Raw genomic sequence first — 72,089 nt, 5'->3', positions numbered from 1 at the left:
CTTTTCCCCCTCAGGGAAAGTGGAGAAGGCAAAAGACTTTCCTTTGTCCGTGAACCTGACCGCAAATGGGAATGCCCATTTGTATTTTATGTCTTTTTGTGACATTGCAAGCAAGAGGGGTTTTAGAGCTCTCCGTCTCTGTATAGTGGAGGGGGAGAGGTCCGCAAAGATCTGAACCTGGAGACCCTGGTATGTGACGTGTTGCAGGGATCTGGCTCTCTTCATAACTTCTTCTTTCACCGAGAAGTGATGTGGCTTGGCCAGAACATCGCGCGGGGTGCCATCCTTCCTAGGGGGGCCGAGGGTTCTATGGACCCGGTCAAGTTCAAGCTTAGTAGCTGGGATGTCAGGGATTAGCTGTTGAATGAGGTCTTGCACCGCCCTGGACACATCAGTTATTGATTCTGGAAGCCCGCGAATTCTGATGTTATATCTGCGTGACCTATTTTCGAGGTCATCTATACGGGCCATGGCTATGTCCAATTGCTCCTGTACTGAATAAATGTGCCTGGAGTTTTGGATGGATCTGGCTATGGTATCCTCCATTTTATGTTCGATCATTTCGATCCGGGAGCCTAGGTTAATAAAATCAGCTTTCAATTCCCCCGTGATTTGCAAGGCAGTTTGGGGGAGGCCCCTTTCTAATAGTTCAGAGAATTTGCCAAACAGGGCATCCATGTGGGAGACTGGGTCTGCATGAGCAGCCTCGTGGGGGGCCATGGCGGCCTGGGAAACCCTGTAAGTCCCCGCTGGGGAGGGGGAGAACTCCTGGATGGTGCGTTCCAGCAGAGAGACCGTGGAGGCCGGGGACGGTGTGGCTTCCTTGGGGAGACCCCTGGGGTTGCCTGGGGTGGCGTGGAGAGGAGGAAAGTCTGTATCTGACCTGAAATCCACTGTGCCTGCGGATCTGTGATCCTGAGACAGGAGCTGTGCTGCGGTGGCCATCTTGGATTTCTCCCTCACGTCCAATGAAGCGAACAGCGGGCCCAGATTGCGTTTAGCCAGTCCACCGGTCATTCAGAAATGTGCCCCAACACTTCGGGAGTCCGTCCCTATAGCTCGGGAAGCGGAAGGGTAGCCGTGTCGTGCGGTAGGGGTTCCGTCGTTCCGCGAGGTAGCGGAGCTTTAGATGATCGCGGCCATCTTGGAAGCCTCGCGCATGCGCACCTCACCCCAAATAGTCTTATGGGCTAGGTACATTGATGACGTCCTCCTCCTCCTTTGGGACGGCAATGGTCATGATTTGAATGCCTTTTTGGATTCTCTGAACGTGAATGAGAGGGGCATACAACTTAACTATGTTACTAGTCAATCCACGATTCATTTTTTGGACCTTGTTATCAGGGTAAAAGATGAACGTTTTGTCACCTCTACATTCTTTAAAGATACTGACAGAAACTCTTTCATTCCTACTGATAGCTGTCATCACACTCCCTGGCTTAATTCAATTCCAAAAAGCCAGTATATCAGATTGAGACGGAATTGCTCAGATGTCGGGGAATTCCTGTCTCAAGCTGAGGTTCTCACTACAAGATTCCTGGAGAAAGGTTACCAGCCAAACTTTTTATGTGACACTATCAAAATGGTGACGAGTATGGACCGACAGGAATTGCTCATTGAGAGGGGCCCACGTACTGACGATGTCCGAGGGCTTGTCCCTTTTGTGACTACTTACTCTACTCAACAGAGGAAAATAAAACAACTTATTAATAAGCATTGGCACATTATCATTAGTGATGCCACCTTAAGGGGCATAATCCCTGAGAAACCCAGAGTGGTCTTTAGAGGTGCTTCATCATTAAGAAACCGCCTGGCCCCCAATGTCATTGACCCTCCATTTAAAAGTAAAGGTTTCTTTGACCAGCTGACTGGTTATTATAAATGTGGTAGATGTAGGGTGTGTTCTATTAATTCTTGCCCCAGAAGACGTACCATTTCCTTTGTGGGGACAGCCACAGGGCAGACTCATACTATAAAACCTTGTATCACATGTTGCACCACAGGGGTGGTCTATTTGCTCCAGTGCCCCTGTGGGTTGCAATATGTGGGTAGAACCAAGCGCCCATTACAGGTGCGTTTGAACGAACACATTACCAACATTTTGACAGGTTTCCCTAAGCATTCTGTGTCCAAGCATTACTTGATTGCACATAATAAAGATCCGTCAAAAACGTTATTTTTGGGTATTGACAAATTTCAGCCCCATTGGCGAGGGAGTCCTTTAGTGAGGGGTATTTCTAGACTCGAAATGTCCTAGATTCATCGTTTAAAAAGGTATACCCCATACGGATTAAACATTGAAACCGATATTAATGCCTTTATCGATAATTCTTGAATTCTGATAAAAAAATTTAAACTAATATATGCATTTCACTTTTTTGATATTTTCTAATAATATATTTTTCAAATTTTTATTATTTGGGAAATGGTTGTATATGTGGACACATGTCTCTTCTTCATATAATTTTTTTTAATTAAAATTGTATCTTATTTTGATTGTTATTATATGGGAAGTGGCTGTATATATATATACATATGTGTCTTTCCCATTTATTAGGGAAATTGGGTGTATATATAGATATATATCTTTTTATATATTATGTTTATTGGTTTCTCCCTGTAAACTCGTTCTGAGATGCCTCAATGATTATTAATTTAACATCTTACTTATGGTGGGTATTATTTTCTATTTAGATTCCAATTATATAATAATTGCACATATTGGGGTTGGATAAAGATGATATCCTTTTTTATTTCTTTTGTCTGTCGCCTCTGTTATATGTATGGCACAATCCCATTCAATATGGACATCAGCTTGTCATGATATGTCGCATTGCGTGCTGTTGTCTCTTTATATTAAATTTTCTATATAATTAATATACACATGCATTGTACACTTTATATTTCTGTCACATATATACTTATATTATATATATTATCTTTTTATGTCATATTTTGCTATTCACTACACATTTTTTACCTATTAGATTACATTTTTTTATTTTTTCATTTCTTTATTTCATATTTTTCAATATCTGCTATCCCCTTATGTATATTTCTATATACGGGTCATCATAAGTCTTTCATACTATTTCAATAATGTTGATGTGTGTTTTAATATACACACACCACCTCAAAATATTTCCGTCGCTTACATTTAATATATTCATATTTTTTATGGTTCCGCTCACCTTTGTATAAAAGTTTTTTCTACTTTTTACATCGGAACTCATGATCGTAGTGGGGTTTGCAATACTGCCTATACAATAGTTCTTTATGTTATTTTCTAATGGCACTAAATATAGTTCACCTCACCTATTATATAGGTCACCGATTCTCATATAATCCTTTCTCTTGTTCAGTTCTTTTTTCTTTTCACTTTTTTCTGCTTTGCCCTTTTTTCTTTTCCCCTTCACTGTATGGGAACTCAGGTTACTTTTGCCATCAGTTAAGATGTCGTTTTGAAACCAGAACTCGCATTTCAGAACGAGGTCCGGGCATATAAGGTGGTGCGTCGCTGCGTTGCCCGTTCCCCATTGAAAACGTCATCTATGACGAAACGCGTCTGAGAAGGTACGCAGTGACGCCACCACGCTCTACGAGGGGAGGACGGGACGCTTGTTTGTTTGTATGCCGGCCGGCGTGCTTTTACTCTGTCTCAACGCTTGATAGAAAGCTGCTATTTGTAAGTGTGATTCTTCTTTTTTAAATAAATTTGTTTGACGATTTTACTCTATGGAGGCATTTCTTTTTCTCTAAAAACGGTGTTGCTGATGATTTACCCATTGGAGCTCCAGAGAATGGGATTTGGCTATTTTTCCATATTGAGGGTATCTGGATACAGGAGGCTTGATTGGAGCTCTAGTCTTTCTACTTCGATTTAAATATCCCCAAGGCTTTAATTATCCATTTATCTGGTAAGCGCATCACTTATCTGGTGACGGGCACAAGATTTTCCAAGAATTGTGTGTGATCACGGTGGTGATATGTTGAACGCCTGGATTTTCGGATCATCTTAATGGACTTTATTTATATTAATTTTTAGTTATGTTTATTTTATTAGATATAAGGTCCCCATCTTTCAGAGATTGGTGATACTTTCTTTGTGAACACTATATGTATGGTCATTTATTTTTATTTATTTTTTATAATAGTTATTTATGTCATTTATTTTCCCATCATTTATTTAGCACTATTGGCGCTGCTCTTTTTTATTTTTTATTTTTTATTTTTTATAGTTGTAGGAGATTGTGCGTGCTGTCTGCGTGCCCTGACCGCAGTATACATCGTTACATCCACCTATATAGCTAGCTATCTTGCTCTTTTTTAATAGAGCTTGCAGTCAATTGTAGGCGATTGTGTGTGCTGTCTGCATGCCCTGACCGCAGTATACACCGTTATATCCACCTATATAGATAGCTATCTTGATCTTGTTTAATAGAGCTTGCAGTCAGTTGTAGGCGATTGTGCGTGCTGTCTGCGTGCCCTGACCGCAGTATACATCGTTATATCCACCTATATAGCTCTTCTCTAATTGAGCCATCTGCCATCTGCAGGAGTTAGTGGGTATTGTGTGCCTCCAGCACAATATACACTACCCAATTGCTGGTTTTCCCATCTCCCTTCAGGCCATTACCATGTCTGGAAGGCCAACAAAGAGAGGCAGATAGGCGCAAGCCGATAAAAGAGGGCAAGCAGGCTCTGTGCCTAGAGACAACAGTGCTGGTCGTTGACGCAGTGCATCGTCATCATCAGCACGTGGCCATGGGACACGCTTGTCCATCTTTTCGGCAGCTGGACATGTTGAGCCACAACATGCCAAGGACTTGGTAGAGTGGATGACCAAGCCCTCTTCATCCTCCTCATCCTCTCTCACCCAGGCTCAGGGTACTAGCAAAGCAGCTGCCAACGCATCATCTTCCCTCCTCTCAATGTCATCATCACTGACTCCTTCCCTAGACCCACCACATCCTCCTGAGGAGTCTCCTGAACTCTTTGAGCACAGTGTTGGGTACATGCTCCAGGAGGATGCCCAGTGTTTTGTAGGCTCTGATGATGATACTCAGCTAGAGGAAGGCAGTAGCGTGAATGCAGAGAGAGGGGATGCTCAAGAAGGACAGCAATCTGGCAGTCATGTTCCACAAGCTGCAGCATACTGCCAGGTTTGCTCCAGCGATGAAGAGGGAGGGGATGATGAGGGCACTGACTCCACGTGGGTGCCTGGTAGGAGAGAGGAGGAGGAGGAGGAGGAGGAGGAGGCACATGTCCAACGAGGCAGGATGCCCTCTGGGGGGCCAGCTTAGGGGCAGCACACCCCTGCGCGTTATTCTAAAAGTTCTTTGGTGTGGGCCTTTTTTGAGACAAGTGCATCAGATCGCACCGCTGCTATTTGCAACATATGTCTCAAGCGTATCTCGTGTGGCCAAAACATCAGCCGCTTGGGCACCACATGCTTGACCAGACATATGTTGACCTGCCATGCAGCTCGTTGGCAAGCTTACCTCAAAGACCCACACCAAAGAACAAAGCGGACCTCTCCTTGCTCCTCATCAGCTGGGATCTCCAACCCCACTAGACCTTCAGTCCTCTCTGAAACCTGCTCTGAGAGGAATGAAGGTGTAGAATTAGGTGTGTCACAGCCAAGTGCTTCCGGGCACTCTGCTAGCAGTACACCCACATCCGATTATAGCAGGCAAATGTCCCTGCCCCAGCTGCTGGACCAGCGAAAGAAGTTCACTCCCAGCCATCCACATGCCCAGCGGTTGAATGCTAGCTTGGCTAAATTGCTAGCACTTCAACTGCTGCCTTTTCAGTTGGTAGACTCGGCCCACTTCCGTGAGTTTGTGCAATGTGCGGTTCCTCAGTGGCAGGTCCCCAAACGCCACTTTTTCTCACGGAAGGCGATTCTGGCTCTCTACCGGCATGTGGAAGGCAATGTCCTTGCCTCGCTGGACAGGGCGGTCAGCGGTAAGGTGCATATTACCACTGACTCATGGTCCAGCAGGCATGGACAGGGACGTTACCTGTCTTTTACGGCCCATTGGGTCACTCTTCTGGCAGCTGGGAAGGATGCAGGACAAGGTGCAGTAGTGTTGAAGGTTGTTCCGCTGCCACGCCTCCAAAATGCTACTATTGGTTGTGACACACCTCTCTCCTCCACTCCCTCCTCTTCTTCTTCCTCCATGGCCTCTTCCAGTGCTCTGTCCTAAGAACCAGCGGTGCTCCGTAGGCTTTCCAGGGGCTACACAAGTACGCAGGCAAAACTATGCCATGCCGTGCTTGTGCTGGTTTGTTTGGGGGACAGGAGCCACACTGGGGCAGATATTTTGTCAGTTCTGCAGGGGCAGGCCGAGAGGTGGTTGACACCATGCCAGCTTAAGCCAGGAATGGTGGTTGTGACAATGGCACCAACCTCCTCTCCGCCCTCAAACAGGGACAACTGACCCATGTGCCCTGTGTGGCTCACATCCTTAACCTGGTGGTGCAGTGGTTCTTGGGCAGGTACCCGGGCTTACAGGATGTCCTGAAGCAGGCCAGGAAAGTCTGTGTGCATTTCCGCCGATCAATTAATGTCTGTGCTTGACTGGCTGAGCTCCAAAAGGAGTTGAACCTGCCCAAGAACCGCCTTAAATGTGACATGCCCACCAGGTGGAACTCCATGTTGGCCATGCTGCAGCGGCTGCACACGCAGCAGAGGGCCATCAGTGAGCACCTGTGCGACTACGGCACCAGGACAGGGTCAGGGATGCTCGTTTTTTTCTCACCATGCCATTGGGCATGATCAGGTATGCATGCACTGTCCTGTCACTGTTTGAGGAGGCCACAAGGATGGTGAGCAGTGACAGTGCATGCATCAGTGACACTATACCTTTTGTCCACCTCTTGGAGCATACACTGCATGGAATAATGGACAGGGCACTTGAGGCAGAACAGAGGCAGGAAGAGGAGGACTTCCTTGCCTCTCAAGGCCCCCTTTATCCAGACAGTGTTCCTGCTGTGCCACCCATCATGCAGGAAGAGGATGAGGAGGAGGAGGAGGAGGAGGAGGAGGAGGAGGAGGATGATTGTGTCAGCATGGAGGTGGAGGCTGGCATCAGCAGCAGCAGCAGTCTTGTAGGGATGATTTACAGTCCCAAGAAACCCGTGGACTTGTACGTGGCTGGGAGGAGGTAGCTGCGGATCATGTTGTCCTTATTGACCCAGAGGACTCCGGACCGAATGCCTCAGCTAACCTACGCTGCATGGCCTCCCTGATCCTGCAAAGCCTGCGGAAGGATCCTCGTATTCTTCGGATCAAGGAGAGGGACCATTACTGGCTGGCCACTCTCCTTGATCCACGGTACAAGGGTAAGGTTGCCGACCTTATCTTGCCATCGCAGAAGGAGCAGAGGATGAGACATCTCCGGGAGGCCTTGCAGAAAGGTCTGGGCAACGCATTCTCAGAGACTGGGAGGTTACAAACTCCTGGTCCTGGACAACGTGTTGCTGAGGCATCGGTCAGAAGGAGCGGTGGAGAAGGTGGCCGTCTGACCGATGCTTTCAGACAATTTTTTAGTCCGCAGCCCCAAGGTATGATCGGTTCCAGCAACCATCGCCAGCATCTGATTTACATGGTGCAGGAATACCTAGGGGCAACGTCAGACTTGGACACCTTTCCCACCGAAAATCCTCCGGCTTACTGGGTCTTGAGGATGGATCACTGGCCAGAGCTTGCACAGTATGCAATTGAGCTACTGGCCTGTCCTGCATCCAGCGTTCTTTCGGACCGCACCTTAAGTGCTGCTGGTGGCTTTGTTACCGATCACAGGGTGCGCCTGTCCACCGAATCAGTTGATCGACTGACCTTCATCAAGATGAATCAGTCTTGGATCACCCACAGCTACCAAGCATCTGAAGCTGATGTAACCGAATATTTTTTTTTTGAAATATCACATCCCTTCAAGACTGCCTATGCTGATGCTGAGTGACTGTCCTGTTATGCTGATTGTCTATCCTCTTCCTCCTCCGCTGATATGTTGGAAGAACATTTCTGGTTCTGGGTGATGCCATAAGCCCAATTTTTCTGCCCCTGTTTAACAGGGGCGTTTAATTACAATTTTTGATGCAATGCTTTGCAGCAGGGCTAATTCCTGCACTACAACTAGAGTATATGGGAGAGGTTGCAGTGTGGTGGCACCAGCACCGGTGCCTAAGGCCCAATTTTTCTGCCCCTGTTTAACAGGGGCGTTTAATTACAATTTTTGATGCAATGCTTTGCAGCAGGGCTAATTCCTGCACTAAAACTAGAGTATATGGGAGAGGCTGCAGTGTCGTGGCACCAGCACCAGTGCCTAAGGCCCAATTTTTCTGCCCCTGTTTAACAGGGACATGTAATTACAATTCTTGATATAATATTTCACAGGAGAGCCCGTTCCTGTGCCCACCCAGAGTAACTGTGGGGACTTATAGTGTTGTGGCACCAGCACCACAACCACCAAAGGTAAATTTTTCTACCACTGTTCAACAATGGCATGTAATTACAATAGGGCGCTCCAGCGCCCACCAAGAGTCACTTTGAGGGCTTACAATGTTGTGGCAAAACCAACACCTTGTTCCGCCATTTCTGCAGAGCATATAGGGCAGGCCCCTACTTTCAAACATCCAACTTACAAACATCTCCTACTTGCAAACGGAAGGAGACAACAGCAAGTGAGATGAAAAAAGATGGACGACAAAACACATTATACAGGGGTGATAACCCTTCCCTATGTTTTCCAAAAAGCTTAAAAATAGTTTTTTTGACTGGAGCTACACTTTAAAAATGTACCAGTTGAAAATTACAAACAGATTCAACTTAACACAACAAACCTACACAGTCCCTGTCTTGTTTGCACCGCCTGTATACTGCTGTTCTGAGTATATAGGGCCTGGGGGCCACACGCATTTCCTTTTTTTAATATGGGTACGGGGGTTCCCCTTAATATGCGTACAAAACCCAAAGGGGTTGGTAATGGGCAGGGAGGGCTACCCATGCAATTTTTCTCAATGATTTTCAACCATATTGCAGGAACCAGATATAACATTAAAACCGCAAGCAGTTTTAAATGATGTTATTTCCGTTAAATGTAATTTTGTGCAGGGACTGTTCTAAAAACGGGAAACACGTGGCACTTCACAGGCATACTACAGACACCCCCCAGGCACGATATTTAAAGGAATATTTCACTTTTTTTTCACTTTAATCGTCATTAATATCAGTGCTCCTGCCAAACGGCCAATTTTAAAAACATTTTAGGCATTGACCCATGTCCCCTGGGGCAGGAGCCAGGTCCCCAAACCCTTTTTAGGACAGCATCTTGCATATTAGCCGTTAAAATTAGCACTTTTAATTTCGAACGCTCGTGTCTCATAGACTTCAATGGGTTTCTAAAGTTCATACGAATTTGGGGTCAGTTCGAAAGTTCTGGTGCCAACCGAACCGGGGGGGGGTGTTCGACTCATCCCTATCCACAAACATGAAAGTAGCCATTTTAAGCTGTACAACAGTAAAGAAAAGCACATGGAGCAGCATGCAAGTTAATAAGCAGAATAGGAACACACGACAAGTACATACTTTTTTGAATAACTTTCTTTATTCTTCTGCACTGATCAGGCTCCCTCAGTTTAAGGTCAGACTAGCGTTTCCTCAATTGGTCTTTTGAGTGTCGTACCACAAAAAGTGCTACATATCTTTGGTAAAAATAACCTACATTAGTGTATATTATTTGGACTTTGTGAAAGTTATAGTCTAAAAACTATGGTGCCAATCACTGAAAATTGATCACATCTGATCAGGCCTTCAGTACATCAGGTGTATCTCATTTCTTAAACACTAACAAGTCAGAAAAAATACCCCCCAATGACCTCTTTTTAGAAAGTAGACATTCCAAGGTATTAGGTAAGTAGCATGGTGAGTTTTTTTAAGTTGTCATTTTTTCCCACAATTCTTTTCAAAATTAAGATTTATGTATTTTTATTTTTTACAAAATTGTAATACTATCAGGTTATTTCTCACACACAGCATATGCATACAACAAATTACACCCCAAAATACATTCTGCTACTCTTCCCAAGTATGGCGATACCACATGTGTGGGACTTTTACACAGCCTAGTACCTTCATTCGTTCTACGAGCAAAAATTACGCATCTCATTTCACAGCCACCTATTACACTTTTGAAGGTCCTGGAGTACCAGGACAATGGAATTACCCACAAAATGACCCCATTTTGGAAAGAAAATACCCCAATGTATAATCTGTGAGGCATAATGAGTCTTTTGAATGGTTCATTTTTTTCCAGAAGTTTTTGGAATATGTGGAAAAAAATGAAAACGCATTTTTTTTACACAAAGTTGTCAATTTATAAGATATTTCTAACACATAGCATGTATATAGCAAAAATTACACCCAAAACACATTCTTCTACTCCTCCCGAGTATGGCGATACCACATGTGTAGGACTTTTACACAGCCTGTTCACATAGAGAGGCCGAACATTGAAGTAGCACCTTCAGGCGTTCTAGGAGCATAAATGACACATCTCAGCTCATTCCTACCTATCACACTTTTGTAGGTCATGGAGGACCAGGACAATGAAATTACCCACAAAATGACCCCATTTTGGAAAGCAAACACCCCAACGTATATTCTATGAGGCATGGGCTGCAAATAGGTACTCGGATACTCTGATGGGCTGCAGATAGGTACTGTGGTACTCTGATGGGCTGGTGACAGGTACTTGAGTACTCTGATGGCCTGGTGACAGGTACTCGGGTACTCTGATGGCCTGGTGACAGGTACTCGGGTACTCTGATGGCCTGGTGACAGGTACTTGGATACTCTGATGGCCTGGTGACTGGTATTTGGGTACTGTGAAGTGTGGTGGTAGGTACTCAGGTACTCCTATGGACTGGGTCAGGTCCTCGGGTACTCAGATGAACTGTGACAGGTACTCAGATGAACTGTGACAGGTACTTGGGTACTCAGATGGACTGGGACTGGTACACAGGTACTCAGATGAACTGTTACAGGTACTCAGGTACTCAGATGGACTGGGACAGGTACTCGGGTACTCTGATGGGCAGTGACAGGTACTCAGGTACTCATATGGGCTGTGAAAGGTACTCGGGTATTTTGATGGGCCGTAACAGGTACTCGGGTACTCTGATGGGCCGTGACAGGTACTCGGGTACTCTGATGGACCGTGACAGGTACTCTGGTACTCTGATGGACCGTGACAGGTACTCGGGTACTCAGATGGACCGTGACAGGTACTCGGGTACTCTTATGGGCCGTGACAGGTACTCAGGTACTCTGATGGGCTGTGACAGGTACTTGGGTACTCTGATGGACCGTGACAGGTACTCTGGTACTCTGATGGACCGTGACAGGTACTCGGGTACTCAGATGGACCGTGACAGGTACTCTGGTACTCTGATGGACCGTGACAGGTACTCAGGTACTCTGATGGGCTGTGACAGGTACTCGGGTACTCTGATGGGCTGTGAAAGGTACTCGGGTACTCTGATGGGCCGTGACAGGTACTTGGGTACTCTGATGGACTGTGACAGGTACTCGGGTACTCTGATGGGCCGTGACAGGTACTCGGGTACTCTGATGGGCTGTGACAGGTACTTGGGTACTCTGATGGACTGTGACAGGTACTCGGGTGCTCTGATGGACTGTGACAGGTACTCGGGTACTCTGATGGACTGTGACAGGTACTCGGGTACTCTGATGGGCCGTGACAGGTACTCGGGTACTCTGATGGGCTGTGACAGGTACTTGGGTACTCTGATGGACTGTGACAGGTACTCGGGTACTCTGATGGACTGTGACAGGTACTCGGGTACTCTGATGGACTGTGACAGGTACTCAAGTACTCTGATGGACTTTGACAGGTACTTGGGTACTCTGATGGACTGTGAGTGACATGTACTATGAGGGGTGGTGACAGGTCCTCTTTATTGCGGGGGCAATCAGTGTGATTAGTGTACACTGTAAGCGGTAACGAGATGTTACCGCAATCTCCTCCTCACAGTGTGTGAGGAGGAGAACCCAGTAACACCCGGTAACATCTCGTTACCGCGGTTTGTTTATATTTTAGTGATGGGCTGTGAAACGATCACAGCTGATCATGTGGGTAAACAGCCGGCCAATGGCTGTTTACCAGCGTCGGTGACAAGCATTGTTCCCAGGAACACGCCGCCACCAACACGCTCGCGATCACGCGCATGCGCCGTGCACAGTGGGGGTGTGACCATCTGTGATCGGCCGTGACTTCATCACGGCCGATCACGTGGTAAACAGCCATGTGCACTGGCTGTTCACCCCCTTCGGTGGCGAGCGCTGTCTCCGTGACACGCCGCCACCAAAGAAACAGGGATGCTTGCGCACGATCGTGTGCATTCCCTGTTTAAATGGGAGGACGTCATATGACACCCTCCCGCCACAATAGGTCCGCCGCCTGGCCATCATTTGACAGCCGGCGATCGGAAAGTAGTTAAACATCATCTGGCATTGCAATGGCCCCCCTACCAGTAAAACAATTCACATATTTTTCCCGAACCTCACAGGTGCTTTGGGGGGCCCAGTCAGTACGGCCAGTATCCAGGCCCATCAGAGCATTTTCTGGAACAAGTTCGGCCTCAGGCCCAACTGTTGACATATCATTTCTGGAATTAGTTCTTAAAAAATTGTGCAGCATGCAGCATGTTAGGACGATATGATAAAGTTTGTATTTCGCCATTGGAGTGAGAAACAGTCGGAACTGGCTAGCCATTATTCCAAAGGTATTCTCCACAATTCTTCTCGCTCTGGCCAGCCAGTAGTTAAAAACCCTCCTCTCTGGGGTAAGGGGCCTTTGGGGGAATGGCCTCATCAGGTGCTCGCCCAGACCAAAGACTTCATCTGCGAGGAATAGAAAGGGGAGTTCATCCACGTTCTTGGCATCGGGTGGCAATCCCAGGCCACCAATCTGGAGACGCTGGTAGAACTCCGTCTGAGCGAAGACTCCTCCATCCTCCATCCGGCTATTCTTCCCCACGTCCACATACAGAAACTCATATTGTGTCGACACCACCGCCATTAACGCGATGCTATGAAACCCCTTATAGTTAAAATAGTATGACCCCGAATGGGATGGTGGCACGTTGTGGACGTTCTGCATAGTGACAGGACACTGATCGTCTGCTCCCTGTCATAGGGAGCAGCGATCAGTGTCGTGTCACTGCTAGCCCATCCCCCAGACAGTTATAAACACTCCCCCAGGACACACTTAACCCCTCCCCACCCCCTAGTGATTAAGCCCTTCACTGCCAGTGACATTTTTACATAAATAAATGCAATTTTATAGCATTGATCGCTGTATTAACGCCAATGGTCCCAAAAATGTGTCAAAATTGTCTGATGTGTCCGTCATAATGTCGCAGTCATGATAAAAATTGCTGATCACCGCTATTACTAGTAAAATAAAAATGCCATAAAATGATCCCCTATTTTGTAGACGCTATTACTTTTGTGCAAACCAATCAATAAACGCTTATTAAAAAAATATGTAGAAGAATACATATTGGCCTAAACTGAGGAAAAAAAATCCTTTTCATATTGTTTTGGGGGATATTTATTATAGCAAAAAGTAAAAAATAATGTGTTTTTTTTTTCAAAATTGTCGCTCTTTTTTGTTTATAGCGCAAAAAATTAAAAACGCAGGGGTGATTAAATACCACCAGATGAAAGCTCTATTTGTGGGAAAAAAGGACGTCAATTTTGTTTGGGAGCCACAACACACCACTGCGCAATTCTCAATTAAAGTGTCGCAGTGCCGAATCGAAAAAAGGGGTATGGTCAGGAAGGGGGTAAATCCTTTCGGGAGTGAAGTGGTTAGAGACTAAAATATAAAATTCCAAATTCATTTAAGGACACACAGACCATTTGGACACATTTTAAGGGGGTGTTTGGCTAAAGCACTACAATGGAGCTGACAAAATACATTAAGTGACTAGACTAGGTGGATATGGGCCCAGCATAGAATGCCGAGGAGGTTAGTGAAGGCAAATATGCATGAGGGACAAAAAAGGAGCATTAAAAGATTACAGCATGCATGAGGACAAAGGGGACATTCACAGCATATTGCAATCATGGTAATTAGGGATTGAGGAAATAAATACAATACATTAGCAAACATTAAATACAATAAAATGTGATGTTAAAGGAAAAATCTTACCTTCATATAGTCTTTCTGCAGGACCTGAATAATGGCAGAACAGGTCTCTGGGATAGTGACCCCCAGAGCCTGGGGGGAGATGTCTGTCGAGAACTTGAGGTCCTGAAGGCTTCTCCCAGTTGACAAGTACCGCAACGTGGTGACGAGCCTCTGTTCCAGAGTGATGGCTTGCCTAATGCAGATATCCTGCCTGCTAATATAAAGGGTCAGAAAAGCCAACAGATGGTAAAAAATGGGGTTCTTCATCCAGAGATAATGCCTGAAATCATCAGGATTATTCTCCCGGATCTCACGAAGCAAAGGCATGTGAGAGAATTGGTCATGCGGGAGTAAGCAATTCGTCATCCATGAACTTCTCCCCACCCTGTTCATGGACTGGTCTTGAGTTGAAGAATGAACTACAACACCAAGCCCAATCAAAGCACGAACTCTACGACGAGTACACACACTCTTCAAAATGGTCAGCTGGTCAGAACAAACTTAACAGAACCCACTGAAGAACAGTAAGGCCTGTGAAGAACGAGCTGAAAATCAGCAACGTGCGGACCAGAACACACTGAAAAATAAAGATGCGAAATGTAAAAAACAATAAAACCATAACAAAACAGTGATAGCGGGTAGGACAATTAGTCTGGACCAGCGTTTGGCTCTCATACATTCAAAGGTCACATTTTTTCCTTTTGCAGGGTCTTTGGTGAGGATCTGGTGTTTGTGTTCAGACTCTGTGCCTTGGTCCTTTTTAGGGGCTCCCAGCCTCTCCAACGTGCAGATAGCACAGAGGGTCCACTAATCAGTTTATCCATGGAAATCTGGTGCCCTCTGGCCTTCAGAAATGGTCTTTGTAACCCATTATAGACTTCCCTCTCTCTACTCTCACCTAGGTGTTATTCCTTGTAGCTAGGGATGAGCCGATCACCCCCCGGTTCGGTTCGCACCAGAACCTTCGAACCGACCGAAAATTTGTACAAAATTTAGAACCCTATTAAAGTCTATGGCACTCGAACGTTCAAAATCAAAAGTGCTAATTTTAAAGGCTAATATGCAAGATATGCAACAGAACAACACTAGCAATAAGGGGTATCTTCAGGTGTATACTGTGCAGGAGGCACACAACACCCACTCTAACTGCTGCAGATGCCTGTATTACAGAAACAGAACAACACCAGCAATAAGGGGTAGCTTCAGGTATATACTGTGCAGGAGGCACACAACACCCACTGTAACAGCTCTAGGTTCCCAAGCAACAAGACACTGTACCTGCCTATCATGCTCTTTCTCTGCACACCAACACACTACACAAGGCCGCCCTGCTGGCGGCCTTATATAGTGTGGGGCGTGTACTAAACCCCCCTGAGCTATAATTGGCCACTGGCATCCTGCCGGTGGCCAATTATGTCTCTCCTCGCTGCCGGCGCTGTGATTGGCCAAGCATGCGGGGTCAAAGTGCATTCTTGGCCAATCATAGCGCAGTGCATTGTGGGCCATTCGCATCACACAAATATGGAGCAAACGATCCACAAAGTTCTGAATTTGCCGAACAGGCGAACAGCCCGTGTTCAAGTCGAACACCGAGCTCATCCCTGCTTGTAGCCCTCACCTCTGCCAGGCAAGTATCAATATTTTTTCTGCATCGCTTCCCTTTCTTACGGCTTTTGTTTCAGGAGGGGGGTTAGTTTGGTGTTTGCATTTCTTTTCAGGTGCATTGATTATTATTTTGTGATGATAGGGCCTTTCTTTTATGCTGAACTGATTTTTTTTTGCAGCAGGGCTTCTCTATAGAAAAGTGTGCTTTTGTTAATGTGTGACTGACTGCATTTGTCTATGTGGATCCGAGTTACCCGACTGATTTTCTTTACACACAACAAGCGCTCTATGACCAACTTATCTATTGAAGAGATCAGACTTATAAGCTGAGAAAATGATGGATTTGGGAGGTCATGAAGAATCCGCTCGAATATTTTCACATGTTGCACATGTTTTGAGGGAATTTGATCGTTTTGCACATTCTTTGGCACTTTTATTGTCTGATGAATTTTTGTATGCTAAATCATTGGAGATCAATGTATTCATCTTACACTGTTTGGGAATTTTTTTGCACATTTAATAGATTTAAGGAAAAGTGATTACGGTATATTTATTTAAGAAATATTGATTAATAATATATAATATTGATGGGCTTTATTTTTATGTTTTTTTTATTTTTATGCTGCATTGTTCTTAGTGTGTATGGTTTGAATACTTATAGAAAGGGACTGGGAGGAGTGTAATTTCCTAATCTGTTTAGTTTTTTCTTTGACACGTCTGACTAGAAGATCTTGGAGCATAAATGGCATACTCATACTCATTTATACTCATAAATGCCCTATTATGGGGCCATTATGAGTAAGAACATTCATTTCAAGACATAGTAAGTAAACTAAGTAAGTAGTAGTAGTAGTAAGTAAGTAACTTTTAACCACTTGCCGACCGCCGCACGCCGATGTACGTCGGCAGAATGGCACGGGCAGGCATAAGGGCTTACATGTACGTCCCTTGCCTCCCGCGGGTCGGGGGCCCGATCGGGCCCCCGCCCGGTGCCTGCGGCGGTCGGTTTTCGTTCGGGAGCGATCCCGGACGAGGGGACGGCCATTCATTCATGGCCACCCCCTCGCGATCGCTCCCGACGAATGGAAATCCCCGGTGACATCACTTCCTCTCCTGTAATGTAAACACAGGAGAGGAAGTGATGTATTCTCTCCTCCGTGTCGGTATTTTTCGTTCCGACACGGAGGAGAGCGGATCGGTGAGTTGCACCAACACACCCCACATACAGTAGAACATGCCAGGCACACTCACACCCCCCCTTTACCCCCCGATCACCCCCCCAATTACCCCTGCCCCCCAGTCACAGTGACACCAATGTCATTTTTTTTTTTTTTTTTTGCATTGGTGTCATTTGTGACTGTAATAACTGTTAGGGCAGTTAGGGTTAGCCCCCTTTAGTTCTAATGTACCCCCCTAACCCCCCCAATAAAGGTTTAACCCCGTGATCACCCCCCGTCGCCAGTGTCACTAAGGCTGGGTTCACATTGCAGCGGTTTATGAGAACGAATGTGATTCGCACCGCACTGCAGTGCAAATCACATCCGATCTCTGTGCGATTCGAGTTCAGCCATTCGCCGCACCCGCCGCACCCGCCGCACCCGCCGCACCCGCCGCAAATTCGCACGGGACCCTTTGTTTGGCCCTCAGCAGAATCGGATCGCATGGGTGTTCACACCATGCGATCCGAGTTTGCAGATCGCACTGCGATATGCGAACTGATCTGGGGGTGTCAGTAACATTTCACTGACACTCCCAGCAGTTCGCATAGGGCAGTGTGAACTGCCGCCGGGAGGCATGCGATGCGGGAACCCGCCGCGGATTCGCAGCGTTTCCGCATCGCTCCAGTGTGAACCCAGCCTAATAAGCGATCATTTTTCTGATCGCCGTATTAGTGTCACAGGTGACGCTAGTTAGGCAGGTAGGTATTTAGGTTCGCCGCAGCTTTTTATAGCGCCAGGGACCCCCATATACTACCGCATAAAGCCCCCTGATTGCCCCCTAGTTAACCCTTTCACCAGTGATCACCATATAACTGTTACAGGTGACGCTGGTTGGTTAGTTATTTTTTTATAGTTTCAGGGCACCCGCCATTTATTACCTAATAAAGGTTTAACCCCCTGATCACCCGGCGGGTGTCATTTGTGACTAATAACTGTTAGGGCAGTTAGGGTTAGCCCCCTTTAGTTCTAAGGTACCCCCCTAACCCCCCCAATAAAGGTTTAACCCCGTGATCACCCCCCGTCGCCAGTGTCACTAAGGCTGGGTTCACATTGCAGCGGTTTATGAGAACGGATGTGATTCGCACCGCACTGCAGTGCAAATCACATCCGATCTCTGTGCGATTCGAGTTCAGCTATACAGATAGTATGGCTGAATTCGTGTCGCACCCGCCGCACCCGCCGCAAACTCGCACGGGACCCTTTTTTTGGTCCGCAGCAGAATCGGATCGCATGGGTGTTCACACCATGCGATCCAAGTTTGCAGATCGCACTGCGATATGCGAACTGATCTGGGGGTGTCATTAACATTTCACTGACACTCCCAGCAGTTCGCATAGGGCAGTGTGAACTGCCGCCGGGAGGCATGCGATGCGGGAACCCGCCGCGCATTCGTGGCGTTCCCGCATCGCTCCAGTGTGAACCCAGCCTAATAAGCGATCGTTTTTCTGATCGCTGTATTAGTGTCACAGGTGACGCTAGTTAGGCAGGTAGGTATTTAGGTTCGCCGCAGCTTTTTATAGCGCCAGGGACCCCCATATACTACCGCATAAAGCCCCCTGATTGCCCCCTAGTTAACCCTTTCACCAGTGATCACCATATAACTGTTACAGGTGACGCTGGTTGGTTAGTTATTTTTTTTATAGTTTCAGGGCACCTGCCATTTATTACCTAGTCTCACTAGTGTACCCCTAAATTTAGGGGTGTCTACTTTCTAAAATGGGGTCATTTGGGGGGGGTTTGTGCCATCTTGGCATTTTATGGCCTTCAAAACTGTAACGCCCTTAGAAAGCCTGAAGGCGGTGCTTGGTTTTCGGGGCCCCGTACGCGGCTAGGCTCCCAAAAAGTCCCACATATGTGGTATCCCCGTACTCAGGAGAAGCAGCAGAATTTATTTTGGGGTGTCATTTCACATATGCCCATGGCATGCATGAGCAATATATCATTTAGTGACAACTTTGTGAAAAAAAAAAAAAAAAAAAAAAGTTTGTAATTTTCCCGCAACTTGTGGCAAAATATAAAATATTCCATGGACTCAACATGCCTCTCAGCAAATAGCTTGGGGTGTCTACTTTCTAAAATGGGGTCATTTGTGGGGGTTTTGTGCCATCTTGGCATTTTATGGCCTTCAAAACTGTAATAGGTAGTGAGGCGTGAAATCAAAAATTTACGCCCTTAGAAAGCCTGAAGGCGGTGCTTGGTTTTCGGGGCCCCGTACGCGGCTAGGCTCCCAAAAAGTCCCACATATGTGGTATCCCCGTACTCAGGAGAAGCAGCAGAATTTATTTTGGGGTGTCATTTCACATACGCCCATAGCATGTGTGAGCAATATATCATTTAGTGACAACTTTGTGTAAAAAAAAAAAAAATTTTTTTTTTTTGTCATTATTCAATCGCTTGAGGCAAAAAAATAAAATATTCAATAGGCTCAACATGCCTCTTATCAATTTCCTTAGGGGGTCTACTTTCCAAAATGGGGTCATTTGGGGGGGTTTTGTACTGCCCTGCCATTTTAGCACCTCAAGAAATGAGATAGGCAGTCGTAAACTAAAAGCTGCGTAAATTCCAGAAAACGTACCTTAGTTTGTAGATGTGACAACTTTTGCGCAAACCAATAAATATACAATTATTGACTTTTTTTTTTACCAAAGACATGTGGCTGAATACATTTTGGCCTAAATGTATGACTAAAATTGAGTTTATTGGATTTTTCTAATAACAAAAAGTAGAAAATATCATTTTTTTTCAAAATTTGCGGTCTTTTTACGTTTATATCGCAAAAAATAAAAATCGCAGAGGCAATCAAATACCATCAAAAGAAAGCTCTATTTGTGGGAAGAAAAGGACGCAAATTTTGTTCGGGTACAACATTGCATGACCGCGCAATTACCAGTTAAAGCAGCGCAGTGCCAAAGTGTAAAAAGACCTCTGGTCATTTACCAGCAAAATGGTCCGGTCTGAAAGTGGTTAATGTCTTCTTCAGAATTCTTCTTATGATTGATCAATGAGCACCAGGAACCTGTTTTTTGCTTTAAAAGCTTTCATATCATGATCTGGCATCTTGGGTAGGAGTGTTGTCTTTGGAGCATTGTATGGGGAAGCCGAATACTACCTCGTGGCAGCAGTTTACAAAGACATTTCTACAAGGAGAAAGATTTCTTATTAGATCCTATGAAGAACATATTATTTAAAATGAACTCAACTTATCATTTAAAATGTGAACTTCCTAAGAAGATGCTCTCATCAAATTTAACTACTTCCCGACCGCCTCACGCAGATACACTGCGGCAGAAGGGCGCGTACAGGCAGATTAATGTACCTGTACATGGCCCTTTAAGAGGCAGCTTGCGGATGCGAGCGCGCCGGCAGGGAGCTCTATGAGCGCGGCCGCGGGTTCCACGGAATCGATGTCCGAAGGGATACACGCGATCCTCTCACGGTGAGGAAGAATGGGGAAATGTTAATGTAAACAAGCATCACCCCGTTCTGCCTAATGACACTGATACTGATCACAGGTATCTGTAATCGGGAGCGGTGATCAGTGTAGTGACACACACAGTCCCCCCCCCCCCCCACAGTTAGAATCACTCTCTAGGACACAATTAATCCCTACAGCACCACCTAGTGGTTACCCCCTTCACTGCCAGTCACATTTACACAGTAATCAGTGCATTTTTAATTGCCAAAAATCACGCCAAAAGTGTCCGATCTGTCTGCCATAATGTTGCAGTCATGATAAATATAGCTGATTGCTGCCATTACTAGTAAAAAAAAAAAAATATATTAATAAAAATGCCATAAAACTATCCCCTATTTTGTAGGCGCTATAACTTTTGCGCAAACCAATCAATAAACGCTTATTGTGATTTTTTTCACCAAAAATATATAAAATACGTATTGGCCTAAACTGAGAAAAAAAAATGTTTTTTTATATATTTTTGGGGGGATATTTATTATAGCAAAAAGTAGAAAAAAAATGATTTTTTTTCAAAATTTTCACTTTTTTTGTTTATAGCGCAAAAAATTTAAAACGCATGGTGGAATTGTCAGTTAAAGTGATAGTGCCGAATCACAAAAAGTGCTCTGGTTTTGGCCCGCCAAATGGTTTGGGGCTTATGTGGTTAACTGATATGAATTTCTTTTTTTTTACTACACCAGCAAAATGTATTTATTAATATAGAGGATATATCTACATACAATATATTTAAAGTGATCCTGACACTAAAAATACATTACAAGCAGCTTATAAAAGAACATAAAAGAACATGTTTAATATTTATCTTCTGGAAAGGTGGTGAGTGAAATCTTTGTTTATATTTAACAGTGTTCATTCTCAATACACTAGGAAAATACTAAAATTACCAATATTAGAGATAATGCTATAACTACTGGTAATCCAGTGTTTCTCCATACATATTAGTGGATAGCTATTTTTGTATTCAGATCAGGTCTGATCAGAATTATGTAACATTTTGGGAAAAATATACAGCCAAGAAGTCCAATACTTGATGCCATTATAGCAAAGGACTCCACAGCCACCATGTATTTCCCTCTGGTGCTCAGATAGGCCGGGATCATGGCAATCCAGACACTGCAGAACACCAGCATGCTGAAGGTGATGTACTTGGCCTCATTAAAACTGTCCGGTAATGTCCTGGCTAAAAAAGCGATAATGAAACTCACAGCTGCCAGAAGCCCCATATATCCCAGGACAGAGTAGAAGCCGAAAACTGAACCCTCATTACATTGAATGATGATCTTCCCCTGATAAGAGTGAGTGTCCTGATCCTGGAAGGGAGGAGAAATAGACAACCAAGTGACACAGATTATGATTTGAACCAGTGAGAAGACACAAATGATAGAATTGGGCAGTTTGGCTCCCATCCATTTCCTCCAGAGGCTCCCAGGTCTGGTGGCTTTAAAAGCAATACACACCATGATACTTTTGGCAAGTAGAGTAGAGACGGCAACTGAGAAGATGACACCAAAAGAGGTCACACGCAGCATGCAGGTCACATCTACTGGATGGCCGAGGAACAAGAAGACACAGAGGAAGCTCAGCATGATGGAGACCAGGAGAAGATAGCTCAGGTTCCGGTTATTAGCTTTAACAATGGGGGTGTCCCGGTAATGTATAAATATTCCCAATATGAAACCAGTCAGAAGAAAACAGAGGATGGAGACAGCTGAAAATACTACAACAATGGGATCATCAGTGTAGGAGAGAAATTCCATCAATTTTGGAACACACCGATCCTTCTTCTCATTTGGCCATTCTTCATCACGACATTTCATGCAGTTTTCACTATCTGCAGGAAGAATAATACAAACACAATGAGCAACGGGGTCAGAGCTTCAGAGAAAATGAATTGTTTTGTGTTGTCTCATCAGCTAGCAATGGGATTTCTTTCAGAGCATTGTGGGGAAGGAAAAGAGAATATAATAAATATAATATACTGTAAATATAATACAAATATAAATATGAAAAAAATATAAATTATAATCTAATATATGACCTAAATATATAATTTATTGGCGTATTGGCGCACTTCCATGATACCCGTGTCCCTTGGGCACACCTCATCACTTATCGGCAGATGGGCTCCATGATTGGTCCTTTTTATTGCCTGTTAATTAACCATATCTCTGCCTGCCACCAAAACTGACCACACCTCTGCCTGATGCATATACTGACCCTGGTCTGTTTATGGATCATGGTTCTGCCTGCTGCCTGGACCAATACTTTGCTGTGTTGGCCATGTCTCTGGCTACTACCTGTACTGACCCTGGCCTGTTTATGGAAAATGTTCCTGCCTGCTGCCTGGATGTCAGTCTGCTGCCTGCAATAACCGTGGATTGTTTATGGACCATTTTCCTGCCTGCTTCCTGCATGTCAGCCTGCTGCCTGTACTGACTTTGATCTGTTTATATACCATGTTCCTACGAGACACCAGTCCCACTCATCCTCTGCCAAAAACTGCACTAATAAAACAATTTTGTGGGTATTTCCATTGTTCTGGTGCTCTATGGTCTCAAGAAATGTGATAGGTAATCAGGAAATTATATTTGTAATTTATGCCCCTAAAACACCTATAGGGGCTTCTTAAATGTTAGCCTCTCTATTAGGGTTGCCACCCCATCCCTTCAAACTAGTGTAATGGATGTGATCATGAGTGTTATAAGTGAAATGCCTATTTCTGGTACTCTTATAGATATAAGTGCTTATATTTCACTATCAGCTATCAACCTTAATCATACTCAGTTAAGATGTCTGCCAGCTTCTCCCTTCATGTGGAACAAAACTGCAAGGGTTGAAAAGAGCAAAGTTAAAAAGAAGATCCACAGTCCTGAATTGTCACAACAATTTCACATATAAAAAAAGAATGCTTGTAGTTGTCGATTCCAGATTCACCTCATACATGTGTTGTAGTAACTTCTGTCCAGTTAATAACTTACTAGCAAATACAAAACATAAAAAACATAGAAAAAAGTGGGCTAGTCCGCTAGTAAAAGAGCTAGCAGAAGATAGTGGAGGAGTCCGGCGAGAAGACCCCCGAAGACGGAAGAAGACCCCCAGAGCTGTGCAATAAACTATTTTAACCCTTGTGTGATGTGTTTTTTTTTTCACAGGTGAATGGGTAGGGATACATTGTACCCCATGCTCATTCACATAGGGTGGGGGCTGGGATACGGGTGCCCCCTTATTAAAGGGGGCTCATGGATTCTGATAAGCCCCCTGCCCTCAGACTCCGACAACCAATGGCCAGATTTGTCAGGAAGAGGCTCTTGTCCTCATCAACATGGACGCATGTCATTGGCCATGTGGTGGGACTATGTTTGCACAGCTATTAATTATTTTGTGGCTGCAAATTTGACCTGTAGGTTTGCAAAGTTCGCCTCCCATTGAAGTCAATGGGGCACGTCGTGAACGTTCCGGTTCGAGAACTATCGGCCGCGTTCGTGGTCCGCGTTCGCGAAACGTCCCGTCGGAAGTTCGTCCATCACTACTTAGCAGCGCTTGGTAGCTCTCAGAGGCTTTCGGCTGTTCTAGTCAGCTTTCGCCCGCTCTCGGTGGCTTTTGCCCACTCTCGGCGGCTTTCGCATGCTCTCGGCCATTCTCGCCGGCTTTCAGGCCAAAAACAGCGCCATTTATAAAAGGCAAAGCTTCAAATGAAACTGACAAGGCTGCAAATGATGGACAAAGCTACAAATGACACTGACAGGGGTGTAACGTTGGACAAGGCTGCATGACAAAGCTGCAAATGACACTGACAAGGGTGCAATGATGGACAAGGCTGCATGACAAAGCTGCATATGACACGGGCAAGGCTGCAAATAATGGACAAAACTGCATGACAAGGCTGCAAATAACACTGACAAGGCTGCAAATTATGGACAAGGCTGCATGACAATGCTGCAAATTACACTGACAAGGGTGCAATGATGGACAAGGCTGCAGATGGACAAGGCTGCAGATGGACACTAATAAGGCTGCATTAATGGGCATTTAAATGTAAGTTTTTTTTTTCCTTAAACTTCCCTCCTTAAAGTTTTTTTTCCTTAAAATTCCCTCCTAAACTTGGGGTGCATGTTATACGCCGATACATGCGGTAATTATCAAGCCTCAATCGTCATTGGTATCCATATGAGGATATTTTTCCGGGTCTGTCACCCTGATATCTGTCAGTTTGATGTTTAGGTACTGATCAACTGAATGTAGTGTACCGCAAATACTCAAGTCATTCTTCAGCTCTAGTACAACATCCTTGCCCACAAGGGATTTGAAGAAGGAGTAAAAAAAACTAACAAGAGTTCTATATCCCACCATTATATAATAGTATAGACTCTGGCTATAGATAGAATGAATATCCCCCTCCTGAGAAGCTCGGGGCTCTTGATGAAAATAAGAATTGGCCTTGTGGTAAAACATTTAAATTTGATGTCCCTCTCAAAGTTGTAGAAAAATTGGTCTTTGGGCGATGTTGGTGCCTTCACCCAAAGACCACCCAGAGTTAATTTTGCACTAAAAAAAAGCACTTATTGGCCTTGCTATAAATAATTTAAATTAGATGCCCCTGTCAAATAGTTGCGGAACATCTGGTCTTTGGGTGTTGTTTGGGTCCTCACCCGTAACCTTCTAGAGGTAGTGTTGATAAAAGAAAGCCTTGGCCTTGCTGTAAAAAAAAAAAAATTTGAGGCCTCTGTCACACAGTTATGGAAAAATCTTTCGGTGTTGCTGGTGTCTTCACCCTGTAACCTTCTAGAAATAGTCTTGATGAAAGGAAGAATTGGCCTTGCTGTACAAAACCTAACTTTTGACGCTCCTGTCAAATAGTTGCAGGAAAATTGGTCTTTAGGTGTTGTTCATGGCTTCACCCTGTAACCTTCTAGTGGTAGTCTTGGAAAGAGAATTGACCTTGCTTTAAAAAAATGAAGATTGACACCCTTATCACACTGCTGTGGAAAAATTTACTTTTGGGTGTTGTTGGTGCCTTCAACCCGTTAGATTCTACAAGTAGTCTTGATGAGAGCACTAATTGGCCTTGCTGTAAAAAAATAATTAATGTCCCTGTCAAGAGGAATAATTGTTTTATTGGGTGCTCTTGGTGCCTTCAACCTGTAACCTCCTAGAGGTAGTCTTGATGAAAGTAATAATTGTCGGTGCTGTAAAAAAAAAAAAAAAAAAATCTAATGCTCCTGTCACACAGTTGTGGAAAAATTGTTCTTTAGCTGTTGGTGTCTTCACCATGTAACCTTCTAGAGGTAATCTTGATGAAAGCACTAATTGGCCTTGCTGTAAAAAAATTTATTTTGATGCCTCTGTCAATTAGTGGCAAATAGCACCCCTGTCAAGAGGAAAAAAAATGTTGTTGGGTTGTGTTGGTGACCTCACTCTATAACCTTCAAAAGGTAGTGTTGATAAAAGCAAGAATTGGCCTTGCTGTAAAAAATTGAAATTTGATGCCACTGTCACACTGTTGTGGAAAAATTGGTCTTTGAGTGTTGCAAGTGCCTTCACCCTGTAACCTAAAGCAGACTCTTCTGGCTTGCATTAGAGGATCTTGCAATCCTGTGTACCTATTTAAGAAACGCTGCACCACCAAATTGAGAAAATGTGCCAGGCATGGAACATGTGTCAACCTACCCTATCAAAGTGCAGACAGAAGGTTAGTTCCATTATCGCACACCTCCATTCCTGGCTCAAGTGTCCATGGCGTGAATCACCTCTGGGCCTGCCCTTCCAGAGCTGAAAGAATCTCTGCTCCATTATGTCTCCTGTCCCCTAGGCAAACCAGCTGAAGCACTGCATGGCATCTTTTAGCCTGACTGGTGGTTCATAGGACAATCTAGCAGAGAAGGGCATGGAGGAGGAGGAGGAGGTAGAGCTGGCATATCTTGCATTATCACCACCAGCTGTATGGAGGCATGGTGACTATATAAGCTCCAGCACTGAGCCCTGTCCAGCATCTTTATTAGTTGCAAGCAGAGTTACCCAGTGTGTTATGAATTAAATATATTGTCCCTGACCATGCTTTCTGGACCACAAGTTAACAGTAAGGTGGAACTTGTGGCTTACTGTCTTGCCCAGCGATGCCAAAACATTGCCTTCCACATGATGGTACAGAGCTGGAATGGCCATACATGCAAAATTAGCAACTGGGAACCTGCCATTGTGATACAGAACATTCTGCAAATTCACTGAAGTGGGAGACTTCACCAGACATAAAGGCAGGAGTTGTAAACCCAGCAATTTGGACAAGCTGGAATTTAGACCCTGGGCATGTAGGTGACAGGGAGTATATATATATATATATATATATATATATATATATATATATATATATATATATATATATAGTGGTAGTATGGTAACCCACCAGCGGAAGGGAGATGTTTTTTTCAGAGGAAACTGGCTTTTCAGTTTCCTCATTATTTTCAAAAATCCAGTTTGGGACCTGGAGCCCGGAGATTCCATAGTGTTATGGGTGGGACGGAATCTCCAATCCTGGGACCGGGTTTTGGGAACAGCCAGAAGTCATGCTGGTTGATTGAGCAGGTGGGTCCTGGGCTTATAACAGAGCCAAGACCAGGGTTCTGGGCTCCACCCTCCCCAGGAGTCCAGGCAAGCAAGGAAGAAGCATGCATGTCTGCATGGTATAGCCAGAGGGCCCAAAGCTGTGGGCTGAGCAGCAAAGAATATAAAAGAGGTACAGTAGTTGTACGACATCTCTGTTATAGGGATAAGAAGGCTGAAGTGTAAGCCTGAATGGCGGTATTGCTGAGGAGAGCCAGGTGGCTTGGTATTCTTCTGTTTATTCGTTTGTTACTGGTGCAAAACTGAACCCTCCTGTTATGGGACTTGTTTTCTTTTACTTTTAATAAAAATGGGCCAACAAGCCCTTAAATGGCATAACTGGCGTGGACTCTGATCACTGGTGTGCTCTACACAGAGGCTAAATAACCCCCAAATATCACAATATATATATATAATTTTTTTTTTTTTGTGCACTGCAACTGCCGGGGCAGATAAATTTTCCTGCTTTTCTCTACAGCTGATGGTGTGCTGATGGCAGACATGTTGCAAGGACCTCTGACACCCTTTGCTATAGCATCTTCCCTCTCAACAGAGGCTGCTGAGAGGTCCTGTGATATTGCATGGTTAAACCCGAAAGGTGAGGCGTGAGGAGGAGAAGAAATGTGTCCCTTGTGTGTGGCTTGCAGGTGCTCTTTCAATTGGGCAGAATGGTGGGAGGTTAAATGCAGTGTCAAACATATGGTACTCAAATGGCTGGTGTTTTTGCCAAGCTTGATCTGCGTGTGGAAGAAATTGTGAATTGCTGCACATGTGCTAAAAAGGCCGGGAGATAACAGCTTCACAATCTAAAGGCATAGGGTGGGTTCTCTCTACTCTTCCATGATGCCTGCCTTTAGAGGACATCCTGCCTCATTGGGGTTGTTTCTCCCCCTCCGTTTCCTCCTCTGCTCTATCTTGCACTGAGTCACATCAGCGACCTTATCATCAGCATCCCCTCCATCCTCATAAGCACTGGAGCCAACGTGACAATACTCTGCGGCTGGGGGAACATGACTGCCAATTTGTTGTTAATCAATGTTCTCCCCTCTCGTTTGGCCCTTGTTAGTCCCTTCCTCTACCTCAGAAACAACCTCTGAATCAAGTAATGTCTGTGCATCCTCAAGCAGAAGGTGGCTGATGCTGTGTTCAAATATTTTAGCTGACTTCTGCATGCATGATACTTAGGCTATGGCAGGAGTAGCTGTGGACAAGGAGGCAGAATAAGCCACTCTGGCAGCTGTGGTGGAGTCCACCACTTCCTCTGCATGCTGTGGCTGAATAGCATGGGCAACATCACTAAAAAGAGACAAAGGTGTCCTGCGTGAGGACGGACCACATCCATCTTTGCCTGTTACCCCCTCCATAGTGGCACAGGAACATCTGCCTCTCCTTTTTGACCTCCCAGACATTATGGTGGGCTTATTCCCCAAATTTTATAGAACTGGGAAAAGTGTAATTAGATGCACTTTATTCAGTTAAAAGTGGTGTTTGACAGACATTCTGATAGAAATGTAAAAGCGATAAAACAAACAAATAAATGATTAAAAAAAAACACGTCACAGTCAGAAAATCTGTGGCTGGCAATTTAAAAGATAGGGGACAGGCAGGGAACAAAAAATACACAAAAAAAACATGCAGCAAAAATAAAAAAGGGTATACAGTACTGTATACAACACTAATTGTAATGTAATGTTGTATTAAACACTGCACTCCACTAACACACTACAATGACACACTATTCTCACCCACTATACTAACAATAAACGAAAATTTTGCACTCAAGAATAAGTGAACAGTGAACACACTAACTGCTAGTAGCAAAACAAGCCCTGATAAATCTATCTCCATTCCAACACCCTACAAGATTTGGCATTGGAAAGTTAGCTTTTATAGTGTGTAGTGGGATTATGTGTACTGAGTAGGGATGAGCCCGATGTTCGAGTCGAACGTAAGTTTGACTCGCACATTGGGTGTTCGCCTGTTTGCCAAATAGCGAACAATTTGGGGTGTTCGCTGCAAATTCAAAAGTCTATGGGAGAAATCAAAAGTGCTCATACTTCCGGTTCCGGCGCCGCATGAGCTAGCTGCGTCTCAGCCTAGCTCCCGCAACAGAGCCTCACAAATCGTCTTAAAAAGCCAGCTTCAGCGGCCCCCGTGCCCTATATCGGATCCTGGTGTCCCCCCATGATCCCCGCTGATATGGATCACTTCGTAGAGAAAACAGGGGCCTGGTCATACGTGGCCGCGGCGGCACCCTCCGAACGGCCGCTAATCGAGTCCCCGGCTTCGGCCTACTCTGCTCCAGCTACACAGGCATCTGCTGCGGAACACACGGAAGCGGCTATGGAGGCAAGCGGGGTCGCCTCACCTGCATCCCCTGCTATCACTGGACCTTCCCACCTCCGTGGGCACGCTACAGGGACCCCTCACAAATTGACTGGGGATGCTAACCCGCCATCCCCAGGGGATGATGGCCATACTAACCGCATAGCACAAGCGGTGGCGGCCCTTCTGTCTCCCATGATCACTGCGTCAGTGGAGAAAGCTATTCAGGCTGGGATGAAGCAAATTAAGGCTCAGCTCACAGAGCATACTACCAGGCTCAATGAACTTGAACACCGAGTTTCTGAGGTGGAAGATGATCTCTATCAGTCCCAAGCCACAGAGCAGTCTCAGGAAAAAGCAATTCAATATGTCATCCAAAAATTTGATGATTTAGAGAACAGATACAGACGATCCAACCTGCGATTCGTCGGTGTCCAAGAGACGCTTCCTACAGCCGTCCTGAACGACTTCTGCGCTAAACGCATTCCAGAAGCCATGGGACTAATGGGTCCCTTCACAGTGGAAAGGGCCCACCACATGGGATCATTTAATGCGGACCGCAAGACCCCCCGTCCCATTAACCCCCCTAGCGGTAATCCCGAGTCTGGCTCGGGGTAGGAATATACTGTCAGGAGCGGTAACCCCGAGCCAGACTCGGGATGGCTTCGCTCGATGCAGGGGAGGACACAGGGAGCGTTACTCACCTTGTCCCCTGGATCCAGCGATGTCCGCCGCACTGTGTGATCAAGTTGTCCTCCGCTCAATTCACAGTGCCGAATGCCGCCGAGCTCTGTTCCCTGCGACGTTACGGCTCACGGGAGCGGAGAACGGCGGCAAATTCAAAAAAGTTAAAACACACAAAACACACACAGCACTGTAATCTTACAGATTACAGTGCTGTATTAAAAAATACACACCCCCTTTGTCCCTAGTGGTCTGTGCAATGCCCTGCATGCACTTTTATATTATAAATACTGTTTTTTTCTGCCTGGAATTTGGAGATTGTCCATAGCAACCAAAAAGTGTCAATTTTTCAGTGTTTTAGGATTTTATTACATTATTGAATAATTTTTATTATTCTTTATTATATTATAAACTTTATCATACCCGGGATGTCTGCTAGACTCTGGTTTGAACAGATTTAAGAGCGTTATTCCTAAGAATTACAGGACTACAAAATAAAAGCCAGATTTCCGTGCAAAATAATTGTACCGCTTTCAGCACCTAATTCCAGACTGAATCATACCGCCAGGGAGGTTAATGCCAAATATCTAAATTATGCAGATAAAGCCGTTATTCTTCAAGCATTCTGGCAATCCCCATCCTTACATGTTGATGGTGTCAAGATTCTCATCTTTGCAGACTATTCTATTGAAGTATCCAAGAAACGCAAAGCCTTTCAACCGATATGCTCGGAACTGTTTCAACTTCAAATCAAGTTCTCTTTGGCATTCCCTGCCGTGCTTCGTCTCAAATCCCCTAAAGGGGAACAACTCTCATTCTAGGACCCCTCTGAAGCAGAAGCATTCCTGCGTTCTCTTCGTTCGGACCCATTGCCAGCTACGCCCTCCAAATCTGCCTCATTCGTTCGAGCTTTGGATCAGAGAAGCCCCAGGAAGGACTCCCCCAAGCGCTTTCAAGCATCGGCTCCGGATCACCGACACCGTAACTTTCCACGCTGAAGTCTCTTCTGTCTCCATATGACAGTCTCTCTTATTTCCTCCCTCCACCCGGGTCGCAAGGCAAGTTGTGTTAAGTAGTGGCTGTTCGCTACTTTTATACTCTTTGATTCTCATCTCTCCCTCCCTCCCTCATCCCTGTTACCCAGATCATTACCATCCAGTACCGGGAGCTGCTTTTCTGCCGACCACGGAGGTTCTGGTCCCTGGACGCAGTAGGCCCTCTGCCTATGCCCCACTCCTATCCTTTATCCCGAGTTCACGAACATGTGTTCAGGTTATTTTTTACTGCATTTTCTCTTGCTTTTCCACTATGCTCGTAGTTATTGTTTATGTTTTTATTGCCATGACCTGCCTTACATTTGTTTCTAAAATTATGTCAGGTATTAGCATGACTCCACTGTGTATTGATCCCCCTCATTACAGATCTGCCGTCGCGCCGTGACACGTGTCTCAGAACGGCGTGCCTATTAGGCGTCCCCGGGACTGCCCGCTATCACTCCATTCATCCATGGGGCTCTGATTGAGGAGCTCCCCCCCTACACAGTGAACTCATGCGGAAAAAAGAGAAGTATTTGCATTTGTTTATTTGTTTGGTTATTCTTCTTTTATCACCGTTTTTGCCCCCCATGCCCCCCCAACCATGCCCTTCCTCCGTCCTCCCCCCCTGTTTACATGGGTTCACCCCTTTATCCGTTCAAGATCCTTGGACAAGACCCCTTGTCTCATATCTCTGTTGAGTCCAGCCTAGGCTACCTAACCCTCCATGCCCTTTTAAGCCACATATCCAGCCACCCAAATCCACAGCTTCCATTCCTCTTAGAGTAGTTTCCTGGAATGTCAAGGGTCTCTGCTCTCCTCAAAAGAGGGTGAAGATCCTTCGACACCTTAAACGTCTTAAGGCAGATATTGCCCTACTACAGGAAACCCATTTACAAGCATCCGATTTCCCGCGCATGCAAAAAATGTGGGTGGGTACAGTACATGGAGCTGAATCAGTGGGACGGAAGGCTTGTGTACTTCTTCTAATACATAAAAATCTTCCATGCACAATTCTTTCTACCCTCTCAGATAATAAGGGTCGCTTTTTCACCGCAACGGTTCGGATAGGCACTAAAGAACTATTCATCTCTAACATATATGCCCCTAATAACCCCACTAAGCAATTTTATACCGAGCTCTCGACAGGGCTACTTAGCTTCACCCACCTACCTCATTTGGTAGGGAGTGACTTCAACGATGTTATGCACCCCTCGATAGACAGGTTCTCTCCAAAAAGTCTGTCACCAGGTACTGCCATAACGAACCCTACTATATTTGCATCCACCATGGACTTCCTACACATGACGGATCTATGGCATCTCTCCCACCCTGTAGACAGAGAATTCACGTTTTACTCCAATCCCCATAGATCCCTGGCAAGGCTTGACCACTTTTTTGGCTCAGATGACATCATAAACTTGACTTCAAACTCAGTAATACACGACATATCGATCTCAGACCATGCTCCAGTAGCGATCTCCTTAGACAGGCTGGATCTCCCTCCCCACCCTAACCTCTGGCGCTTTTCAGCCTTCCTGGTCAATAATTCAGATTTCAACACATACATGGACAAGGCCTGGGCAGAGTACTCACAAATGCCCTCCATACGGTAGACCCTAACCTATTCTGGGATGCCGGGAAAGCATATCTTAGGGGGCGCATTATTTGTTATGCCACATCCTTTAAACGCAATGCACTCCAACACTAAAAATCGGCCAGTGCCAGACTACATGCTGCCCAACAGCAGCTATCCTTATCCAGTTCCTCTTTACCTCACGATGAATGGGTATCAGCCAAATCAGCTTTTGATAGTTGGGCTGACACCCTCGAACGTACGAAAAGGATGCTACCCTTCACAGGTACGGTAATAAAGCTGGGAAACTCCTTACCAGATTGTGTAAAGGTGGCCATCGCCCTACTCACATCACCTCCCTCTGCGACCTCACGGGATGCACACACTCCTCCCCTCGAGCCATAAATGAGATAATGTTGCAATACTACACAAATCTTTATGCCCCAGACCCCATTGTACAAGAAAAGGCTCAGTCCTTCTTAGACAAATTGTCACTTCCCACCTTATCGATGGAGCAATTGGAGACCCTCAATGCCCCCATCCCTCTCCCTGAAATAGAGAAAACCATTCGCCATCTCCACTCACACAAGGCACCTGGCCCTGGCGGCTTCACTAGTGATTTTTACAAAAACTATATCCATATTGCGGCGCCCACACTTCTCTCAGTTTATTCCTCTATCTGGACGGGAGGCCCTTATCTCCCTTCCGGGAATCAAGCTGTCATTAAACTCCTCTCTACAAAAGGGAAAGACCCACTGCAGCCCGGATCATACAGGCCTATCTCCCTTCTTAACTTAGACGTGAAAATCCTCTCAAAGATCGTTGCCTCGAGATTAGCCGATATTCTCCCTCACCTAATCCATCCAGCCCAATCGGGGTTTGTGAAGGGTTGAACAGACACTTTAAACATCCGTAAAGTTTTACTAGCTCTCGAATCAGTCAAACAAAACCCCAATGGTACCTATGCCATCATTACTTTAGATGCGGAGAAAGCCTTCGATAATGTCAGTTTTGATTGGCTCTCCATGACCCTCTCCAAATTAGGTTTCTCAGGCCCCTTCAGTCACCTCATCAATTCGATGTACTCTTCCCCTACTGCTAGTCTGGTAGCGGCAGGCCTCCTCTCGCCAAGTTTCCCCCTACACAAAGGTACCAGACAGGGCTGCCCTTTATCTCCTCTCCTCTTTAACATCACCCTGGAATCTCTCTCTAGATACCTATCCCATACGGCACCCATCCACGGTATAAAAATAGGAGGCATGGAACTCTGCACTTCCCTGTTTGCAGATGATGTCCTTATCTTTACTACAAATTCTTTGGCTGACATACACACCATTAAAAGTGTTTTTGATGAATTTAGGTTATGCTCAGGGCTCCACATTAACTATTCCAAAAGCAAGATTTTACCCATTAGCTCTCATTCCACTCCATCCTGGGCTAGTGGCTCTCTATTTTCTGTTGCCCCTTCCTTCATCACCTACCTGGGAATTAAAATTGGGAAATTGCCATCTTCTTTGTATCAGCTGAATTATCCCCCCTTGTTGTCCAAGATATCCCAAGAATTGACCAACTGGATGGATCTGCCCCTTTCGCTCCTGGGAAGGTGCCACCTTGTAAAAATGGTCAGCTTTGCCAGACGCTTATACCCTATGCAAACTCTCCCACTATTGCTCAAGCACAAAGATGTTACTTCAATAGATTCTGCTATTGCTAAATTTCTATGGCACGGCAAAAGACCACTTATTGCCTACAAAAAGCTGCACCTTCCCAGGGGCAACGGAGGTATCAGTCTACCTAATATTCGATTATATAATTTAGCTTGTTTACTTAGAACTAGTCTAGATTGGATCACCCACTCATCCAGGTACTCTAACTTTGAATTGGAATCCGCTATGGCTCACCCGTTCTCTTTGTCTGCCCTATTGCATTGCCGCTGGAAATCGGTACCCTCCCCCCACCAACACAACCTTGTCTTCAGAGACACAGCGTTAGCATGGAGGGAGTCTAGGAAACTGGCCAGACTTCCACCTTTTATATCCATCCATCTGCCTATTCAAGGAAATCCTTGCTTCACTCCAGGTCTCCACTGCAAAGCTTTCACAGATTGGTCGGCACGGGGCCTGTCCCTTTTCTCCTCCCTTTGCGACCCGAATACTGGCAAACCTCTACCCTTTCGGAAGGTGATGGACTCATTCTCAATTCCTACCTCACATTTTCTCCACTACCAACAGTGTATTAGTTTTATCACCCAAAATTGCAAGGAAGATTCTCGTCAATTCCAATCAAGCTTCATGGATCAGCTGATACAGGACAAATGCTTTAGGATCTCTGATGTTTACAAACCTCTTCTGGAAAGGTCGACGCTACCTGCATCCTCTACCTCCATCGCAAATTGGTCCTCTGCCTTCCCGGACCCCGACCTCGTCCACAAGATTCTGCTTGGTCTCAACAAGGTACTGCGCCTCACGCCTAATAAAACCTGGAGGGAAACCCAGCTCAAGATTGCCCACAGGGCCTACATCCCTTTTATTTCTCCCAAATCCAAGCGAGACGGGGCATCATGCCCCCACTGTCATCATTCGAAGCCACCCCTCTTTCATCGCTTATGGTCTTGCCCAACTATATCCACCTTCTGGGACCAGGTCTTGGCTTTCATCTTTGATGTCACTTTGCTGAAATTACCTAAGGAACTTCTGCTCCTAATCTTCGGATATTGGGACCCCTTGCTGCTGCCATGGTCTACTTCTTCAGGTGCTGGACCCATTCTAGGGCCCCACTCACCGCGAGCTACAGTCGACTGGATTCTGCTATGTTTACTTCTGGCCCGTCGTCTCATACTCCGATATTGGCTGTCGCCTCCTGGCCCTCCAGCCTCCCAACTCCACAAGGATCTTCTATCCCTTTTGTACAAAGAGAGGCTCACGACAGACTTCTCCCATGTCAACCAAAAAGCGGCCTTCTTCGCTAGGTGGCAGTTGTTCATAACCTCAACCATGTCACTACCCGATCAACGTGCATTGGATCAACTTTCCTTTACCTACAACGGATCGTTCCACTTCTAATTCCACTCTATGACTTACTACATAGCCCAGATCCCCCTGAAGCCCCCCCCCCCAGGATTCTTCTATATGGACATTACTTATGAACCCCCCTTACAATGTATCTGTGTTTAATTTACTTCCTCTCCCCCCCCCCCCCCCCCCCCCTCCATCATTACCTTGATTTATAAGTTATAGTTAGGCATTTGGTCCTTTGGGAGCCGGTCTTAGGGTCTGCTCTAATTAGGGTTCAAAACAGTCGCTGATCCATCCAGTTTGGTCCCTATTACCCTTGGCTACTATGGTTTTACTGTTTTTGAACATTCCTGTGTCTCACGGTTTCTCCTTGCCCCAGGGTTTGACCTGGATTTGTGTATCTTTTTCATTACTGAATGTGCCTTTACATGAGCCTCTGTATTTTCTATTTTTTTTCTGAATAAAAATTATAAAAAAAAAAAGTGCTCATTTTAAAGGCTTATATGCATGGTATTGTCATAAAAAGTGTTTGGGGACCTGGGTCGACCTTAAATCATAACCAGAGAGGCACACAGCTTAAATACGAGGCCAGTCAATCTGAGATTCACTATTTAGACCTAAAGATTGGAATTAAAGGAGACAATTTTGTTACCTTTATTCCGGTTGATAGCTGCCACCATAGCTCCTGGCTCAAAGCGGTTCCAAAGAGCCAGTATTTTAGGCTTCGGAGGAACTGCTTAGATCCCCAGAAGTTTTTGACACAGGCAGAAATCCTGACACTTAATTTCCTTGAAAAGGGTTATCAGAGTGGGTCTCTTAGGGACACTCTGCAGACTGTTTTGGCCACTGAGAGGGAAGGACTGCTTGTTGGAAGGGAACCCAATGGGGGAGGTCAGTTCACCTTGGGGGCCCCCTTTATTACCTCGTATTCAATACAGCATAGAAGTATCAAGCATCTGGTCAATTGGGGTGGCACAGTGGTGTAGTGGTTAGCATTCTCATCTAGCAGTAAAAAGGGTCGCTGGTTCAAATCCCAACCACAACGCTACCTGCATGGAGATGGCATGTTCTCCCTGTGCCTGCGTGGGCTTCCTCCAGTTTCCTCCCACTCTCCAAAAACATGCAGGTAGGTTCTGTCCAAAATTGGCCCTAGTATATGAATGGGGACCTTGGATTGTGGGCTCCTTGAGGGTAGGGAATGATGTGAGTGTGCAATGTACAGGGATAGGCACAATTGTAGACACTCGCTCAGGATGGACTGGTGTCTTTATTCAACCTTACGAACTATGTAATAAGCATTGGCATATTGCCACTAATGATGTTGTTTTGAAAAACATTTTACCTGAGAAACCTAAGGTGATCTTTAAAGGAGCAACGTCTCTACGTAATCAGGTGGCCCCTAATATTCTGAACCTTGCTGCCTCGAGTAGGGGTTTCTTTGATCAGCTCACTGGTTTTTACCACTGTAGACCTTGTAGGGTCTGCTCTTTGAATTTGTGTTCTCAGAGAAGGACTACTACCACTACGTCTATGACTACTCAGAAACAGTTCAGTATTAACCACTACAGTACTGGGCATTTTCACCCCCTTCCTTCCCAGACCAATTTTCAGCTTTCAGTGCTCTCGCACTTTCAACGACAATTGCGTGGTCATGCTACGCTGTACCCAAATGAAATTATTATCATTTTGTTCACACAAATAGAGCTTTATTTTGGTGGTATTTATTCACAACTTCGTTTTTTATTTGCAATATAAGCAAAAAAAGTGGAAATTTGGAAATAAAAAACAATATTTCTTCTTTCTATTTTAAAAGAAATCCAATAAAATCTAATTTTGTAATACATTTAAGCCAAAATGTATTCTGCTACAAGTTTTTGGTAAAACATTGTTAAGTGTATAATAATTGGTTTGTGTGATCACGGACATATGTACGCAAATGATCATGTACAGATGTGTGCAGGTGATCACGGACATATGTGAGCAGATAATCACTGGGACATGTGATTTTAGTGGGACATATGTGGAATGTTTTTATTTGGGGACATGTGTGTTTTGGGGACATGTGTGTTTACACTGTCTGGGGACATGTGTGTTCTACACTGGACTGGTGATCAGTGAGTAAAAAGCTGTAAAAAAACAGCTCATACTCACTGATCACCAGCCAGCTGCAGTGATCCGCTCTACTCAATACTTAATGTTGTTACAATGCTGGATTTTGATGTCTTGATGCCTGTTTTTTTGATATGTAATAATGTGGCCAAAAAATGTTTTTTATTTTACATTTTTTTATATACTCCATGTGTCAATGGGTTAGATCTGTGTGCCTTGTTGCCTGTTTTTGACATGCAGGGATGGGCTTAAAAAAATGACTCTGTTATATATATAATTTTCATGTTGTTTCTAATTTAAAAACTTTTTTTAATTATATATTTTTACATATATTCATCTATATGGGAATATATCACATAACATTAACACATCACGTTAGAATATTTTTATTTTTATTTTTTTTTATTTTTTTTTAATAAGATTTTATTGAACAAAAAATGACACTGACAGAGTAAATTTACAAGGATAACAGTATTTTCTGTTTGTATGACATAGATTACAGGAGGTTAAACAAGTGCAATGTTAAAGACACAGAGTGGTGTAAAAACACAATGTAGTGCACATGGATTGAAAACATAGAATTACCCTTCGGAGAACAGTAGAAGGGGAGAGTTGAGCTGGATGGATCTGAATTAGCAGGTCCCTATGCTAACCTTAGAGAAACCAAAAAAAAGAATTTGTTAAATCATACATGGGAATAAAAAAAGGGGGTAGGAGGGGAGGAAGAGGGTGACATGGGGGGGGGGGAGATGCGTCCTGAGGTCCGATAAGACCAGAGAAGAAGGGGGGGTAACCAACAGAAGTTCTATCAGTCTGGGAGCGATAAATTCAGGCAGGAGTCCGGGGTCCGCTGTCCTGCTGACTGTAGCGATCAGGTTGTAGGAGAAATGGATGAGGGTCCATTGTAGAGGAAGGAATGTTCTTCGAGCTGTGCTCATTCCAGAGGAGTGAGTTTTGAGGCCAGAAAAAGAGCCCATCTGTTGTAGAAGCGCTGTTTGGCTTTCTCATGTGACAGATTTGTATTAAGTTTATCTTGGAATAGGAGCTGCAGGAGGTCTCTACTGACTTGGGATACAGATGGTTTTGAGGTGGAGATCCAGTTGGTTAGAATGGCTCTCCTGTCGAGCAGGAGGCATATCAGGGCCCAATCCTTGCCCTGAGGTATGGGAGTGGTTGACCAGGGGAGTAGTGTGGGATCCCAGTGCCCGAAGATGAGGAGCAAAGGATCCTTGGGGAGCTTTAGCAGTGTAATCTCAAAGATGTAGGCCAAAATTTGATCCCAGAAGGTATAAATAAAAGAGCAGGTCCAAAAGCGGTGTGTGAGAGAAGGCTTGGGTAGTTGGCACAATGGGCACATTGAAGATAAGTGTGACTGGGGTGTGGGGAGGAAAGGGATGTGAGCCCGATGGGCAGTTTTCAACTGGGTTTCCCTCCATGTTTCATTTGGAACCAACTTTTACACCGTATTAAGGCCTTGGAGATTTTTTTCCACCAGGTCAATGTCCGGGAAGTCTTTTGCTCAGTTGGCTACTAACGAGGATCTCAGGGGAGGAGTGATTTTCAAGAGAAGAGGCGTGTAGATGTCGGAAATTTTGTAAGAGTCTTTTCGTAGAAGTGCCTCTATAAAGGAAGATTTAAATCTTGTGGGTTAATCCCTGCAGGTTTTTTGTAAAAAGCTGACACATTGACAATAATGGAAAGCAGATAAGTTTGGAAGGGAAAACTTGGCGGCCAGTGAAAGAAAGGATAGTACACGTCCAGACTCCAGATCACAGAGGGAAGAGAAAGTGGAGAGACCCCTTTGCTGACATGCCTCATAGGGTTGGTGGTCCAAGCCCGGGGTAAAATTTGGGTGACCCTGTATCGGTAGGAACCTGGAGATAAACGGGGAAAGCTTGAGACTTTTCCTTGCCTCCCTCCAAGCAATAGCAGTGTCCCTTAGCAGAAGGTTATGTTGAAGCAAAGGTGGCAGTGATTTCCACTTACAATGGAGGAGTGCTGCTAGAGAGTAGGGGTGGGTCATTGCAGCTTCCAGATGGTAGTTAGAGTACCAAGATTTTTGGGTTATCCAGTCCATGCCCACCCTCAAAAGACAAGCTAGGTTGTAGGTTCTAATATTCGGGAGACTGATACCCCCTTCGGTCCTGGGAAGATGGAGCTTAGAGAATGCTATGCGCTGTCTTTTGTTTCGCCAGATAAATTTGGATATAGCAGAGTTTAGGAGTTTGGTATCCCCATGTCGTAGGAGCAAGGGAATCATTTGGAGAGGGTACAGTAGGCATGCGAAACTGACCATTTTTACCAGGTGGCATCTTCCCAGGAGCGAGAGAGGCAGATCCATCCAGTTTTCTAGTTCTTGAGTAATTTTGGCAAATAGGGGGGGATAATTGAGGTGGTAAAGAGAGGAGGGAAGTTTCCCTATTTTTACGCCTAGGTAAGTGATGTGGGATTTTGCAACCGTGAAGATGGATTCATGAGCCCACGTTGGCGATGAAAGGGATCCTATGGGGAGAATTTCGCTCTTAGAGTAGTTTATGCGTAGCCCCGAACATTTTTTTAATTGGTCAAAGGTGGCTTTGATTGTGGGCATGTCTGCAGATGGGTTGGCTGAAAAAATGAGGACATCATCCGCGAAGAGAGATGTCTTCAATTCGTGCTCCCATATTTTAATGCCATGTAGAGGGGCCACACTGGACAGGTATCTGGATAGAGGTTCAAGAGCTATATTAAAAAGGAGTGGGGATAGGGGGCAGCCTTGTCTAGTGCCCTTATGAAGGTAAAACTCGTCTGAGAGGAGACCTGCGGCTACCAATCTGGCTGCCGGGGCGGTGTACATGGAGCTAATTAGATGAAGGAAAGGGCCGGAGAAACCCATTTTAGTCAATACCATGAAAAGCCATTCAAAACTTACGTTATCAAATGCCTTTTTGGCGTCAAGAGTAATAATGGCATGGTCATTATTTGGGTTGCATCTCGTGTGTTCTAGAGCCATCATCACTTTTCTAATATTAACTGTTGCCGTTCTGCCCTGGACAAAACTGACTGGGCAGGGTGTATCAGAAAAAGGATGAAGGAAGCTAGTCTTGTAGCTACTATTTTTTAAAGAATTTTGACATCCAGGTTTAAAAGCGAAATGGGCCTTCTTTTTTTCAGTAGTTTGACAATCGCTTGATTACCCGTGGGCAAATAGGGGCCGCCTGACCACATGTGTTGGTATACGTCTTTGAGATTTGGTTCTAGGAGCGAGCCTGGTGTCTTGTAAAATTCGCCTGTCAGGCCACCTGGGCCTGGGGGTTTGGAGGAGGCTAGCTTACGTATAGTGGACGATATTTCTGTGAGAGAGATGGGTGCGTTAAGGGACTCTAATTGGGAAGGAGAGATTTGGGTCAGTTTGACTTTCTCTAGAAAGTCACGTGCCGTGACATTGTCAATAGGGTCCGCCGCATAGAGCGAAGAATAGTATTGCAGCATAGCCGTGTTTTTTCCTTTTTGTGTGGATGTGACGTTGCCATCTGGGTCGCGTATGGAAGATAGGGTCCCTTAGATAGTCTGGCGAGAAGCTTGCCTGCCTTGTTGCCAAATTTATGAAGGGTGGCCTCAAAGTATGCTTTTTTGGTAGATTCCAGGGTGTCGGCCCAGGTATCAACGGACTGTTTAGCTACTTGCCAAGCAGTCCGGTTTTCAGGAGAGTCATGGGCATAGAGTGCTCGTTGTGCATGGTGGAGTCTGGAACTCAATGTTTTGTAATTGTGATATGCATTCTTTTTATAGGAGGATGCATAGGAGATAATGCAACCTCTTAGGAACACTTTTCCAGAATCCCAAAACAAATTTGGGTTATCTACTTGTGCCGCATTCGTCAGTGTGTAGTCTACCCATTCTTTTTCAATATAAGCGCGGAAGTCGGCGTTGTTCTGTAGGTAGGATGGGAAGTGCCATATTTTAGGATTGGGGTGCAAGTCAGGTGTCTCCAGGGTCGCCGAGATGGGTGCATGGTCAGAAATTGCTATGTCATGGATGTCCGCTTCCGGGATCAGGGGAATTAAGTCGTCTGAACAGAATAAATAGTCAACCCTGGTAAAAACGTTATGCGGGTGGGAATAGAAGGGAAATTCTCGATCGGTCGGGTGGTAAAGTCGCCAAATGTCATGTAGGTGGAGGGATTCCATTGTGGACGCTAGGATTGATATGGTGACGAGGGCTGGAGGTGGTATGGGGCGCGTTGTTGAGGACCTATCATCAACCGGATGGATTGTGGAATTGAAGTCACCTCCAATTACATGTGGAAGGTGTGGATGACGGAGTAGCCAACCGGACAATGTGCAGAAAAATTGTTTTGGAGGGCTGTTGGGGGGATAGACGTTTGAGAGTATGAGCTCTTTCGTCCCTATATGTACGCGAATGGAAAGTAGTCAGCCCTGGGGATCTGTGTCAGTAGATAAAACCTTACAGGGAAGATTCTTGTGTATAAGGATAAGTACTCCTGCTTTACGGCCAACAGAGTCGGAGCCCACCACCGTGCCCACCCAAAGTTTCCCCATCTGATGGAAGTCGGACGAAGAAAGGTGGGTTTCCTGCAGAAGAGAAATGTTGGCTTTAAGCCTTTTAAGGTGGCGAAGCACCTTCATTCTTTTGGTGGGGGAACGAAGCCCCTTCACGTTCCAGGAAACGATTTTCATATTGGTGGGATTGTGTTAGGGATTTAAACGGGTTTTACAGGTGACAAGTGGATGCGGGAACATGGATGAGGCATAATTAGAGGTGATATACTATAGAAGGCCAGGGTGGCCAGTTTTGATGGGACAGAGAATGGTGGTGCATCAAAAGTAGACACTGTGGGGTGGAGAGGAAGGTAAGGAGTGGGAGGGAGGGAGGAAGGGTATAGGTAGCATAGAATACTAATAATGAACCAAAGGAAAACATTAACAAACTTTGCTTTTTTCCGCATGGAAATCACTGTGAAGACCAGCTCCCAGAACCAGGCCCCGTGACCGATGCAGATGCATCCGCCTTATAGGGGGGATAAAGTATACCAGTGGTCTAGGCAAGAGCTCGGGGAGTGAAAATAGGTTAACACAAGGAGGCCATAGAGGAATTACAATTCTAAAGAAGTAGAAAAGACCAAGAAATAAAACCAATGAAAACAATAAACTAAATGTAAACCAATACTAAGTTAGAACAAATAGCCCTTTTACTCATGCCGGATAGTACCTGAGGGGTTGTGGACTGCCACAGGAGGGGGGAGTCCAAACTCAGTTCACCTTGCCCAGGTAAGAATGGTAAGGCGACCAGTCCTCAAGGGGAAATTATAGCTCAAAATGCAACTGAGCGGTGAGCCCAACAGCGTAGGACTAAGGAGTGTTGAATTGGGCCTGAAGCCCTAAAGTGCTTAGGATAGTCTTTCCGTGGGCTTCTTTGGTCCAGAGCTCGATTAACCAGAGCCACTTTAGATGTGGGGCTGAGATGGGGTCCCGAGCGTAGTGATTTCAGGAAGGACGTAGCCTCTGCCGGATCTTGGAAGGAGAGTTGTTCGCCATTTGGGGCTTTGATCCGAAGGACAGCAGGGAATGCAAGGGTGAATTTTAGTTGTCGTTGATGAAGTTCCATGCAGATATGTTGAAAAGCCTTTCGTTTTTTGGAGACGTCCGCTGAATAGTCGGCAAAAACCAGGATTTTCACTCCATCAATCTGAAGGGATCTGGACTGTCGGTATTGCTGTGGTATGGAGGCTTTGTCCGAGTAGTTCAAGTATTTAGCGATTATCGGACGTGGCGATTTGCACTCTGAACTGAAAGTTCCCACGCGGTGGGCACATTCCACGGTGAAGGGGCCCCCGAGGCCCAATGCTTCAGGAATGCGATGGGCGCATAGCTCTGCTAGATCAGACTGGTGGAGCGATTCAGGGATTCCTTCAAATCGCAGGTTACTCCTCCTGGATCTATTTTTGAGGTCATCAAGCTTTTCCAGCACATACTTATTCGTTCTGTCTTGGGCTTGTTCTTGGGATTGTGTCTGGTAGAGTTCTTCTTCAAGACTGGAGATGCGGTGTTCAGCCTAATTCAGTCTAGAGGTATGGTACCCTAAGTGGGCTTGGATCTTTTGCATGCCTGAGCTGACCACTTTCTCCACTGATGCAGCAATCATTGGGGAGAGGAGAACAGCTACAGCCTGAGCCAGGAGTTCTGTGTGGTGGTCCAGTGCTAACGGAGGCATCATGGACTGCTGCATAGATATTGTTTGAGGAATGCCAGATAACTGTTGTGGGGCAGAGGATTGCTGTTGGGAAGTGTCCTGGTGGACTGTCTGTGAGGATGAGCTGTACCCTACCTCCATCTCAGGCGCTGTCTCCGCTGGAGGGGCCGCGCAGGCCGGAGTTATGTAGGCCGAAGCCGTGGGCCTTGATTTGCGGATGAGCCGACCGTGCGGTGACGGCCGCGTGCGATCGCGCCCCGGTTTTTTCCACGAACCAGTCCATGATGTTCCCAGTGTCGTGGGGAAGGGCTGCCAGAGTTTTTGGGGCATAAATGCTGGTTTTATAGGCTGTTGTATGGGCCGGTCTGTGGGAGCTGTGCGGAGGGACAGCTACTCCATGCGGCGCCGGAACCGGAAGTGTGAGAATATTTTTTTCTTTAACCACTTGACCACTGGGCACTTAAACCCCCTTCCTAACCAGACCGATTTTCAGCTTTCGGTGCTCTCACAATTTGAATGACAATTACTCAGTCATGCAACACTGTACCTATATGGAATTTGTGTCCCTTTTTCACACAAATAGAGCTTTCTTTTAATGGTATTTAATCACTGCTGTGTTTTTTTATTGTTTGCGCTATAAATCAAAAAAGACTGAAAATTATGTAAAAAAAAAAAAATTATTTGTTTCTGTTAAAATTTATTGCAGAGTATTGTCAGAGTGTTGGCGAGCATTGTCAGAGTATTGTCAGAGTATTGCAGTGTATTGCAGTGTTGCAGAGTATTGCACAGTGTTGCAGAGTATTGGCAGAGTATTGCACAGTACTGGCAGAGTATTGCACAGTATGGGGAGAGTATTGGCACAGAGCAGTGCTGTGGGCACAACACATCCAGCCCACAGCACTGCTGCCATTTCACCACCTCTCCACTCTCACTGTACCGATTGGTACAGAGAGGGGTGGGAGGAACCGGCATCATGACGTGATGCCTGTTTGTTTACATGTGATTAGGGATGGCCGAACGGTTCGCCCGGCGGTCGTTTTTCGGCTGTTCGCGGTCCGCCCGATCGGCGGACTATTGCTGCTGTTCGCCCGGCGGACTTCCGTGTTTACTGTGTAAAAGAACTTTGACCTATGATGACACATCCATCATGGGGTACAGGACAGCCAATTGAGACATTACAGCACATGGACACTTGGACATTCCCCCTAACTTATAAATACAACCAATCCGGCAGACATTTTACATTCTTTCTTCTGTCACTATAGGGAGAGGTTGCTGTGTGGAGCAGGGAGAGATTGCAGTGACCCAAATCGCTAGCTATTTGGTACACAAAAGTTATTTTCAGGACTGGTATAGGTGTTAGGTGTAGTTCAGGATAGGCAGTGCTGTGCTAGTGATTGTTGCAGCAGCCTGAGTGTCTTTTGTCAGTTTAGAGAAAGGGACAGGACGGTGTGTGCTGCAGGGACAGGCAGTTTAGTCATTAGCTGTTACTATCAGGTCCACAAAAGTGCTATTCCAGTTATTGTTCCAGTAGCCTCTGTTTTGTCAGTTTATATAGGGACAGGCAGGAAGCTGTGTGTGAGGCAGTGGGGGTCAGTTTAATCAGTAGCTGTTACTATATTAGGTCCACAAAGGTTCTTTTCAGGACTGGTATCAGTGGTATGGTAATAGGCTTGTACACGTATAATATTCTTTCTTCCAAATATAGAAAGAATATTATACTTGACTGCTGCCCTTCTGCTGCAGTCTGCTAATCAGTCAGCCCTATACTGCAGCAGTCCTTCATCGGTATAGGGACTGACGAACAGTCTGCTAATCAGTCACACACAACCTACTTGCTCCACAAAGGTCCTTATAAGGACTGGTAAGGTATAGGGTGCTACAGTACATAGGGTTGAGTGAGGTACAGTCTGCTACTCTATAAGGACTGGTATAGGTCCACAATACATAGGGTTGAGGTGCACTACTGCTGACCGCTGCCCTATACTGCAGCAGTCCTTCATCGGTATAGGAACTGACGTACAGTCTGCTAATCAGTCACACACAACCTACTTGTTCCATAAAGGTCCTTATAAGGACTGGTAAGGTCTAGGGTGCTACAGTACATAGAATTGAGTGAGGTACAGTCTGCTACTCTATAAGGACTGGTATAGGTCCACAATACATAGGGTTGAGGTGCACTACTGCTGACCGATGCCCTATACTGCAGCAGTCCTTCATCAGTATAGGGACTGACGAACAGTCTGCTAATCAGTCACACACAACCTACTTGTTCCACAAAGGTCCTTATAAGGACTGGTAAGGTATAGGGTGCTACAGTACATAGGGTTGAGTGAGGTACAGTCTGCTACTCTATAAGGACTGGTATAGGTCCACAATACATAGGGTTGAGGTGCACTACTGCTGACCGCTGCCCTATACTGCAGCAGTCCTTCATTGGTATAGGGACTGATGTACAGTCTGCTAATCAGTCACACACAACCTACTTGCTCCACAAAGGTCCTTAAAAGGACTGGTAAGGTCTAGGGTGCTACAGTACATAGGGTTGAGTGAGGTACAGTCTGCTACTCTATAAGGACTGGTATAGGTCCACAATACATAGGGTTGAGGTGCACTACTGCTGACCGATGCCCTATACTGCAGCAGTCCTTCATCGGTATAGGGACTGAGAGTTTTGTCACAGGGTCATTTAAAAAATGACAGGCAGAGGAAGAGGCAGGCCCTTCCGCAGGGGTGGTAAGGGTAGGGCAGGAGCAACAGGCTTGAGCCAAAGTGGGAAGTTGCAGAAGGTGCGTTCAATTACTTTAAAGGACGCACCAGACTTGGTTGAGTGGCTCACTCAGCCTTACTCTTCTGCACCCTCCTCATCCTCTCGATCTGCACCCTCTTCTTCACTCTGTGCTATGTGCACCCCCAAAGACACTACCACCAACAACACCACCACCACCACCACCACATACCTTCCTCTTGAGTCACAGGAATTATTTTCCGATCCATATCAAGACATTTCTGATGCACAGCCACTCTTGGTATTGGATCAGGAAGAGGAGGTAGCAACAACCGCTACTCAGCAGTCTGACGACAGTACCCAGATCAGCCCAAGGAGGAGGTTGGTCCCCGGTGTTGCTACCTACTCCGAGATCTCTACTTCTAGCGGTGGGGAAGGTGACATCGATGATGACGTGTCTAGTGATGTCATGTGGGTGCCCACAAGAGAGGAAGAGGAGGGGAGTTCAGAGGGAGATATGGACCAGCAGATAGGGAGGAGAAGCAGGAATAACTTACATTGCACAGGAGGGACAAAGCAGACTGCAAATGTATCAGGAGCGAGTCATCGACCATGTACGGTCACATCTGGTGCTCCCAGGACACTGGCACATGGCTCTGCAGTGGGGGCTTTTTTTAATGTGTCCGCTGCTGACAATAGTGTTGCCATCTGCAATCTTTGCAGTCAACGCATTAGTCGCTGTAAGCCCAACACTCACCTAGGGACGACCGCCTTAAGAAGGCACATGAGCAGCCATCACCGAGCCGAGTGGGAGCAACAGAACAAACAAAGCCACACTGCAGGCTCTCACCATCCAGCCTCGTCTTCTACTTCCCCTTCTCCTCTCTCCTCACAATTGTCCTCCATTCCACCTTCCATCATGCCAAGCTCACGTTTTTCTGCAAAAAGGCAGGCTTCCGTGGGCCTAATGTTCGAGCGTAAAAAAATGATGACGCCGGATAACCCTCTTGCCCAACGGTTGACGGCTGGTTTGTCAGAACTCATAGCCCACCAACTACTGCCATATAAACTGGTGGACTCGGAGGCCTTTCGCAAATTTGTGGCCATTGAAACACCACAATGGAAGGTCCCAGGAAGGAAGTATTTCTCAGAGAAGGGCATCCCAGAGCTATATGGCCATGTTCAGCGGCAAGTGAATGTATCTCTGGCACACAGTGTCGGTGCCAAGATACATCTGACCACAGACACGTGGTCTAGCAAACACGGGCAGGGAAGGTATATCACTTTTACTGCCCACTGGGTGAACCTTCTGACGGCCATCAAGCATGTAACCCATGGCACCCGTGTAGATTTGGTTTTACCGCCACGGATTGCAGGGATCCATTTACTCTAATTTTTGCACTGGGATTAGCATAAAGAGATGCTATCAAGTTTGTCAGGCATTCACCGAAGCCGAGTTTTCACAATACAGCTCAGAGGTAATCCCAGGCTAGCGTGTCAAAGGCCTTCAGCATCTAACAATAGGAAGAATCCAGGGGATTTATTGGTAGAGAGCCAGTGATGGATATGTATAGCTTTAAGGGTATTGTCCCTGACTTCCCTTCCTGGAACAAACCCAACCTGGTCCTTTAATATAAATTTTGGAATTAGGGGGAGTATGCGATTGGCAATGATTTTTGAGAATATTTTTAACTCTGTGTTAAGTAGGGAGATCGGATGGTAGTTTGAGGCTAATTCATTGTCTTTTCCAGGTTTGGGGATTATGCATATATGTGCTTCAAATAGAGTATTAGATGTTATTTTAGGTTGGGATAGTGTTTTGAAAGCTTTTAGAAAAGGGGTTGTAAAAAAAAAAATATAAAATTAAAAAAAAAAAGAAAAAAAAAAAAAAGAAAAAAAAAAAAAGAAAAGAAAAGGGGTGGTAAGTAAGTTAGAGAATGTTTTGCAGTAGGCCATGCAGAACCTGTCTGGGCCGGGGCTTTTGCCTATTTTCATTTGTTTAATAGCTGTATGAAATTCTTCTTCTGTCAAGGAACCGCCTATAGATTTTGCTTGCTACGAGGAAATGGGTTTAGGGATGTTTTGTGTAAGAAAGTCTGTTATGATTTCTTCACGTGTTCTACTTCTAATTCTGTGTAATATTGGGCAAAATGGTTTGCAATGTCATCGCTTTTAGATACTGTTGTTGTCGGAGATGATCTGATTTTATGTATTGTGGTATTCGCTTTTTTTGTTTGTAAGGTTCTAGCTAGGAGTCTTCCATTTTTGTTGCTATGCTCATAAAAGAGCTTTTGGGAGAGAATGAAATTTTTCCTTGTTTTTTTCCCGAATTCATCTTTAAGTTGCTTTTGGGTTTGCTCCAGTTCCCGTAGAGTGGAGCGGGCAATATTGAGTTTGTGTGCTTGTTCTAGTTCCTTTATTCAATTTAGTAGGTTGTTTGTTTCTTGCTGGCTAAGTTTGCAGATGGAGGCTAGTTTAATTAGTGCTCCCCTAGTCACACACGTGTGTGCCTCCCATTGGTTTAAATGGGATGTGTCAGGGGTGTTATTTATTTCAAAGAAGTCTTTGATGGTTTCTGTAACTTTGGCCAAGTATGAGGGGTTACTAAGTAGCGACACGTCAAGCCTCCAAATGTTGGTGTGTTGTGTGTGTTTGGGGGAATGATAAGGTGGCAGTAATGGGGTTGGGGTCAGATAGAAATACAGGTTCTACGATTGCTTATGACAGAAGAGGTAAGTCCATTTGTGTGACAAACAAATAGTCAATTCTGGAGTGGCGGTCATGAGGTTTGGAATAGAAGGTAAAATCTCTGTCACTGGGGTGTAGGGTGTGCCATGAGTCATTTAAAAGTAAGTCCTGTAATTTAGTTTTGATTTGCTTAAGAGCCTTAAATGTCAGGGATGATGTTCCAGAGGAGGCATCTTCGAGCGGATTTAGTGCTACATTGAAGTCTCCTCTGAGTAGTAGAATACCTGACTGGAAAGAGATTAGGGCTATTGCTATCTCATGGAAGAAGCTCACTTGGCCCGAGTTGGGGCTATATATGTTGGCTATTGTGACCGGTTTGTTCCATAATGTGCCTTTAATGAATGCATAGCATCCAGATTCATATATCTGTGAGTCTGTAACTTCTAGAGGCACCCCTTTGGATATTAAGATTGAGACACCTTGCATTTTCGCTAATGGATTAGTCGCGTGAAAGGTTTTTGGAAAGTCTTTGTTTGAAAATGTAGGAATTTTTTCTGTTCTGAAATATGTTTCCTGTAGTAGGATTATATCCGCTTTTAGTTTTTTCATATGTAGTAAAAGTTGTAATCTTTTTTCGGGTATATTAAGCCCTTTCGTGTTGAGGGAGACTATTTTAAGCTTCGCTCTCCTGAGCGGTGAGTTATTCCTGGGCATTATGTTGTTGTGAGGGTAGTACAGTTTTAGTTATACCTCTGGCTGCTGATGGTGTGTGGGGAGAGAGGGTGATAGAGAGGTTTTGGAATAGCAGGTGTTTATGCTTGTTTAGTTGAAGTGTATACCGGTGGCAGGGATAGACCCGCTAACCTGCCTTCAAAAGGTTTGTTTATGCCGGATAAGGTCAGTACAGTAGTAGGAACTGTACTGTTGTAGGGTGTGGTAGGATCGGAAAAGATCGCTATAGGTGGTATGTGGTCAAGATAGGTTTTGTTCTTCATGAAGGCTGCTCATGCGGTCGTTATCTATGAGAAAATGTGTTGGCGAACAGCATGTGATGACAGTGGTGTGTCTGCAGGGGTGTTTGGATTTTGTGGTTTTTCTGGGGTATTTTTTTATAAACTCATGTTTGTCAATGTTTTGGTTTGGTTTTGTTGGCCTTTTGCCGTGGAGTGTGTGTGATGATTTGAGATGAGGTGTGTGGACAGATGCATGTTAATAGTTAATGGTTAATAGGTAATAGGGCGGGGGAACATTGGGACCTTGCACTTATGTATGTAATGTCTTTGTTTCTCCAGTGTTTGTAGGTTAGAGGGAATGCACAGACTTATATAACTTATAAACTTCTATAATATGAACAGATAACATGTATCTACTTTACATTAGTGGTAAATCGTTCAGTAAGAAATAACAATTGTGTACCTAGTATATCCCAACTCCTGCAGGGTTTGCATAAGTGCTGCCCCCCCCCCCCCACAAGTATAGGGGTTACCTGTATATAATGGGCCTGGATGGTCAGGCTGTTGGGTGAGTTGGGTGTTTTGAGGAGTTGGGATATATCTTTTTATGGCTTATCATGTTATGTATAACATAACTGTGTAAAACATTTACTTTTCGCTTTCAAGACAATCAGATTTTCCCCTTGGTTGAAATGTTCTTGCTCCTGTGTGACGGTTCCCCTTTTTGTGCTAACTGGGCACAGGCAATGTTGGGGAATGTTCATGTCCGTGGGCGAGTTATTGCTCCAGGCAAAATCTATACTTCTTTAGATGTGCTGTTTTTGTAGGAATCAGCCTTGGACGATTTGTTCTTAGTACTCTGTCGGCCTTTGTGCCTTACTACTATATTTTTACATCTACTGTAGGTCTTAAGCCCACCAATTAGCTGTCTTATTATCCAAACAAGTTTAGCATAACTGAAGTCAGTTAAGCCTAGTCCCGTATAAACAAGCTATACTTAACATATTGTCTTTTTAAATGCTTTGTTGGACTTGTTTTATTTCTACGTTTTTGTAACTCTATTTACACTTTACAATTTTCCGGATAGATCCCATGTGCTAGTGGTGGAAAATGTGTTAACAGTATTCTCGTGCTACTTATCTATCATACCTCAGTTACAGGGGACATAGGCCTCTTTCTTACAGGTGTCTTTGATTTGCTGTGGTAATCTGGCAATTGACGGTTTTCAAGTACAAGTTAACTTACTCGTTGAGCTGTTTGTTTATTCCGGCTTAGGTCGAGCAGTGTTATATAATACAGGAAGGCTTTCACTGGATCCAGATGTCGCCCTTAATCCTTTCTTGACTTCCTGTGTGCCAGTGAGGCTGGGACGCTTCCTTCTCTCAGTGAGCGACGGATGGCTGATGCACGGATGGAGAGTCGGCGTCTTCTGGTTATAGAGGAGTTCTCTCCTTGATGAACTTCCATTGGTTCCTCTTGTGGTGGAGTAGCTGTGCGTGGGTCTCGATTCCAGTCTGTTATTGTGATTGGTGGGATTCCAAGGCTTTCGCAGAATGGGTTCACTTCCTCCGGGTGACGTAGGAGGGAAATTCTTCCCCGGAGCCTGCCTGTAGGCAGAAAGGGAACTTCCACCTGTACAGGATATTTCTGTCACTAAGCGCATCTAGAAATGGATGTAGAGCTCTTCTTTTACACAGAGTGATTTGAGACAGGTCCTGATAGAGTTTGATTTCTGTGCCTTGGCAATAACATGCCCGAGATGACGTGAATTTTGACAAAACGCGTAGAGAGGTGTGTCACGCTGTTATCACCTTGGTGTTGTCATTTTTTACCACAATTCTTTGCAATATGAAGATTTTTTCCTTTTTTTTCATAAAATTCTCATATTATCAGTTTATTTCTCACACACAGCATATGCATACCACAAATTACACCCCAAAACACATTCTGCTATTACTCCCAAGTATGGCAATACCACATGAGTGAGACTTTTACACAGCATGGTCACATACAGAGGCCCAACAAAATTGTCATTGCAATAGGTTATTTCTCTCACATGGCATGTGTATACCACAGATGATGTCCCAAAATAAATTTTGCTACTCCTCCTGAGTATTACGATACCACATGTGTGGGACTTTTCCACAGCCTAGCCACCCAGAGAGGCCCAACATGCAGGGAGTGCCATCAGGTGTTCTAGGAGCATAAATTACACATCTAACTTGTTGACTAACTATTACACTTTTGAAGGCCCTGGAGCGCCAGGACAGTGACACGTGACACTGACATGGCACTGATATGTGGCACTGATGACACGTGACACTGATGTGGCACTGATTACAGATGCCACTAGTACGTGGCACTGATGACACGTGACACTGATGACAGATGGGTCTAATATGTGGCACTGATGACAGATGGCACTTATACATGGCACTGATGACACGTAGCACTAATACATCTAACTTGTTGACTAACTATTACATTTTTGAAGGCCATGGAGCACCAGGACAGTGACACGTGACACTGATGTGGCACTGATGACAGATGGCACTGATGACACGTGACACTGATGTGGCACTGAAGACAGATGCCACTAATACGTGGCACTGATGGCACGTGACACTGATGACAGATGGCACTAATAAAGGGCACTGATGACAGGTGGCACCAATATGTGGCACTGACACGTGACACTGATGACAGGTGGCACTCATACATGGCATTGACGACACGTGACACTGATAACAGATGGCACGTTGCACTGACAGGTGGCACTGATGACAGATGGCACTGATACGTGGCACTGATGACAGATGGCATTAATATGTGGCACTGATGACACGTGACACTGATATGGCACTGATGACATATGACACTATGTGGCACCGATGACACGTGGCACTGATGTGGCACTGATGACAGATGGCACTTATACGTGACACTGGGGACAGATGGCACTGGGGCAAATGGCACTGGGGACAGCTGGCACTGGGGACAGATGGCACTGACAGGTGGCAGTGGGGACAGATGACAGTGGGGACAGGTGGCAGTGACATTGTGGGACCTTTATTTTATGTTTTTTTTACCTACTCACAGCCGCTGCAGCCGTTCCTCTCTGCCTCCTCACATGCTGTCTGTGTGAGGAGGGAAAGCCGGCGATAAGAGATGATCTCATATGTTTACATATGAGATCATCTCGCATTGGACATACCAATTGTTCTGTAAACGGCCGCTGTGATTGGCTGTTTACAGCGATCTGTGACTGGCTGTGTCCAAAGGGACACGGCCAGCACAGAACTTCCCCGATGCGTGGCAATTGACGTCCGCGCTGCAGCCGTCTTTCGGCTATAGCACGGATGCCTAGTGGTTAATAAATTATCCTGCATTACGGAATTATGCTATGGTCCCCTTCCTTTCTATATACTATATGATTTTACAGATCATATTTTCCATGGAAAGAGCCTAACAACCTGCAATACTTGAGAGACACTACCGGGGTTTCCATTCAGAGGTCAGAGACCGTGGCTTGGTTATAGCCTAATGCTGGTGTGGGTTGGCCCTCTGGTAAGCAGCTTTTCATATGGTGGTGGTTCCTCACACCTAATTGTGGATCACAGAGGTGTTTTTATTTAACTTATTTGGGCATACACTTTATCCAGAGACTGTAACGTTTAAATTCATTGCATACCATACTCACGTTGGATGTCAATTACCTTCTGGTTTGCTGGACCTAGTTAGACTCATTGCGGGCACAGTTTTTTTCTATTTTTTATGTTTTTTTGACATGTATAAATGTAAAAAAAGTTTTAAAAATTGAATTTTTTTCCGGGGCAGTGATTTTAATAATGCTTAAAGTGAAACAATAAAAGTGAAATATTCCTTAGAAGTCTATAGAAATACCTGTAAACTGGCACATGTTTCCCATGTTTAGAACAGTCCGAGAGTGAAATGACTAGGTACTTGCGGCTATAATGAATTGTCGGTCCCGGCAATACACATAAAAGTAATCGAAAAAAACAACAACATGGGATTCCTCCACAGCCCATTACCAGACCCTTCCCTATTAAGGGGAACCCCGAACCAAAATACAAAAAAAATGGCATGTGGTCCCCCAAAAATCCATACCAGACCCTTATCCGAGCAAGCAACCATACCAGGCCACATGCCCTCAACATGGGGAGGGTGCTTTGGGGTAGCGGCCTCCCCAAAACACCTTGTCATCACGTTGATGGGGACAAGGGCCTCATCCCCACAACCCTTGCTCTGTGGTTGTGGTGGTCTGCGGGAGGGGGGCTTATCGGAATCTGGAAGCCTCCTTTAACAAGGGTAAACCCATATCCCAGCCTCCCCCTCATGTGAAATGGTAACGGGGTGCAAATGTACCCCTACAATTTCACCCAAAATTTTGAAAAAGGTAAAAAAAACACAAGACACAGCTTGGGACAAGTCCTTTATTAAAAAATAAAAAATAAAAGTGTCCCACGAAGTCTTCTTCTTCTCTCTCTCGGACTGAAAAAGAAAAAAATAAGCTGCATGCTGCCACCGATCTGCCTTCATGGGAGGCACCCGCCTTAATGACCGGCCTCTTAGGTGACAGTTCTTTTATAACTGTTCTTTTATAACTGAGGGTGGGGCAACATGATGATGTGACCTCGCCCCCCTCTGATGCTCTCTCCCGAGTCCAGCATTTGCCTCCATAGACACGAATGCCAGACTCGGCCCCGCCCCCCCAGTGCTTTCGTCATTGGATTAGATTGACAGCAGCGATAGCCAATAGCTGCACTGTAAATCTATCCAATCAAGAGCTGGGACACCATGGAGAGAGGGAGAGCACATCTCCACTGACAGAAATACAGGGTTTAGGTGAGTAAAACGGGGGAGCTCGGGGGCGGGTCACTGCCAGGTGTTTTTTCACCTTAATGGATAGGATACATTAAGGTGAAAAAACACAAGGGTTTACTACCCCTTTAAAGCAGTTGTATACCAGCTAACATTTATTTTTTTACACACCTGTAAGTCAAAAGGCATAATGAGCTAGTATGCACCGCATATCTTCCGGGGCTGAAGTGGTTAAAAACATTTTTGGGGATATTTATTTTCCTGGACCTCCCCATGTCAGCCTACTATGGGTCAGCTCCGCCCCCTCTGACCCCTCCAGGTCCACCTTTTTCCTAGCCCATAAAGGGCGGCTGTCTGCCCACACCAGTGTTCTTTTTTCGTCCTCGCTCCGGACGCCTTTTAAAGTTTTTTATTTTTTTTATTTATTAATTTATTTAATCTCTATCCACCATCCATCCTGTTCGGGTTCAGCATCTCCCATATCAGAAGACCCCCCCATAGAGGCAGTAAATCTCCTGAGGAGGTGGGTTCCCTTGGTGCTGGGATAAAAAGGTGCAGTATAAATGACTGTGTATTACTGGCCAAGGTCACTGGCAGTATAAATGACTGTATATACCTTCGTTAGGCAGGTGTTGGCACTCTCTCCTTCCACGTTTTGTGTGTTCAGGCAGTGATTTGAGATGGTCTCGAAATCGCATACATTTGATTTTTGCACTGGTTCCCCCCTTGGTGGAGGCCTCAAAGAAACAGCAGAGATACTACCCGTATTTAAAAAACTCTTTACCTTCCTTCCCATTCATTTCTGAAATTAAAGTGACTGGGCGGGGCCTGAGAAGCTTAATGTGCATTATAGAGTATCAAAGCTGTAACCCTTGGGACACTATGCCTAAGGTGGATGCTTCATTACCTAGATTCGCCTGCCACATTATGCTTCCGCTGGAGGATTCAGTCTCCTTTAGGGATTCTTTTTTTTTTTTTTTTAAACAAATTTTATTGAAAAGAGATAATAGGCACAAAGGTACAGATATACAGTGAGATCCCCAACAATCGGGGGGAGTAAGATGCTAACAAAATTGCAAATTAAACGTACAACAAGTTCAGTAAGATTGTATACAAGAACATTCTTGGATTAAAGGGACTATAAAGGTGTGAGATGTGGGGGTATAGACTGCTAGGCATAAGGCAACCACTAAGAGTGGGAGAAAGGGGGAGTTGAGATGGGGAGGAGTATAAGGGGGACTTGGTTTGATCTGCAGCAGGGAGCTAAGGAGATATCTGTCCCTGTGAGGTGTGCGGGCCCATCCGGGGGATGGGGTCGGAGCTCTAAGCAAGAGGGGATGGGTTTGTTTCAGAGGGGTCCAGGGGTAAATGGTAGGGCAGGGTAGGTAACAGGTTTCCAAGTCGCTTCTTGTAGGTTCCTGGGAAACACTGCGGATAAAGGCTGGAATGACATCATGTTGGGGGTCTGTGACATGAAGTACAGTGGTATGTCTGTGTGCCTAGGTTGGAGGAGAGGGGGCAGAGGGGAGTGGGAGTGGAAAAGAAGGGAGAAAGAGAAAAAGAGAGGAAGGGGGGGGAGGGGGAGTGATAGAGAAGGGAAACAGCAGCAGTGGGATGTAAAGGTACAGGAGAGACTGGGGACGTTTGGGGTCCCCTTCCCCAGGACCCCCCGGAGCAGGGAAGCTGACACATAGTTAGATATCCTGTTCGCTCTTCTGGCCTGGTGATCTCCAGAGTAAATCAATATCATGATAAGTAACTCTTCATAGCCAATCCTTAATTCATGAGGTCTCTATTTGTTTGCGTCCAGGTAATCAGCAGTGGTCTGGAAGTGTTTCCAGCAGGCCCATTTTGTGCTGAATTTAGAGGGGGTATCTCTGGATATGTGAATCAGTTCCTCCATTTCAGCCGTTTTGCTGATTCTGGTGAACCATTCTTTGATGGAGGGAATCGTGGATGAGCCCCAGTGAACAGGGATGCACTGTTTAGCAGCGTTGAGCATATGCATAGCTAAAGAGTCATGGTAAGTTCGTCTCGGCAAGGGCAAGAGGTGAAGGAGGCACTGGGATGGGGTTGGATCAATGTCGTATGTGGTAATTTGGGAGGTGAGTCTGCAAACTTCTCTCCAATAATTCTGCAGTGAGGGACACGACCACCAGATGTGGAGTGGAGTTCCTCTGTCTTGCTTGCATCTCCAGCAAATGTCAGTGGTGTTGGGGGCAAATTTGTGAAGAAGGGAGGGTGTGCGGTACCATCTCGATTGAATTTTATAACCGTTCTCTTGAACGCTGACGTTTAGAGATCCCTTATGAATTGTGTGGAAGATAGCCTCCCATTGCTCGTCATTGATTGGCAATGCTAAGTCTTCCTCCCAACGTTTACATGCAGTGATGGAACCGGGACGTTCTCCATCAAACAGTAGGTTGTGTGTGAGTGCTATTAGATGTCTTTGGGGAGTAGATTGGGTGCACAGTGTTTCGAACGGAGTCAGTGCCCTAGAGCATTGTGAATTCACGTTCAGGGAGCGCAGGTAATGGGCGATCAAGAGGTAGGTCCACGGAGGGATGGGTGGTCTATCCACTGAACTGGCGATGTTCTGAGCGGGGGCAAGTGTCCCCCTCTCATAAAAGTGGCAAGCGTTCAGTCTGTCTTTAGGCCAGTGATCTAGTAAGAAGTCCGGGGATAAGCCAGGCGGGAAGTCTGGATTGCATTTAATCGGGGTTAAGGGTCCCGGGGTTGAAGAGATTGTGGTATGGGAACAGATCTGCTGGAAGCATTTCAGTGTAGAGCGAATGAGGGGGTGGGAGATGGTGGGGATGGCTACATGGGACGGTTTCATCCAAGGTAAGGAGGCAAGTGGGAGGGAGGAGAAGGAGGCCTCCAGAGAGACCCATTCTTTGTCGGGATCGCGAACATTCCAATCAACAATTCTAGTTAAGTGGACTGCTCTATAATAGTTGAGTATGTCCGGAAAGCCCAGGCCCCCAAGGTGTTTAGGGCAAGCTAGGGTCTTAAGGGAGATTCTAGGTTTTCGGTGTCCCCAGAGAAATTTAGAGCAGATGGCATTATACGTTTTAAAAAATGTTGGGGGGACCTGTATAGGGACTGTTTGGAGAATATATAGTAAGCGAGGCAGAACATTCATCTTAAGGACCGCAATTCTGCCAAACCAAGAGAGAGTTTGTTTGTTCCATCTTTCAAGGTCGGCCGTGAGGTTGAGTAGGATAGGAAGATGGTTTTTAGCATACAGGTCGGCTAGTGACCTCGGGATTTGCGTGCCCAGATATGTGATGGAGTCATTCTTCCAGCTGATTGGGAAGTTCTTTTCGCATTGCGTTTGAATCGTCTCTGGGAGGGAGATGTTAAGGGCGTAAGACTTGGAGAAATTAATTTTAAGGTTAGAAATGGTTTGAAATTTTTCGAGCTCTGATAGAATAATTGGTATCGTGGTAATGGGGTCTGTGAGGAACATCAATATGTCGTCCGCAAAAGCCGCATATTTACATTCTTTGAGTGGGGTGAGGATGCCCTTAATATCATTATTTAGGGTAAGGGTTTGGAGGAGGGGTTCCAGAGTGAGGATAAACAAAATCGGGGAGAGGGGGCAGCCTTGCCTGGTTCCATTACTGATGGGGAAGGCGTCTGACAGAGTGGCATTAACTCGCACCCGCGCCGAGGGGGCTGAGTATAAGGACATGATCATGGACATCATATGAGGGCCGAGACCCAGATTAAGGAGTACCGCTTCCATATAGTCCCATGCCACTCTGTCAAACGCCTTCTCCGCATCTAGAGACAGGAAGAAGGCTTTCTGTTCAGTTTGTGTTATCATGTGGTGGATATTAATAGATTTTAGGGTGTTGTCCCTGGCTTCACGCCCAGGGACGAAACCAACCTGGTCAGGGGAAATAAGGGTTGGAATGAATGGGAGAAGTCTGTTGGCTAGGATCTTGGCAAATAATTTGACGTCCACATTGAGTAGGGAAATTGGTCTATAGCTGCTTGTGATCGTCGGGTCTTTGTCGGGTTTGGGTATAACGGTGATATGGGCCTCTAAGGTACTACGGGGGAGGGATTTGGATGTAGGGATAGAGTTGAAGGCCTTAAGGAAAGGAGTGTGAAGTGTTTCAGCAAATAGTTTATAATAAGCGGAGGTCAGCCCATCGGGACCAGGGCTCTTGCCTGGTTTCAATTGTTTGACGGCTTGAAGCCATTCTGTCGCTGAGATAGGTGTATCCAATGACTGGAGGGTGTCAGAGGAAACCGTTTTGAGGGGAAGCCTAGAAAGGTATGCCTGAAAGTCATTAAGACGTTTTTGGGGATCTGGGGGGCGTGAACAATCAGAGTTGAGGTTGTAGAGGGAGGTATAGTAACGCTCAAATTCCCGGGCAATATCGGCATTCGTTTCAAGGGTGGAGCCATTTGGGGAGTGAATGAGGTGAATCGTGTGTTTGGCCTTCTTGGATCTTAGCGCTCGTGCTAATAGGCGACCTGATTTGTTCCCGTGTTCGTAGAAAAATTTCTGTGAGAGGGCAAAGGCTCTTCTCGTCTGGTAGCCCAGTATTTCTTGGATCTGGGTGCGAGTATCCAGTAATTCAGTATGGATGTCTACCGCTAGGGTTTTCTTGTGCTTAGTTTCTAGAGATCTGAGTTTCGTGTATAGGGCTGTCAATGTTGCCGTTCTTTCTTTCTTGCGGGCGGAGGCCAGGGAGATAAATTTGCCTCTTATCACGCATTTATGTGCCTCCCACTGCATAAGAGGGGAGACGTCAGGCGTGTCATTGTCTACAAAATAGTGTGATAAACAGTCCCTGACCTCCTTGACTCTAACTTCGTCTGTTAGGATACTCGCATCCAGTCTCCATACACTGGTTCGGTCAAATTGTTCAGGGAAGGTAAAAAGGGCTGTGATAGGGTGATGATCAGAGATCGTCATAGGTTCGATAGAGGCCTTGGTTAAGAAATGTAATTCCTGCTGGGAGACCAAGAGGTAATCGATCCGTGAGTACCTATTGTGGGGTGTAGAGAAGAAGGTGAAATCTTTGTCTCTAGGGTGAAGCGTTCGCCATGTGTCATGCAACAGTAATTCATGTAGGCTTTTTCTGATCTGCTTAAGTGCACGAAACGGTAAGCTGGAGGTCCCGGAGGAGGTATCTAGCAAAGGATCCAGGGGGGCGTTAAAATCACCTCCAAGGATCAGCATTCCTTCAGCAAAAGAGCCTAGTTGGTGTATTGTCTTCCGAAGAAAGGATACTTGAGAGGTATTGGGGCTGTATACGTTAGCTAGAGTAATCATTCTATTTTTAAACGTTCCTTTGATAAATAAGAATCTACCATTCACATCTGCAAGAGTGTCTAGAGCTTGAAAGTCAAAGTGCTTGGAGAGAAGCATGGAGACTCCTTTGCTTTTGGAGTTGGGGCATGTTGCGTGAAATTCCACTGGGAAGGCGTGATTGGATAATTTGGGGGTCGATTTTGAGCAAAAATGGGTTTCCTGAAGGAAGACAACATCTGCCTTCAGTTTCTGCATCGTTAATCGCATTTGATGGCGTTTTTCCGGGATGTTTAATCCCCTAGTATTTAGGGAAACGAGCTTCAGGGAGATGTTCGTGGACCGTTGTGCTGAAGGGGACATTTTGTTGAAGCTCAGAGGCAAGAGTAGCGGGCGATGCTCACGGGAGGGGGGTCTCGGGGAGGGGGAGGGTCAGAGAAAGAGGGTGAAGAGGAGAAGAGAAGAGAGAGGGAGGAGGGGGAGGGTAGGGGGTAGAGGTCGGTGTACAAAAAGGGAAGGTGGGTACCCGAAGAAGCAGGGAGGGGGAGTGGAAGAAGGGACCAGTGTTTGGGTGGAACCTGCCAACCCTCGGAATACCGAATAGGGCACCGGTCGGGTCAACACTGACTACCAGCGTCTGTTGCGTGGGGGTGGCGGGCGGAGTTACACGAGATGTAAAGAAGCTCCGTCGCTTTGAGACCTGAAAGGGCAACGTGTGGCAATTAGAAATGTGACATAGTGTGGGATCGGGGGGATTAGTAAAAAGTATTAGGTTGAAGACCCCATAACCTGAGTAAGAGGAAGGGGGTGTATCTGATCGGTGGTCAGTGACTCAGCCCTAGAGGCGGGGGGTTAAAGCTTAAAGATAAAATGCAATGCAAGTACAAGGTCAAGTTCAGGTTCAAGGCCGGGGAGAGGTAGACTGGGTGGGTATAGGTCTTGTGAGTGTCAGAGGGGGCTAGGAACATCTAAACAGGTTGAGCTATGTGGAGGGAGAAGTTCCAGGTTAGAGCACAGTGTTGGGGGGCAGTTCTATGCAAAAACATTCAAACAAGTATAACTAAAATAACTAAAAACAGAGGTTCAGAGAGGCACAACAAATGCTTTAACGTGAGAAACAGATATTGCAATAGGTACAAGGAATAAAGGGAAATGCTTTACCTGAGAGACACTGTAGAGTTTTACAAAACCTGCGGCAGTCAGAGTTGGGAGTGAGGAGAGGAAAGAAGATAAAAAAAAAAAAAGACTACCTGCGCGTCAGTTAATGTATCACCGACGGAGGGTCCTGAGAAGGTGGGCTGTTTTTACTCCAGTTATATGAAGCGTGGATTCCCACATGCAATGCTTCAGACATGCTGCCCGTATAGAGTCCCTCCCGGATGGCAAGGTGCATTCCCTCCCTGCTCTCCCTCTGCTAGCCAAGGCCCTCCTCTGTTAGTAGATCTGGTGCGTGTCTATGTGCGCGTGTCCCTCCCCTTCTACCTACGTAAGGACATAGAGGTCGGTCAGCTCTGCTCATGACACTGGGGATCGGTGCTAGTGTCAATTAATCATTTTGTGAGATGGAAAGTACAAACCTCAAGTAAAGGGAAAAAAAAAAAAAAAATTGGTAAAAATGCAGAGAATTCAGATCGGGATAGCAGGTGTGAAGCAAGCAAAGATTAGATAGTTGCAAGTGCCCCAAGGGGCTAAAGGCTAATCTTACCAGACACCTCACTCCCGACTCCAATGGAAATAGTAATGCGGCGGGAAACAGTCCATAAGTGAGCTGCCGAGAACATATATATGTAGAGAAAAAAACGAATAAATAAGTAAATAAAAACCAAGGGAAAAAGAACATTAAAATATAAATAAGTAAATCAAGGGTAAGGCAAGTAGTGTCTATGGCAGACCGAGGTGGGTCCTGAGAGGTACACCAGAGGGGCAAAAAGTGGGCAGAGGGGGAGGTATATAACATCAAAGGAGTCCGTGCGTGTGCATCCGTTTCTGGTAACATCGCTGGGGAATTCAGTTCAAGGTGTATGGAGGGGGGCCGCGAGGTGTAGGGCGGCAAGACAATGGTTCAAAGTTCGCAAGGTAGGTAGGTAAAAGTGGACAGTACAAGTCTGGGGCAAGAGGGGTCCTTGCAGAGAGAGAGAGAGAGAGAACACGGTGACCTGCAAGGTGTGTGGGGGAGGGCTTCAATGGAGGGCACCCAGGGGGTCATACGGTGGGAAAATGTCTCCAGCAGGTTGTCATATCTGGTGGGAGGATTTAGTAGATAGTGATGTCTCCAGGTGAAGATGGCATTTGCTTTAGCAGAGCGGCTTTACGATAACAGTCAGCATTTCTAACAACAGGTGCTGTGTAGCAATCAGAGCTAAAGAATGTTATCCTAGTTATGGCGGGGCCTGCGATGGGCAGGTGATGCAGTGGGGCTCCCATTTCTCGGCGGGGTGGCGTTCCTCTGAGGGGAGCGATGGAGAGGGGGTTGGTGCGTCTGCTGATGGCGTAGTTGCCAGCTTCATCCACTCCTTCCATCGACGCAGCTCTGTGGAGTGGAGGGAATCTGAAGTCACTATACCAATCAGGGAGGTCCACTTGGGGCAAGTCCAGCGTGGTGCAAAAGTGGTCGAGGTCCTCTGGGACTCTCAAGTTTTCCGTGCGGCCTTGGTGAGAAACAGATAGGCAGAAGGGATACTTCCAACGGTATGGGATGGCTCTGTTCCGCAGTATTTCCAGTAATGGCCGGAGTTCCCTCCTACGTTGGAGAGTGATGTTAGACAGGTCTTGGAATATTTTAATGGTCACCCCTCTGTGTATGATTTGGTTCCTCTCCCTGGCCTTGCGAAGGATTTCCTTCTTCAGGGGGAAGTCTATCAGGCAGCATACAACGTCTCTCGGGGGGTCAGTGTCGCGGCCTCTGGGGCGCAGAGCTCTGTGGAGACGTTCAAACACGATCGGGGTGTCCGGGGGTCTTTCGAGGAGGTCGTTAAAAATGTTAATTACCCTCTGGGTTAGGCGTCCAGGGTCCAAGGTTTCTGGAATACCTCTTACTCGTAGGTTGCGACGTCTCCCCCGGTTATCAAGGTCCTCCATATGCCTGTTCATGTCCCTTAGATGGACGGCGTGGGATTCAGTGAGCTGTTGCAGCTGGCACAGGGAGGAGTCATGGCGGGCCTGAGTGGTTTCAATGTCCTCCACTCGCAGCGTCATGGTTTGGATATCCGTCCGGAGATCAGAAATAGCTGCGGAGAGGGTACGTTTAATGTCTGCAGCGACATTGCGCAAGTCCTCCAGGCTGATTGCGGGTTGATCCCTGGCGTCCGTGTCGGGTTTTGCGCGGAGCGGGCTCCTGCTGTGGGATCGCGGCCTACTCGAGGCCGCGGCTCGGGTGCTGCCAGCAGGCCGGGACCTGAATATTTCAGGGATTTGTCTGGCGGGGGGAGCGTCGGGCTCCGGCGGCGACCGGGATCTCGCCGCTGACATGTTGCGGTGGTATGGGGGACAAATTTAGGCAGAAGGATCGACGATCACTTGCCTGAGCTTATGAAGCAGGGTCTCTCGGACGTGAGCTCTGGGTTCAGGCAGCCATCTCGGAACAGCGTCAAGCCACGCCCCCTCCTTTAGGGATTTTATGGATCGCAGAATAAAAGCAGACCTAAATAGGTTGTATAGTTTGGCCAAAGCAGCCTGCAGGCTGGCGGCAGTGCTCACTTCTGTGGCAGCAGCACTTGGGTTGGATTTGCACCTGCGTTTTTGGTGCTTTTTGCGATTTTGCGCTAGCGTTCATTTACCATGGTCTCCTATGGGGCATGTTCGGTGATGCGGATCTGCGGAATGCAGGGAGAGTGCATGAGTCTGAGTCCAGCCTTAGGCTGTGGGTAGCGGAGCTGGTGGATGGATGTTCAGATGAAAGTCTGGGAAGTGGCATTTCTTCTCTTTTGCAGTTTTCAGGACTGCTGTAGAGTTTGTGGCTGAAGTGGCTGTTGGCGCAGAAGGAGGTTTCAATGCAACTTTCTTCTACAGTGGGATCGTCACTCCTTCTACCAGAAATTCTATCTGCCAATTCAGATAATCTGGTCCCTGGTTTGGTGGTCAGTAGCTCGCAATCTTTCCCGCGGAGTTCCGTTGAAAGCCTCAGAACCAATAGTGGTGACGACCAATGCCAGTCTGGCAGGCTGCAGGGCACACTGCCTGGGACAGCAGGTTTAAGGCCAATGGAACTTTTGTGAATTTCCTGGGATTGGATGCTGTCAGACACACTCTCTTAAGCCCCATACACACTAGCAGTTTTTCTGCTGAGTTTTTCCATCATATTTACCAAAACCATATAATATGAGGAGTTTCAATGTGTATGCAATCAGGCAGGCCCTTCTACTACATGGCTTTGGTAACTCTGAAGGAAAAACTCAGCAGAAAAAAATGATAGTGTGTATGGGGCTTTAGCATTCCAACCTATGTTGCAAGGTCGAGCTGTCTAGATTATTGGGCAACAATTATGGTGGCTTATGTGTCTCAAGGGGGCACAAGAAGTCGCCCTCTCCTTCAGGTGACATGTCAATTTTCCTATGCGCAGAGAAGAATCTTGGCTCTTACAGCATCTTATCTCCCAGGGCCTGGGAATGGTTTTTGCAGATCACTTGAGTCGAGGCTTTGAGGATGACAACAAATGGAGCCTGAATCAATAGATCTTATGGCATTGGAGGAGAATTGTTAACTGCCTTTCTTCTTCTCCCGGACCTGGCGTCCACAGGCATTAGGTCAGGGTGCTCTGTCCAGGTCTTCACCTTGGTTTATGTGTTCCTGCTGCTTCCGTTGGCTCTCAAAATCCTGCTGAAGATTCAGCGAGAAGGATCACAGCAATAGTAGTCTTACCTTACTGGCTCAGGGAGCCGTGGTTTGCTCTGACTTGGAGGATAAAGTTGGGCTCACCAATCTCACTGCCCCCTTGTCAAAATCTCTTTCTGCAGAGTAGGGCCTGACACCCGAACTGCAGGAGGATGAAGTTAATAACTTGAAAGTGAGAGGGAGGCTTTAACTGGCTTGGGTCTCTCAGGTGGTGTAGTGGAGTCATTATTACAGGCTCATAAGAGGTCCACAGATGTAACCTATCACCAGATCTGGAATACTACAGAAAGGGGTTGGGACCTTGGATCTCCTTCAGTGTCTAACATTTTGCAGTTTCTGCAGAGTGGTCTCTAAGGGCTATGCCTATGTTGGCTATGTTGTGTACAAGATATTCTCTACATCCTTTGTTGATCTGATTTTTAGGGGCAGCCATACAAATCAGACCTCTATTGAAATTGTTTTTCAAAAAGAGGACTTAACACTAGTCTTGGGAACATCGCTGGTTCCTCCATTTGATAAAGCTTTCTCTTGTTCATTATTTCTTTTAACAGTTTTTTGTTTTTACTAGCTGTTGCCTCGGCCAGAAGGGTCTCCGAGTTGTGCGCCTTCTCATCTAAAGAACCATATTGTTTGGTGCTCCCAGACATGATAGTCCTTAGGCCGATTCCAAGCTTACTACCTAAGGTTGCCATATTATTTCGTATGAACTGGGAGGTCATTCTCCCAGCCTTTCCGGCGGATACAGCTGATAATGAGTGGAGTAGGTTAGACCTGGGCTCTGCGGTTTCAGCCTACCTGAAATGGTCTAAAAGCAGATCAGCTGTAGTTTTTTTATTCCCAATGGGGCCTAAAATGGTATGCAGGCAACATCCAGAGTTTTTTTCTTTCAGATTTGTCAAAGACCATACATATTGCATACAAAACACTGTGCCTTCCTCCTCCTTCAGAGATCAAAGCACATTCGATGAAGGGTATGGCAGCATCCTGGGCAGCATACGTAAAAGGTTACCCCTGAGGTAGTTTGCAGAGCAGCAAACTGGAGCGTGCCCAACACCTTTTATTAGGCATTACAGGCTTAATTGGCTAGCCCGCCTGAGGAGACATTTGGCTCTATAGTTATTATGGCGGCTGTCACCCATTAAAAATTTGAGTAATATTGCATTGAGGGTTTGGCTTATTTTTTGTCTTCCCTCCCTTTTTAATATTGCTTGCTACATACCATAGTAGGCTGACATGGGGAGGTCCAGGAATAAGGAAAATTTTTGCCCATACATACCGTAATTTTCCTTTCCTGGATCCTCCCCATGTCATTCGGAGGATTCCCACCCAGTTTATCCGTCGCGAGGCGGGTATTTTTTGAACGCTGGTGTGGGCAGACAGCTACCCTTTATGGGCTAGGAAAAAAGGTGGTCCTGGAGGGGTCAGAGGGGGCAGAGCTGACCCATAGTAGGCTGACATGGGGAGGATCCAGAAAAGGAAAATTACGGCAAGTATGGGTAACAATTTTCCTTAATAGCAAAAAGTTAAAAATATAGTTTTTTTCAAAATTGTCTCTCTTTTTTTGTTTAGAGCGCAAAAAATAAAAAGCACAGATGTGATCAAATACCAGCAAAAGAAAGCTCTATTGCTCTATTTGTGGGGAAAAAAATACATCAATTTTGTTTGGGTACAGCATCACATGACCGCGCAATTATATGGTAAACGCAGTGCCGTATTTCAAAAAATGGCCTGGTCATTAAGCAGGCAAATCTTCCATTCTGTAAGTGGTTAAATACCACCAAAATAAAGCTTTGCCTCATTTACTAAGCTCTGCAGCAACTTGCACAATCCACATTCATTTTGCCTTAAAGTAGAACTATCCCAACTATTTGTGCAGTGTCAGCATCCCTCCAGACAGTTAACACTCCCAGGGAACACCTTTAATCCTTTGATTGCCCGTGATGTTAACCCCTTCCCTGCCAGTATAATTTATACAGTGACAGTGCATTTTTTTTTAGCACTTATCACTGTATTGGTGTCACTAATCCCCACTTAGTGTTCAATTTGTCTACCGCAATGTCGCAGTCCCACTAAAAATCGTGTATCGCCGCCATTACTAGTAAAAAATAATAAAATAAAAAACATCCCTAAATCTATCCAATAGTTTGTAGACACAATAACTTTTACACAAACCACTCAATATGTGCTATTTGGATTTTTTTTTTTTTTACCAAAAATAAGTAGAAGAATACAAATTGGCCTAAATTGATGAAGACATTCGATTTTTTTACATCATTTTTATTGGATATGTTTTATAGCAGAAAGTATATGTATGTATATATATATATATATATATATATATATATATATATATATATATATAATTTTTTTTTTTTTTTTTTTTTTTTAAGTTGTTGCTCTTTTTTTGGTTATAGTGAAAAAAATAAAAAATGCAGAGATGATCAAATACCACCAAAATAATTTTTCTATTTGTGAGAAAAAAGGACATCAATTTTATTTGGGTGCAGTGTCGCACAACAGCACAATTATAATTTAAAGTAATGCAATGCTGCATCACAAAAAATGACCTGGTTCTTAAGGGGGTAAATACTTCCTGGGCTGAAGTGGTTAAGCTGTGTTCTTGGATGCCTGGTGCAGATCAGCCCCTGCTGCAGACTCTGCCCTGCTACAAAGTTACAATACTTTCAGTCTGATCACTGGGGAAGGAGACTGAGGAAATGCTTCTTCCTGCCTGTAGCAGACTGATGGCATCACCTTAGCCTAGGAAAAGTCACTGACTGAGGCTTAAGAATGACTTTTTAATCATAAATGTGGAACTTTAGAGAAATTGTTGCAGTTTCTGTGCATTGCGACATATCGGGAATTATGTATAAAAATATGTTTTGATGCTGTCAGAAAAAGTGAGGAGAGGGGAGTGATTCAGTAGTTTAGTAGCAGTAGTATTCATTTTAATAGTAGTAAATAGACACGTGCAATTCATTTTGTTCCAAATTCGTTTTTCCTCAAAATTCGGCACATTCATTAATTTGGAAACATCCGAATTAACGAAAGACCATTTATGAATTTTTTTAGAGAACACATTTTCTAAAAGATAGAAAATTCAAAAGAATTAAAATCTGAAAATGAAAAAATCTGGAAAAACGAAAGAACAAAAATCAGGATATAAGAACGAAAATCCTAAAATTGAAAGAAGGAAAATTCAAAAATAAGAACGAAAATTTGAAAATATGAAAGAACAAAATACATTCAGATAATTTCTATTATAATTAAAATATTACATTTATTACCATTATTATAGTTTTTTTTTATTATGTATTAATAATAATAATAATAATAATAATAATAATAATACTAATAATAATAATAATAATTGTTATAAACTATGAAATTATAGGTATTGGAATTTCCTTTCAAATTTGGCTGTTAGTGAATGTAACACATACAAACTTATCTGAAGTTAATAATTATCCAAAATAAAGAATGCATTATAACTTCAGGATAAATTTGTATTTGTTATGTTCACGAATAGCCAAATTTGAAAGGAAATTATAGTTTTTATTATTATTATTATTATTTATTAATAAATAATAATAATAAAAAAAGCTAGAATAATGATTAATAAATATAATACTTTAATTATAACAGATATTATTCAAATATTTTTTGTTCTTTCGGATTTTCTAATTTTTATTCTTGTTTTCGGATTTTCAAATTTTTGTGCTTTCAATTTTTGGATTTTAGAATTTCGGTCTTTTTGTTCCTTACAATTTTTGGATTTACGAAATAACGAATACCGCAAACATATAGAATGTTACAAATTCAAATTGATCAGAAGTTACGAATGATCAAAATTCAAATACCACATCTATATGAATGGAATGGAATTAATTTGAATGCATCTGAATTTGTTTGAAATAATGAATATCGATCATAACGATTGATCCGAAAAACAAAAAACAAATGAAACAAAAGCGAAAAAAATAAATAAAAAATATTTTTTTTTTGGCAGTACACATGTCTAGTAGTAAAAGTAACAACATACAACGAGGCGGGGCTGAAACCATTTCTTTTGATCTCAGACACCAACCTCCTGTATGTTGTTAGCCCACAGCAGAATTTAGGAGCCGAGTGCATTTCTGGCAGGATCAACAGCTATCATTCTGTACTTGCAGGGTCTTTAGAAGGATAAAACATGAGGAAATGTACACACATTGCAGAGATGTTCTTCTTTTTTCCCCCCTGATATACACTTGAACTACAGTAGTAACTAGCAAATACAAAACATACTGGAAATGTTGGATATCTCTCCTTCTGGACATGGGACGCACTCATAGCAACATTTATGAATTGTAGATCCAAATTTTTTTCTGCTTCCAGGGAAACACGAATCTGAACATCGAGATACCGGAATCTGAAATCAGATATTATTATTATTATTATTATTATTATTATTTGTTTACAAACAATTTTTATTATGGAAAAGATCAAGGCATAAAATTGTTACAACGATAGTACATGTGAATATACAAATATTTTGACATTATATGATGTACAGGAAATGTAATAGGGATGTGGTTAGTCAGATAAACCAGAGGATGATATACTGTACATGGTGTTATGAAACATACATATGTTCTTTAGGGAGGAAGGGCAGGAAACAGGACAAGAAAACAATACAATACTAAAATTGACTTACCGTATATACTCGAGTATAGGCCGACCCGAATATAAGCCGAGGCCCCCAATTTACCCCCAAAAAAACCGGACAAACTTATTGACTCGTGTATAAGCCGAGGGTGAGACATGCCTGTCCATCCCTGTGTGTGTGTCCGTCCATCCCTGTGTGTCCGTCCATCCCTGTGTGTCCGTCCATCCCTGTGTGTCCGTCCATCCCTGTGTGTCCGTCCATCCATCCCTGTGTGTGTGTGTGTCCATCCATCCATCCATCCCTGTGTGTGTGTGTGTCCATCCATCCATCCATCCCTGTGTGTGTGTGTGTCCATCCATCCATCCATCCCTGTGTGTGTGTGTCTCCATCCATCCATCCATCCCTGTGTGTGTGTGTCTCCATCCATCCATCCCTGTGTGTGTGTGTATCCATCCATCCCTGTGTGTGTGTGTATCCATCCATCCCTGTGTGTGTGTGTCTCCATCCATCCATCCCTGTGTGTGTGTGTCCATGTGTGTGTGTGTGTGTGTGTGTGTGTGTGTGTCCAGCCTACCTGTGTCCCGAGCCTGTGTCCCGAGCCTCCGTCCCGTGCCTTGCCTCCTTGCCTCCGTCCCGTGCCGTGCCTTGCCTCCTTGCCTCCGTCCCGTGCCGTGCTCTGCCTCCTTGCCTCCGTCCCGTGTCGTGCCTTGCCTCCGTCCCGTCCCGTGCCGTGCCTTGCCTTGCCTCCGTCCCGTGCCTTGCCAGGATCGCCGCTCTTCGTCGGCGCCTCGGCGGCCATTCTAAAATTCAAAAGCCGCGCCTCCGCCTTCGCCTGTGATAGGCGGAACACTGAATTTCCCAGCAGCCTGTGTTCCGCCTATCACGGACATCGTCTCATCCTCGTCCGTAGTACGAGGATGAGTGGATGTCCGTGATAGGCGGAACACTGACTGCTGGGAAATTGAGTGTTCCGCCTATCACAGGCGGAGGCGGAGGCGGAGGCGCGGCTTTCGAATTGTAGTATGTCCGCCGTCTGTCTGCTCGATACGCTGATCGAGCAGTCAGACGGCGATGACTCGAGTATAAGCCGAGGGGGGCACTTTCAGCCTCAAAAAAGAGGCTGAAAATCTCGGCTTATACTCGAGTATATACGGTAATCTCTTATCCTCCGTGTCTAAATCAGAGATGAGGTGTCCCAGAGGATCCATTTCCTTTGATAGAGGGGCATTGTGTCATATAATGTGTGGTGAATCCTTTCTGAGAGTTTGATGTGCATCATGCGGTTGAGAATTTGTGGCCAAGGAACCGTAGTAGAGCGCTAGTTATAGGCTATGGCCCAATGAATAGAGCTAAAGAGTGTGTGGATTAGGCTTGGGGTAATCATGGGGATATCTTGTATCGGGAGGAATAGAAGGCATATTTGTGGAGTGAGAGGAATTTTCCTGCCGGATATTTTTTCTATGATATTTTCGGCCTTATGCCAAGTGTTTTTTTATGAGGGGACAGTCCCAAAAGGTATGTAGAAGTGTTCCCTGTGAGGGGCAGCCCCTAAAACAGAGTGGGGAAAGTGAGGGATAAAATGTGTTTAGTTTCGCAGGGGTGAGATACCATCTAGAGAGTCATTTGATGGCAGATTCTCTAGTTGAGGTTGTTTTGGTACATTTCTGTAAGTTTGGGAAAATAGTATCCCATTGATCAGGGGTAAAAGTGGTATTTAAATCTGATTCCCATTGTAGCATGGGGTGTGATTTCTCAGGCATGTTGGTCCCATTTAACCATTTATAAATTCTGGAGATTAAGCCCCGATCACGAGGGGAGGAGATACAGATTTGTTCAAATTGTGTATAGGGTGGGTGGAGTGTAAGCGAATGATATTTCTGATAAAATTGTCTTATTTTTGTATAGTTTTCCAGTTCGGTAGATGGGAGATCATAGTTTGCTTGTAGACTGGAGAAAGTAAGAAAATAATTATCGTGGGAGAGCGATTTTAAATGCGTTAGATTATGCATCTTCCAGTATATTAGTAGATTTGGATCTTGAGCGCATGTAAGGGGGGAGAAGCGAGGGTCATCTAA

The 72,089-nt window shown here is 45.2% G+C and overlaps 1 protein-coding gene across 1 annotated transcript; it reads right to left on the bottom strand.

Moving 5' to 3' along the window:
- Positions 1 to 21,265: 21,265 nt before the first annotated feature.
- On the bottom strand, positions 21,266 to 69,771 carry LOC143940048 (vomeronasal type-2 receptor 26-like). The gene is made up of 2 exons (XM_077461096.1): positions 69,654 to 69,771; positions 21,266 to 22,353 (listed from the first exon to the last, which is right to left on the bottom strand). The coding sequence occupies exon 2, from the start codon at positions 22,337 to 22,339 to the stop codon at positions 21,461 to 21,463; it is 879 nt and encodes a 292-aa protein (XP_077317222.1). The 5' UTR covers positions 22,340 to 22,353; positions 69,654 to 69,771; the 3' UTR covers positions 21,266 to 21,460.
- Between the last annotated feature and the right edge of the window lie 2,318 nt (positions 69,772 to 72,089).

This window comes from Lithobates pipiens, unplaced genomic scaffold (assembly GCF_037356315.1).
Source record: "Lithobates pipiens isolate NorthernLeopardFrog02 unplaced genomic scaffold, aLitPip1_a1.2 Scaffold_3, whole genome shotgun sequence".
Lineage (NCBI taxonomy): Eukaryota > Metazoa > Chordata > Amphibia > Anura > Ranidae > Lithobates > Lithobates pipiens.
The sequence above is the reverse complement of the archived record's forward strand: the minus strand, read 5'-3'. Positions and strand labels throughout refer to the sequence as shown.

Coding starts and splice junctions, on each gene's coding strand:
- LOC143940048 (XM_077461096.1), bottom strand. CDS start 22,339: ATGAAATGTCGTGATGAAGAATGGCCAAATGAGAAGAAGGATCGGTGT.